The following is a 60948-nucleotide window of genomic DNA, read 5'->3' as shown; positions in this document are numbered from 1 at the left end:
ATTAGTCTTTATCCTGTGCCTTCTGCAGAAACTTCTTTTTTCCTCCCACATGGGCTGCCAGGCTCTCACTCTCCAAGGGGTCACAGGTTGAAGGTGAATCCACAGAAACAGGAAACCAGGCTTCCTCAGTCAGTTTTGAAACACCAAAACCTGTTTCCTTTCTATGAAAATAAAGCCTGTCAGGCCATCCTCTGGGTAGGCTCACTGTATGAGTAGCAGCTCAGGAGAAGGGAGAAGCTTCAGGATTTCTTGTTTGGGAAATAAATGTGAGACAACTTGTAGCATTTACAAACCATCAGAATGAAGGAGATCATCTTCTTGCTGCTCCTATTGCACTTACAGAGTGGCAGCATTGGATTTAACACTCCAGGAAAGCTCTGGACCACAGGACAGGATGGTGAAACCCAGACAAGTCACTCAGACTTGACTCCATCTTCGACCACAATCACAGGGTCCCGCCATTCGGAAATCCAAGCTGACAAAGTGAGTGCCTTACAGGGGCCTCCTTTTGCATCTTCAGGCAAGACTCTGAGAATGAAAGCAGTGAAGAAAATTTCAAGTCTGACAACACCTACCCCTGCAATGCAGTCAAGTGATGGAGACTCTGACAGAGACAAGATGGGAAGCTCATCCAGCAGCAAAGGGACAACTCTACAAAGCAACGCTAGAGAAGTCCCTCTCCAGCAAGGGGTCACTACAAGCCAGGCTACAGCTCCAGGGAACAGATCTACCAAGCAGTCTTCCCACAGCACTGGCATCACCAGCACCCAGCAGGATGCCAACTCCAAAGCATCCAGCTTTGAAACTACCAGGGGAAGGTAACTTCTGCGGTTTTTCTTGTCTCCTGTGTGCTGCTTAGGAATGCCTATTTTTCTGTTCCCAGTGAAATAATTGGCAAAAGTTCTAGCAATTTCAGCAAAATTATTTTCTGAGCTTAAAAAAGATCAGATAAAACAAGCAAGGGATCAAACCTGCAGCACCTACTCAGGTAAAACCATACATTTGTAACAGCGTAAATGCTGCAATGTTTCATTCCTCAGGGTAGTTATCTCAAAATCAACAGGAAAGTCATTATCATATATGGGTAGGAAAGAACTACAATAGATGCCCCCCAGTTTTATGCACAATAAACTTTTGTTGGTGTTTTTTTCCCCTTTTTTTTCCTTGTGAGTAAAAGAAATTGCATATACACTATTTCATTTGGAATCTATTGAAAATATTGTGTTTGTAAACTTCTCCACTAAATTGAAAATACAAGCAATTAAGTGTACAAAATGCATCAATGTGTGACAATTTGAAACACATAAAAACTTATGAAAAGTGGTGTTGCAGGTGACTGTGCATTCAGAACTGTATAACTTACATAATAGCTATGCATAGCAGAATATATCAAACTGTACTGTCTAGTTTTATAGCTCTGGAACACTCAATTATTTTCTTTGTTCCCCAGTGTCTTCAGTTCTCAATGGGGTTATTAATACTGTCTTTGCAGATGTTGCAAGTTTCCCTTAATTGTTGATATATAATCAGATACTGCTAGAAAATGAAAGACACGAAGGACTGGTTGTTTTCCATAGTAGTTATTGAGAGTGGGCTTTCAGAATATAGATTTCTTCTTTTGATAGTACTTTCCTAAATGTTAGCATTCAAATTCATGAGAAAGAGAATAAATCATCCCTTAGAAATACTCCTACAATTATCTTGCTACGTACTACTGGGAGCTAATGTTCCTTCAACTCAAAGGTAAGATTGCCATTGATCTGAGCATGTTTAGGATCATGCATAATGGAAATAATGCATAAAGACCCAAAGGAAAGGAGTCCTTTACCTCTGCTTGAAAGAGATACCACAGTAAGGAGCTGTGTTTTCCGGATAGCTTTCCTAGTATACTCCTATGTCATCTGCGAATGTCATCTATTACAACACCTTACAGTGTGGGGCAGAATGTTTGAGTTAACTTCAGTTAAATGGGTTCTCTTTTTACATGAGAGCTGATAACTACATCTCCATTAAAATAGCTAGTAATACTCACTAACCTTGGTTTTCATCTTTCCCAGCTTTCTTCAAGAACAGTATTTCAGTGAAATTAATCTTTAGAGAAACTCTGTGAATCAGCAGATATTTATTCTACCTCTTCCTGAAGATAAAAATATAGATAGAAAAAATCAGTCTCTAGTGAAGATGGTCTCATATTTAATTTTCATAATGACATGTTGTTGCAACTGCAGAGAGGTAAAACAAGTAAATCATGCATTTTCTAGCACCTGATTTCATGAATGGTCAAGGAGCAACCTGCTGTGCAACATACATACTTGATTCCATTGAGCAAGTTAACGATAAAGCCAGGGTTGCATATCAAAGTTACAGGAATGTGTAGCATCATGAAACCCCAGTATAAAACAGAGTGCTGAATCCCCTCTCTCTTTCTTAAACTGCTGAGCTACAATAGCCTCTCTCTCTCTAGCAAATGTCTACAGTTCTAGGTGTGGTTCAATCCTTTTCACAGTAAGATTCTCGTGCTAAAAGGCTTGTCTTCCTACTGCATGTGGGTGTTTTTACAATCAGCTAGGGTGTTTTGAGCTTTTGTTCCAGTTTTGCCACTGACTTGGACTGTGACTTAAGTAAATCACTTCACTATTCTATCTTCCTTTCCCTATGAATTAGACCCAGAGGAATAATAAAGTTGCTTGTGACTCATTTTCTTTAGTAAAGGCATGAGAAAATGCCAAGTCTAGTGTGCTCACTGTTACCAATCACTGCTGTGAAACACCTGAAAAGCTACTGCTGAGAAACTATGCATAAGAACACAAGTATTTTGATTTATTATGTGCAGATGTCATTGACTACACCCTAAATTTGTTTCCAGCTTATATTTTCTTTTAAATCTTTTTAATCTTTATTGCTAATAAAGTGCAAGAGATGCTGTGAGACTTCCAATAAAGACATGCAGCTTTCTTCAAAGCTTACTCATTTCAAGTCTGAGCACAGCATGAATGACTTGATAGCAGAGTCCACAGTTGTAGAGTATACTACCTCTGAGGAAATTTGGAAGCACAATTTGCTTTTGAATTTACTTTGAATTAAAGCATCTCTCTTGTTATAGCCTGTATTCTAACCTAAATTTGTGAGTGACCTTGCAGGAACTGCATGACTCTGTAATCTTTTATGGCAACCCGTTGTGCTAACAGATGCTGATGTTGAGAGGTTCCATATAAAAGGAACAATAAGGAGAGATCAGTGAGAGACAGGAGGAAGGAAAACAAACAAGAATGAGCATTTGTTTTAAAACACATTTATAATTTTGAATACCAATGCATATATTTTGTTAGAGAGTCTCCAGTCAGATTACCTACAAGGTACAATAGGTGCTCATTGTACAAGTGTAATTACCCAAATACTCCTTTCTGTAGGAGGTTATGTGCCTTAATGGCTTAATTACAAAGATAATTCCCTTGTTATCTCTATCCTAGATTATCTGGAAACAGTGTTATAGACACATATTTTATCACATGCATACAAGAACTATGTCAGAAAAAAGTTCTGATTAATTCTATTTTTGAAAAATTCACATTAAAATGTCAGAAAAGCATGAATTAGAAATATTTAATGGATTTTCCAAGTTTGTCCCTGAAGAATATTTCTGACAGCCACCAAGCAGGGCAGGCAGGACACATCCAGATGTGGCAGCTAGCACCCCCCCCCCAGTGCCCAAATCACCAGGCACATCCGTGTTGATGCTGAAGTGCCAACATGAAGCTGGGAAGGCAAATCAGCAAGTCAGGATCAGGCCTGGTGATGGTGACTAGGGCAAGTGATCACTGGGCAAGTCCGTAATGATGGGGCAGGGTCAAAGTTAGGCCAGGATGTCAGCTTGCAGGTAAGGGTTGCCACAGACACAATGTAGCCTTGGGAAGAACTTCAGTGGGGCCCTGAGCCCACAAGTAGGATGTATAGATGGAGATCCTGGATCAGGCTGGTCCAGGTGAATAAGAAGCACAGGTGCCCTCAGGGTTCTGACAAGTTTCTGTTTTATTTTATTGAGAGAAATGCACTCAGAACTGCCAGAATACTTTTTTTCCCTACTGAAACAGAACCATATTTGCCAAAGACCATGACTTTATTTTAAAAACTCATCTCAGTTTAGCTTTTCGGATTCCAGCAGAACTCCTGGGGTCAGAGACATACTACAATAGGCAGTCACCCAATGAGAAGTACAATACAGGTCTAAATTCTCCAGATCCAAGATTCTACTGTTAATAAGGCAAAGCTTTGCTTTGGGCCTCTCTACATCACTTCTTAGTGTGGTATTATAAGGGCTAAATGTTGGGCATATCCTTGTCTCTAAAAACCCTAAACTCTTCCTTATTCTTCACTGACATGAAGATACAATTAAATCCTGTTCTTTCACAGTGGAACAATTTTATAGTTAACCATAGAATAGGTACAGGAGGACATAATTTATAGCTACCTGCTCTCAGAGTATTTCAGAAGAGTGTTTTCTCTGGTGAGGTATCCCCCCTCATGGTGAGGTCTGCACCTAAGCTTTCAGAAGGATAAGAAAACTTCATAGGAAGTATATCTGGAATGGCCTGAGCTGAAGGGAAACTCCTTTCTTCACTCCTAGTAATGAATTTGACTTAAGCCCTGAAATGTAAGACTTAATGTCTCTACAAATATGGTTTGTTTTCTTTTTTTTTTTTTTATTTCTACCTATCTTGAAAGTTTCATGCAATCCATACCAATGAATAAAGAAATGCTGGGAAACCAGAGAGTTTTTCCAAAGTTCGGTGACATTAAATCTGAGCAGCAATTTGATGTCAAAGAAGAAAATTTATTATACATTCTTTTCAATGGAGTTCATTTGAGATACATATTTTTCATATTCATATCTCTCAGGAGAGAGACAATTGCAGTATTTCACTGTATAAAGCAGTTTAAATAACAGTGGTGCCATGGAGTAAGTCTGAGGTGGAGTCCTGAGACTAGCTCACTCATCTTTCCATTCTGAACCCTACTTTATTAATTACTGTTCAAGGCAGCTCCTGAATACATGAGACATTGATTCAGGCTGTAAATTACCCACAGTGTCTCCACATTGTTGAATGGCTCTACATAACTCTTTTCTCTTAGTATGTGTATATTACACCTTTTCCAGTTATCGGGAATCCACTGAGGGTCTTTATAGACTTCCCCTGCCATTACCTTGGGTACTGGTGAGGTGACAGTATTTTATTAGTAAGCACAGGAGGCTTTAATAAAGTCAGCACCAGGGACAGATTTGCTTAGCTGTCACATGTGATAGGAGTGCTGAAATATTTCATTCTCATGGCCAGACGTCTGCATTTATCCATAGGAATTGCTTTTGCCTGTATCAGCTTGGTAGAATTCTAGTGTACTGACAAATTAAAATGAATGGTTAAGATCAGCAGATGGTTCAGATACACAAGACACATAGAAACCTGATTTAACTGCCCAGTTAATGCAAGGTTCACAGTCTCTTTTCATCATGTCACTTTTTAATGGAGCAGAGAGAATAATTCTTGAATTGATTTCTTAAGATTTTGCATCACTGTGCATTTACGAAAAATACAGTCATGCATGGCTTAGGTTTCTGCCTCACTAGGTATATTCACTGTGAGCTGGAAGGAGGAAACTCTTATACTGTCCTTAGGTTACCTTGGTGGCTAAGTGTCAGGAGGTGTCTGACAGGCTTTGCCCCCAGAATGTTGTATTTCAGCCATGCAGAAGATCTTTGCAATAAGCCCCTCTTGTCCAGCAGCATCTTGAAGATATTTCTGTTGTTTGGCTGTAAGCCTACAATACAATTTTCCTACACATTCTGAGCTCAGTGTTAGTCCCATTGCAGTCCTAAAGACCATTGCAAATGGCAATAATGGCTAGGTAGAATCATGACAGACTCTTTTCAGTGGCACAGAAAACACAGCACTGGAAAAAAAATCCCTTCTCCACCAAGGTTGCTTTTGAGACTCTCACAAAGTATTTAAGTTCCTCAGAGTCTTGTTATTTAGTTTTTCGGTGATCAGATTCAGATAAGGCACCACAATACAGATGATTTCTGAATTTTTTCAGGATGGTAAGAAGTGTTTCTGCTCATCTCATTACACTGTTGCATTGATGCTCATGCTTAACTTTGCTCTTGTTCTTTGTTTCATCTGCCGTGGGAACAGCAAGGATTAGGAACAGACTGTTTTCCATCCTTAAAATATCCCTTCACCCCTCTGCATAGATTGGGATTATGGTAACAAACCAGACACCGTGCTAGGATTTACCTCCCAGATACTGCAAATATTCGACTCTTCCTAGCATTTCATTTAAGGTACACCAGAAACATCTGCTCGAGTGTGCACGGAAAACACTCATTCTTACAAATCTGAATATAATTAACATTTTGGGAAACTAACACTAATTCTAGAATAGACTTGGCAAGGAAGAGGACAAGCAGCAAGGTGTCCTCATATGTTTTCCAAAGGCTTATCTGTGTTGCCAGTTAGAGAATGCAAGTGTTTCAAATTATATTTTCTCTGTAAATCTCAAAGCATCTATTCTGTATCACAATCCTGGTAAGCAACACTATCAACCATGAGGAAAAGCCTGTGGAAAAAAATCACCTTGAATTTCATGGACTTTGGTTCAGATCCTTTTTTTTCAAGAGCCCCCTAAAATCAATCAGTGACACCGGTAAAGATATACATCTGCATGATAAAGTGACAAATCAGGTACAAAGAAACTGGCAAGGTATTTACCTTCATTTAGTGAAGGTATATAAGAAAAGAGAAGTTGCCAGAACAACACTATGAACAGACTGAAGAACAGCATTCACCCATGGAACTGCCATGGATCATATTTTTTATATTTTTATTTTCTCACTTATAAAGGCTTTCTTTTTTTGTCACTATTTCTCAAAGTGGAGAAGCCATCACTGACACACTACAATCTCCTTTTCTGTAGATTACAAAATGACTAACAAAGCAATGAAAACCAAACCAGGACCACTGAAGGTCACCTGAAAAGTACTGACAATAAATAGACCAGAACTACCTTAATGAATTTCGTACTCTGGATCAATTAGTCGATGGAAAATAAATTTCTATTTCAGAGGGGAAAATGTAGAATTAAGGTCTTTTTAAAGAACAGTTTTTATGGTTTTTTTTCAAATGTGTTTTACTGGATGATTCTCAAAGGAGATTGATGGATATCTTCTCAAAAGTCTAAATTCTATCGGGAAAAGTTTGATTGTTTAAAAGGGCTCTTAACACAGAGTGGAAGATCAGGTCTAAAAGAGCTAATTGGATTTGCAACAAGAGACCTTTTTAAATGCTAAAACAGATTGGTGAAGTGCTAGATAAGTGGAAATTGTGAATTAATTTTTGAAGCACAAGGTAGGACACAGTAAATAAAAACTTGGATGAAACAAAGAGGCTGTTCGCAGTCCAAGGCTTCAGCACTGCACATACAAAAAAAGGAAATGAATGATGAGAGTAGAATCTGTGTTTTGTAATAGACAGGACAAAATGTCAGGACACTGAGTCCTGAAAAAAAACAAACATTAAACAATTGTTTGACACCTAATACTTCAGTGTCAACAAGTCAGCTGTTTCTCAGGAATAAAACCACATCCTATAACATATTTTACCATCACATACGATATTATATTACATATCAAATGCACTTTTTAGAGTTTTTTCCATTCCAATCAGCCTGTAAAACACATTTCCCAATTTGATTTGTTCATGGTCAGTCCTTAGTGAGTACTGAATTTTTTTTCAGCTCAGATTCATATTTTTCAGAACAAAGGAATCTAGGCACTGAACCTAAAAAATTAACTGATTCTGGTTCAGGTTTTTAATTTTTCTTTGAAATAGAGCTTATATTTTTGAGAGATGACTAATGCTCATTTAAATAGAGAATTTACCACATCACTAGTATCAACAAAGCGAGAAGTCTCTGTAGTCACCTAGTGGAATGCAAAGGAAGTTGCTAAAATCTGATCTCCCATGCAAGAGCTAAAAAACGTCGTGAAGGTGCTTGCTATCCTTATAATCTGAGTGTTTACATTGTGTCAATCAACATTATCTCTCCTCATCCAAACTTGTCAAATTTTTTAAAGCAAATTGAAAATAGATCACAGCAATGTACTTTTACACAACCTAAAGTCAGGGCTTATGATCTGATCTTTATGTAGCAGTCTTTCGGACTGGGAAAGATCCTATCTTAAAAAAAACAAAACAAAACCAAAAAAACCAACCAACCAACCAAACAAAAACCCAAAAAACAAACCAACAAAAAAGAAAGAATGGATTTCTTCCACACCATGTTATTATATGGTTTTATGTGTGGATGCACTTAACCTACCTTCTTTCAGAAGAACAATAATACCACCAAAAGGAGATAGATAGATAGATAGATAGATAGATAAGCAAGATCATAAGTTCACAGACCCATAGGATCACTCAGGTTGGAAGTGACCTCCTGTTCACAGCAGGGTTGGGCATGAGATTAGACCAAGTTGCTCGGTTGGGCACTGAGCTCCACTCTCTGAGCCAGCGATTGTACAACCCCTCTGGGCCCTGCTCCAATGCCTGGGTGCCCTTATAGGGAAAAAGTTTCTCATAGTCAGTCTGAACCTCTCTTTTTTCAATACGCACCTGTTGTTTCTTGTCCTCCTGCCCTGTACTGCTGGGAATAGCTGTGTTCCAATTACACAATATCCTCCCTGCAGGTCCAGGGAGGCTGCTGCGAGGTGCCCTCCAAGTTCTCCATTTCCCAGCCTGAACAAGTCCTGGTCCCTCAGTCTCTCCTCATAAGGCATCCTCTGGCTCTAAATACTTGTAGCATCTTTCTACATCCCCTTTGCTCAGGTGTAAAGGACAATAAAAATGAAAACAGGTGTAGAATCAAGATAAGTATTTCATAAACTATTCTGTGAAATACAAATATGCTGTATATAACATGAATGAGACACAAACACCAAGCTGGGCATGGACTTTGACAGCAGCTCCATCCCTGAGTCCTTTTGTATTCTTTCAGCAACACAGTAATCTCATTTTCATGATTCAGTGATGTTCAGCTGGGCTGATTCAATAGCATTTCTATTAAAAGCCACGCAATCTAATTTACTTACAGACAAAAATAAGTAATTTTCAGATATAATACGAAGGGGGCAGAACAAATTCTATACCTTTTGTGACTGACTGCCTCTGGTGTTCCCGTGGGCTGACTTTAGGACCACTTACAAGGACCCGTGCTTACAAGCAAGTGGAAGCAATCACGTACAGGTGTTGCTGGAAGCTTTTGTGAGGCTTGGGATTTTTTGTCTCAGCAATGTACCCAACGAACAGTTTACAGTGGAAATGTGCTGTGGAAGGGGTCCTTGCGGTCTCATATACTTCCTCTCACCATAAAGAAATCATGATTTTTTGGTATTAGTGTAAATTGCACTTTGCTTTCCAGCAACATTTGGTAACACAGCGCCAAGAGGGTGGGTTCAGAGCCGGCTGGAGTTAAAACACACGCATTTCCATTGACTTGTGAACGTATTCAGAACAATCCTGTCACAGACCAGACCAACAGCAGCAGCAGCAGCCACAGTGCTCCTTTTTGGAGCTAGGCACGTTTATTCCCTATTGTTTCTCCCTCTTTTCCGCGGGCCCATTACCCTTCCCAGCGCTCCCCTCCGCGGGCCGCGGCCGCCACCTGCCGGCCTTGCTCGCCAGCGCATCCCGCCGCCACCAGCGAGGCGGAGCCTCGAATTAGGCGAGGGATTTTAAGAGTGCCAGCAAAGCGCCAGGGAAGCAGCGGCGGGTCTAAGGGCTCTCGAGTGTCCCCTGAAGCAGAAGGCAGCGACCGCAAAAGCTAAAGGCAAGACCTCAAGGCATCGTCTGGGTCCCGCTAATGGATTCCTGCCCGATTGTAGGCACTCTGTTCCAGCCGCCTGGGCAGACTCCAGGATCCGTCGTCTGCTCAGGATTCGGAGCTGGCAGTGGCCGTAAGCCCCAAAGGACTCGAGCTGCCGAAGCTACCGAGCAGACGTGCTCACTGCTTCCAGCAGAAGCAAATGCTGCTCTTAGCACTGTGCCCCGCTGCTCGGTAAAGGTGCTGCCTTCTCCTAAGGGTGGGACGACACTTTTAGGTACGGTCAAATCACACTGGGTGCAGAGTTGGGCTAGCAGCATTTTGATTCAAGCTGGAAATGCTGCTGCAAATACCACATCAAAGAGGCTAGTTCAAAGGCCTGAGGACTCTCCCACACATTGCTGCCAGTGCGTGTCCCAGACCAATACATGGAAGAGGAGGATGAAATCTGCTACTTGGGCTTTATGCCAGTCAGGGACTTGTACCACTCTTTCCAGGCTGGATTTCTGTTGTTATGTTGCAAGGATTTTGTTTTGTTTTCAAATCCAGCTTTCCTGATTGAAATCAGGCTCAATGCAAAAGAGATGCTGGGCTCCTGCAGCTCTCAACAAAATCTGCATGTTAGAAGCCTGTGTTGATGATCTGGAATAAATTATTCCAGGGAGGGTAAAGAGGATTTTCAGGTTTAAAGTCCTGTTATGCAAATCAGTTGTCTTCTGTTCTGCCTTTGCATTAACACAGCCTGTCATAGTTCTTCCGCCACGCTTCATCTTCTATTTCCAAATCTACATTTTTTCAGACAATTTGATTTCAAAATTATATTTACATTCTTAACGTCTCTTAATGAGCTTATTTCATTGGTAGCATAAACCTAATTATGAATCACACCAGGGGCTCTTTTGCTGTGAATATTTCCTCCAATTTAGCCTGATCAAAGATTTCTGGTCCGTGTGAGAACCACAGTTTCAGATATTGCACTCACATATCTTAAGAATGAGTTTAATATTTAAATAGAAACAATGAGTTAAATTTTTTAAATGGAAACAATCTACTCAAGTTAGTTAAAAGCTAGTTAGCAAAAGGCTGAGTTCAGACTGTCTTTAAAAAACATGAATAGCCCTTAACTGATACACTTGGGGTGTATTGTAGCATTTTTCTCTTTGGAGGGCATCTCCAAATAGGCAAGTGCCAGTAGCTGTTACCTCAAAGCTAGCCACCCTCAGTAATAATAATAATAATAATAATAATAATAATAATTAGGGGATTTACAGTATACACTTTAAAAAGGGGTTTTCTTGGGGGGGCAGTGTTTGTTTATTTCTATTTTTAAGTGGACTGTGTATTCTGGGGCTTTCGTGTCTTTTACCATTTTTTTTTAATGCCTGTTTTCATTGACTACATTTGCTTAAGGTGTAAAATGGCTTTCCATTATTAAAACCATACCCCAACCATGTGCATTGCAGAAAAGGTTGTCGCTGACAACAGTGTTATATATCTTCTACTTAATCCCTTTCTCTGGTGAGCTGTAGAATCTGCATGCAAAGGTAAAGTGCAGACTAGGAAACCACAAGCTCAAGTCCTAACCTCACCCCTTGCTCATTGTAGCCCAGATTTTAAAATCTGACTCCTATATTTGGGTTCCTAATTTGCAGAGGTGGGAAGCTTAGCACCCAGCTGCCCAAGGCATTAGCTCCTTGGTTCCCAGACAGAAAACGTGCTACAGTAAAGGAGATCATAGAATCAGCCGGGTTGGAAAGGACCTCTGAGATCAGCAAGTCCAACCCTTGATCCACTACCACCGTGGTTACTAGACCATGGCACTAAGTGCCACATCCAGTCTCATCTTAAAAACCTCCAGGGATGGAGAATCCACCACTTCCCTGGGCAGCCCATTCCAATGTCTGATTACCCTCTCTGTAAAGAATTTCTTCCTAATATCTAACCTAAACCTTCCCTGGCAGAGCTTAAGACCCTGCCCTCTTGTCCTACTGCTGATTGCCTGGGAGAAAAGACCAACCCCCACCTGCCTACAACCTCCTTTCAGGGAGTTGCAGAAAGTGATGAGGTCTCCCCTGAGCCTCCTCTTCTCCAGGCTGAACAACCCCAGCTCCCTCAGCCTCTCCTCATAGGACTTGTGTTTGAGTGCCTTTACCAGCCTTGTTGCTCTTCTCTGGACCTGCTCCAGCACCTCAATATCCTTCCTGAACTGAGGGGCCCAGAACTGGACACAGTATTCCAGATGTTAAGGCATAACTGCTTGAGGTGGTATTATTGCTTCAGATGTCTTCTGATCGGACTTCATATACCATCAGTTAATTGCTGAGAATTATTTGGAAGTTAGATATTTGCATTCTCTATATCGAGTTTAAATCATAAGCAAATCCCCATTCTTAGTCAGAGCTCCTCCTGAATAGATCGCTGTCAGTCTAGCCCGGAATCACTTTCTGCATCTGTTAAGAAATATTTACTATCCCATTCATATGCTTAGAGATTTTTTTTTAATCTCTCTGCTACACTTCAGAGAAAGAAACTACAGTTTTTAATCTTGAATATGAATATGCAGAACCCTCACAACAGCATGAAAGGTAAGAGATTTCATGCCTGTACTGAGAAAGGAGCTCAGTGGTAGTGCCCTGGGCAAGACAAACGAGCCTTGATGATCCTAAGCAACTTCACCTGTAGCCTCCACACTCATGGGCCAGGGCTCCACTTCAGCTCAGGCTTGAGCATATTCTCCTTATTAAGGTGCTTGTCCTCTTGGACCTGACTTGTTACCTGATCTCTGCCTGGTGGGCTGCTACTTGACCTGTTCTTGATACCCCACTGCTGCCTGCTGGTCTCTGGTGCTGTGGTGAGGTCAGTGCCTGAATTGTGGGGTCGCCCCTTCCCCTTCTGTTAGGGAAACTCCCCTTTCTTGCTCCTCCCTTATGCTCGGTGAGGAAGCCCCCTGGAAGAGATGTCTTCCTGGCAGAGGAAGATTAGGCGAGAGGGGGTACCTGTCTTCCTGTCCAGAGGTGTTCCGGGAGGGATGCAGCTACAGCTACAACGCTTCTCTTTGGCTTACTGTTGGCGATGTTTACTACAAATATCATTATAATTTAGTTACTACTGCTAGTCTCTATGTGATACAGGAGACTGTAAAGGACCCACATGCCCCATCCAGAGGGGTGGGATGGGTAACTTCATTATTCCTCTGCAAAACTCAGAAGACTTACATCTCCTTTTGATCCTGACAATTTTATGTGTCTGAAACTTGCATACAGTTACTCCTGGCTTCTGCAGAGGAAGTGAGGAGAGTATCTAATCTTTATGATTATGCTTGATAGCTGCGTTTACCTTTTAGCAAATATTTCTTCGTGGAGTCTCTAATTAATACACGCAGACAAAAGGCTATAACTAGAGGAGACAGAACAAAAAAAAGCACAGCCTTTTTATACCCAATTAAAAAGAAATATTATCTTAATGAAAACTCTCAAGGAAGTAGAGAGTGAGTGACCAAAATCAGATCAAAGGCACTTAATAAAAGCCTGTTTTATATGAAACATATTATTCATCAATTAAACAATATGTGTTGTGGAAGAGAGTGCTGCAATGCTGGCAACAGAGATATTGTGAGGTTCAGCCTGTTGGCCTTACTTAGCATCCTGCTTTCTAGCTTATCCTGTTGTTTTCTCAGGAACCATTTTCCAAATATAGGACTACTGAGCTTAACGTGCCTTCACTGGTAAGATCTCGGTAGACAAAAGCAACCACTTAAGGATAGATACAGATACTATTTTGTGGTTTGTACTGTTGTTCATGTTTGAGGCAGTCTAAATCTGTAGTAATGCGACTTAAGTAAATGGAACTAATCTGGTCTTAATTGTATTTTAATTTTTGCTGCAAGGAGCCCATAACAAGAGAGTGATTTCAAGGGTAAATATATATGTTCTTACTGAATTATGATACACTAACAAAACTACTACAACTGGAAGCAAATGTTAGCAGCAAAACATGACCCAGGAAGATGAACTCTAAGTTCTTGTATGTAAATATTATGTATTAAGTATTTACAGCTCCACCAGCCCTAAAACTGAAACAATGTCCTGTCACTAACTTGCCAAATCAAAAATCAAATATGATATTAAGGGAATAATGCATGATCCTGAGAAAGGCTGTACTAAGTTAGAGATGAAATTAAAAATCTGTACTAGGCCAAATAGACATTTGTTCCAACAGCAGAAATGCAATAATGCTTTCTTCAGGATCATAGAACCATGGAATGGTTTTGTTCGGAAGAACCATCTAGTTCCAACTCCCCTGCCATAGGCAGGGACACCTTCCGCTAGTCAAGGTTACTCAGAGCTCCATCCAGCCTGGCTTTGAACACATAAATTGACCTATTCAAAGAGCTAATCACAATGACTCTAAGATTATTTTTTTATTCTGATGAGAGCTAAATTAGGTAGTAGTATGTCTGTATAAGGCTGTCTCTATTTGTGACTGACTCTGCACTACAAGGCCCTTTTCTGACACCTACTTAGCTGGAAATTCAGTAACATGAGAATTCTGCAATTCTTCAACTCAGCTTTATGTTTACTACACAAAATTAATTTGTATAGTTCTGCATAACTCTATCATCACCCTATTAACTTACTTAACCCCTAGTTAATGACTATACTGCCTATTACAGGTTCATGTGGGATTCTGCTGATAACCTGTTTCTTGAGAAAGCTAGCTAGTCATTAATCTCTCTGATTTAATGCTTTATTTATCTATAGTAGGATTTATCTTCATACTGTGTTACCGATTGCTTCCCTCACTGCCCTCTAATACATTTGGTGAGCGACCTTGCCAAAAGCCTCTAACAGTCACACCTTTATCTCCCTGCTTCTGAGTCAAAGAATGACAATAGATTTCTTTGACATAATTTCCCTGTTAAAATCTATCCCAAACCATTATTCAATTTATAATTTCTACTTAATTCTGTTCTATACTGTAGCTTCTACCAAGAGCCTACTTTCCAAATAGGATTTAACAGTTTGCATTTTCTTGCAACATCCTTAGAAACCTTTTTAAAGAAAGTGACAATCCTGTGGACTCACCAGCTCCAGCCTCTGCTGCAGTGATCTAGAGCTTGATCATTTTTTATGTGACTTCCTTCTCTGGATGGGTACCCAGTGGCACAGGCAAGTGTGGAGCTATGACGTGTTTTTGCTTTGTGTGGCTTTGACCCCACAGTGCACTGTAAAACACAGCCTACATGTATTCAGAGTACTGCTGGGGAAAGGAAGAAACAATAGAAACGTCTGTCCATAAAGTGAAAGCTATGTGTGACTAAAAACCTTACCAAACAATCCTTTGAATTCTGGATAAAGTTTCTCTAGTCTGAAATGTAGGTGTATTTTAAGACCTGACATTACTGCTGTCTAGAAGAGCTTCTTTGTACTTGAAGCTCCACAAACATTTACAAAGAAAAAATTAGATTTGCAATATAAATGTATGTAGAGATGGAGAAATTATTATCTGTTTTCTTTGCTGAAGCACAAAGACTAAGTAATTGTCAAGACAACATTGGCAGTCTGAGAGAAACAAACTTTTTTCATAACTTACTCCTCTTTCTAAATTACAGGTTTAGCTTTCTCATTTAAATATAATATATCATCATATTGTAGAAAATATTATTTGTACTTTTAATCATATTTACCTTCTGTATCTTACAGAAATTGGTGTGCTTATGTCCATACCAGACTCCTACCTACGGTGGTAGTGGACAACCTGGAAACCTTCTCATCAGGCAGAGCAAAGCCTTGCACTTGGCATATTGGATCATGTGCTCAGAGGTATGTAGAGCTAGGAAGAAAGAGTACTTGCAAGTTCTGTAATTATCATGCTTAATTAATACAATTATGACTTTAGAAATTAAATTAAAAACAAGAGGGAGTAGATTAGCATGTTTCCAGGTCTTATCTTCACACAACTCTATAGCAAGTCTAAGCGGTCATGACTGTGCATGCCTTCATTCTGGCCCTCTGATCAGTTCAAAGTCTTCAAGTAAAAGAAAGGTGCAAAAGTACAAAATCCTTTTTGTACAGTTTTCCAAGTTTGTGCTCTGTTAGAGCAAAAGGCTTCCCCTGAGAGGCACAAGTATTTTTCTTATTATCTCTCTGCTGAGTGCTTATTTCTGGCACTTTATTGCTTCATTCGCTGGTCAGGCAGTGAACCTAGACAAGTAATTGGCCTGGATGCAACTTGTAAATAATGACTCTGTTAAACATATTCATATTTGTGGACTAGGTGCCTCCTTATATTCTCCAAATGTTACATTTCATTCATAAATGAAGTGGGATTTTAATACATGAATCTGGAAAACAGCAAACTGAAACAGCACCAACAAAACAGAGATTGCAATGTCTTTTCCCCTTGAAAAATTTCAAAAATCTCTTACAAGTCGGTTGAACTGTTATGGGAATATTTCTGTAACTGGTATGGCAAAGCATGCTTAAAGGTTTGAGGTGAAAAAAGGAATAGAGGTTCCTTAGGATTTGTGACTTGGAAATATGGTTGATCATATTGCAAAACTCTGGAGTGGACCCTGTGATCGAAATGTTGCCAGTTTAATGTTTTGTTTTGGTTTGTATTTTCCCCTAATTAAATCTAGATGATTCACATCAGTTTCTTGTGCTGCTCCAGTAAATAAATCTCTACTGTATATATTTTTGAGATTTGTGTACGTGGAGAGTTATTTTTGAAATAGCTATTCCTGATTAACTCCTTTCATGGACACTTCATTTTTATGAGTGGTTTTAGGAATGGATTATGCTAATGCAGAATAGGGTGGTTTTATCATAAAATAAGACCATCCATAAAGCAAAACAACTGAGAACTGTCTTGATTTCTGATCACCTTAATCTTTATTGAGTTCTTGCTGCTGAAAAAGCCATTTCTTAGAGGCAAAGCTGGTTGGGAACACATGCAAAGCTCCTGACAGCTGCTATGAGAATTTTAATATATATAACATTACATCCCTTATGAAGGAGTGATAAGATTAGCTGGAGTGTAAAACAAGGTGGCATTTTTATAATTCATTGGGAGGGTATTTTTGGTCTAACACCCTTCAAATTTGTCTCTTCCTGTGGAACAGTTTAGACAGGGAATTTGTGTCCAAAACAATTCAGTAACCATTTCATCATTGTATTTTCTGAAATTTTAGGTGTTCTTTATGTTAGCATTGGGCAACTAGTAGTACTGTATGATATTATTTTTATTCAGCCTTTGGATTTAGCATATTAAAAGGGCAAGGAGACTTGCTGTAGTTTATTCTGTATGCCCTACTGAAGCATACTAATTCTAAACTGATTTCTCTGTGAAGTAAAGAAAGCTGGAAGTGATGGGGTAGCCAGGACACGAAGAATGTGTTGAAATACAGAAACAAAATTGCTGCTGCCTTTGCAGTCGCACACTGTAACAGGAATAATTGAGGCATCACAATTACATATCCATGCCCTCCTTTCCTTGACATCCAGAGTGGAAATTTTCACACTTTATTGGATTAATGTTTGTATAATCCTGTTTAAAATAATCAGAATGGAAGGCTTCCAGTGTACACTAAATGTGAGCTGGTGTGGTATAAGTTTATTATGAATGCATTTTTTCACCAATTTCAAAGCAAGTGGTATATGACAATGGTATTTTTTTGCTCACTTTGTTCAGTTTAGTAGAAATTAATTGTAATATCTTCCATGACAGTTTGCAGTATTTGACTTCTGAATAGGATATTCTGAGTAAAAAAATCTGACAGCACTAAATAGACGTCAGGTTCCTTTAAAATTCATGCAGATGAACAGAAGGCTGCAATATTAAAGCTGTGCTATTGAAACAAAACCCTAGTTAGCTTCCAAGCAGGTAATGAAAGGATAGATTTCACAAGTGAGATAATGTCGTGTAGTTATACAGGTATCCTACAACTCCTGTTTGGTCACCTAAAACAGGTTTAAATTTTTCTTGTTTTTCAGGTCCCAGACAACAACACACCAAGCCTACAGGATCAAACATAAAATAGTAACATCGCTGGAGTGGAAGTGCTGTCCTGGGTACAGTGGGCAAAACTGCCAACCCAAAGGTAAGTTGTCAGGGTTTGAGATTATTCACTGCAGCAAAAGAAAACAATGCAGTTTGGTTTATGAGCAAATGGCTGTGCTGAAAACCAATACAGTCCTTCCCATTAATTTAAAACCAGAAAAAAATGCCCAGTAAACTAAAATACTTTGGGATATTGACTCTTCCCTGCACATGAATTTCCAGAGCAGCTAAACAGAATGTCCTTTCCTCTCTTCTACTCTAAGTAAAGCTCATAAAATCTTCAGCCTTATTTCATTTCACTAAAATATGGAGTTCATATTCAGTGTGCCTCTTTTTTTGACCTTTTAGTTATTGAGCATTGCAGTGCTGGGGATATTAAATTCAGGTCATCTATTGAATGCTTGCTGTAAAATTCATCTACAGCACCGTTACTCTTTTGGCTTTCAGTTTCAGGCTCTATGAACATATTTTATATGCAATAAAATAACATATTGATTTTTCCCCCTCTGAATTGCATAGGACTTTCGTTGTTCATTTCAACAGTGACTGAATTTTACTAGGTATTACACATGGTCCCTGTGTAATTGTGCCCTTTTAGACAGAACAGTCTTTTACCTCTGCCCTCGTGATCAAACATGTGGCATCATACTGCAGTTTTACATCTGCATAATAGCTATTTCTGTGGTGCTGGCCTTAAGCAAGCAGCCCTTGAAAAATTAAATATGGCATCAGCATACATGTTTTAAATGAATGAATATTACAAGAAAGGCCATTAGATGTGATAGGGAATTCAATCAGCAGTGGTAAAGTAGAGGCTATGATTAAAAATTAATGTAGGGGAATGAAGAAAAATCACTGTTATTCACATCCAGGAGGGAAATTTCAATACTGAAGAGCCAGGACCTCAGCAGGCACAGAATTCTCCTCTGTGCAGCAGAGTGTGGAGTCAGATATTAACAGAGGACACGCTCAGTCATCAAGGCTGTCCAGTGAGCATGGATCAGAGGTTTTAAAGGTTTCTTTTCAGAAAAATGCAAACAAGCAAAAATAGATTAAAAAAATGTAAAGCGTAACACTGAGGGGGGAGGTTAGAGTTGATAAAATTGAAATGGCATCAAAACAACAGGGAAACATTGACCAGGAAGAAAAGATGTATAACTCAATTTGTAGTCACCTGTGTAAAAATAAGAATAAAGGAAAATTCTGTGAAGTGTTACAGGAGCAGGTTTGAAATTACATCTCTTGGGTTCTATTTTCAAACCTCTTTTGACTTGCTGAATAACTTGGAGAAGCCACTTATAATCTGCATAACCAAGTTTACCCATCTAGAAAATTGAGATGACACTTATCTCACAGGGGCACTGGGATATTTAATTAATTAATGCTTGTAGAAGTGCTTAAAGAGATTGGGATGAAAGGTGTTATGTCAGAAAAGCTTTTCTTCCCTGCTTCTGGAATCCTGCCTCCCATGAGGAGCAGACCACCAGCACAAGCCCTGCCTGTATTATTCAATTCCCATGAAGGGATGTCAGCTAATGAACTTGAACAGTTGGGAGCCCAATAGCCTTGTCTTCAGGCACTCCAGTGGGGGAGAGACACTGTAAGCTCTGAGTGGGGCTCTCCAGCGTCACTGAGCCTTCCACTTGGCCTCTCTGTTGTTCAACAACAGAAATGACACTGAAGGATTTCTGTGCCAGGGGAACTGAGGTATTCTGACTATATGTTTTAGATCCTGGGAAGGCACTGTTAATGTGATGTTGGTTGCTTGCAGCAAATGCTAATTTAAAATGCCTTCTGGTTTAGCTTCTATCTCAGACAGAGTGAAATCATATGTAACTATTTCAGTCTGATAGTTTAGGCAGGAGGAAACACTTGTCACCATGTGATAGTTGTTATTAGACATCTGAAAAAGTTATTTGGTAACCCCGTTGTAACTGCTTGGTTACAGATGCTTCTCAAGGTAATGCAGCAGTGAGTGAAATGGAAGAGATGTATTCAAATCACTGTTTGTAACCTTACCTCCCCTGTGGCAACACATGGCCAAATTGGACAAGACATGGATTCTAGTCCAGCATGGACAATGCAATTTTATAAGAAACTTTTTAAGAATGGAAAAATGTAGACATGATTTCTTATAAGTCTCATGAAACATCACAATATGGACAATTCAACAACTAAAGCATCATTATTTTGATTTGGGAATATCAAATGCTTAACTGGGAACAAAACTGCTAAAACAAATGAACATGTAAGTTCTGTGTTGCAAAGTTCACGACCTGTCACTTTTACTAAAAGAAAGCTTTATTTTAACAACTTTTTGCGTGTAGTAAAGTCTGAGGGGAAGAAATCTCAGTTCCCTCATGCACATATGGCCTCTAAACACTATGTTATGTGTCACAAAAGATTTTAAGAACTGGAAGATGCATCTTCAAATGCAGATCATTCTGTGTTTGAATTCGGCTCTGCTGTGGAGTGAGGCTGAAGTGACCGAATGCGGATGAATCTCCTTCCATTTGCCCCGGCCGAGGTTTAGAGCAGCGGCCGGCTCTGCCAAAGCCTTTGTCAGCACCGAATTCCCTGGCGTGGCAGTGATGTCCTTTCTCCAGCAGATGGCTGTGCAATGTTCCGCACAGGAGTGAGAGCCGTCCTCTGCTTAGGTTGAGCTGCACACACAAAAGGTAGCAATTCATCTTGAAACACAGAGAATGGGAGGAAACTACCGAACCCCCGTAAGGGATTCCCCTTCAGCCACTCCTGCTTCATCAAAAATATGTTGCAAGAAAAAGGTTCAATTTCCATATTTTTAATATTCCCTGAAATGGTTTTGCACACTGTGTTTAAAAATACATGGGACAATAAATTATACATCTAGGCCAATATATTGAATGACAGGCCCCTAATGTTGCATTTCGATATGCATCACCCAATATTTCTGATATAACTGGAAGAATTCATTGCTCAGGGTTTTATATTGCTGCTTTTTTTGGTTTGTTTGGGTTGCTTTGTTATTGTAAATGGCACCTATAAGGTGGGTCTAGCAGTCTAATTTGCATTTTATATTCTATTTTTTTAGCCTAAACTGAGCATAGCATAGCTAATTCTTAAAAGATTTCAAATGTGAGTCATTTGATGCCTATTTTTACCCTAAAGAGTATGCATATTAGATTTTCGGTCTGGTGCTCCCATCGTATCTTCCATTATCTAACATCTAAGATGGGAAATCTGAGCTGTGGGACCAAGAAACATGTAGATGTAATCACCATATGATGTCTTGGAGTCGTTCTGTTGGAAAAGGCCTGAGCCATGCTGGAAGAATGATGTAGGAGAAGCTATATTGCCAGTGACTCTTCTGAATTGGTTTCACAAATGAAAAGCCTGAATTTCTAATGGTGCCTGAGGAGTACCTTTCCTATACAGTGATGAAATTTAAAAGGTGTACAATGTGTGATACTGTCTCTGGGTGAGGCTCATGTGTGTGTGCGTCTCTGGCTGTAGTCCTTGCTGCTGTCAGGGGCAGTGTAGTGCACTATTGGCTCGCTCCATTACTGGTTTGCTCCAACAGAAATACAGTGTCCTGGGTCTTGCGGCAATTAAGTTACCTGAACAGTTCAAAGCATTAGTAAAACAAGCACAGAGGGATAAATATATATCCTTGGAACTCTAAAACCAAACAAAACTGTAACGGTTTGAGTATTCTAGAATGTGGAGCTGTGACTGGGTAGTTGATTTATTAGGGAGAATGAAAGGTAAGATGGATAGTATAAAAAAATGTGGTGTCTGTAGCACTAACAGTGTCAGTGAATGCATTTAAAGCAACAGAAAGGCTGGTAAATGAAAGAATAAAAGGACATCAATCAGCTGGTCTTTATCACAGGCAAGTAACTGACTCCCTTGTCATAGATTATATCATCATATCACCACCTGATAAATCCTGTGTAATGAGTTGGGCTGAATGCAAGTATTTAGCAGTCAATAACCATGCCACAGGAAGATAATAGAAGTTGTTTTAAATTATAACTATATGAGGATTTTGTATTTCTTATCAGCCAATCTCAATAGATTCTATGAAACTCCCAGTCCATATGATAATTTCCTCTGAGTTCCTATCTTAATTTTTACAACCCTCTTAATGTACAATATAAAACATCTTATATCACCCTTAAATCTTTTTATCTTTAAATATACTATTTATAGATGGATGAAACATGGAATTTCTCAATTCAGCATTTTATTCTGTTTCCCTGGAAACTCACATTATGGTTGAACTAGATTTTAATATTTGAACTGTAAAATAATGTCACCATGCCCAAGTTATTCTGCTTGTACTGTACTAAAGACTGGAAATCACATTAGTGCCACATGAGGGGCATTCCTTAGATATGCTTCTCCTGGAACAACATCCACTTCAAAATGTTTCATGAACTGAGCAAGCATAAAAAATCGGTATGAATTTACACTAGCAAATTTATGACCTACTTTGTACCTATTTCTTTTTTTAAAAAAAATAATGAGATGAAGACACCACCACCAAGCCTGATGGCTAGAGCAGTACGTCAGGAAGGTGGAAACCTCAGTTTGGTTCCCAGTTATCCTGTCAGCTATCATTTGTGAATGAAGGCACTTCACTTTTCTGGACCTTAGTTTCCCCAACTGTGATACTGAAATAATAATAACGTCAGTACAGCTTTTTACAAATTGTTTTGGGATCTTTCAGGCTGAAATGTAAAATAAACACAGATAGTCCCATTTGCCATCACCAAAGAAAATATTTATAAAATTATCACCTTTGTGAAGATTTTTTATGTGTGTACCAGTCACAAATCTCAGATGATATTTGTTGGAACTTGGAATTTGATTATGTTTTGAAATGGTTTGTATTTTTTAGGGTCTGTAACAATGTAATATCAGCATTACCTTAAGTGGTAACGTTTCCATAGTTGAAGATCTGTGTAATCTGTTAAAAAAAAAAAAAAAAAAAAAAAAGGCCCAAAATTAGTTTCAGCAAACCTGATTAATTTTGTAGCTATAAGAAACCCTAATTAATTTTACAGCTGACAATCTCTATATTGTCTTTGTATTGTTGTTTTATATTGTTCTAATATATTCCTCTAGAATTTTTAGCCCTGAGCATTTAAAAATTCTGTTCATTATAAAGCAAGTTTTGGTATTTTAATGTTAACACCACCCCCTACCAATCTTGACAAGCCATTTATAAAGCCAGTCAATGTCTTCATCAACAGTGTCCCACACTATATTACAGATGCACTAAGCAGGTAAAGAGTCACTGTAGATGAAGTAGGCTTTGGTAAAGTTGGTATAGAAGAGAGAGAGAAAAAATTGTTGTGGATTCATCCAAATTGTCATGTTCTGTGGTTCACTCACCTCCTTTCCTCTTTCTACCTCTTTTAGCTCAAGAACAACAATCAGTTATACATAGCAACCAGGCTGAAAGCAGCAGAACTGTCATTGAGAGGACACCAGGAGCTCCTCAGGACCCCAGTGGGCCAGGTCAGTTGTTACCATTACTATTGCCTCTAGCCCAGTCACTGACCATGTAACTCGCTAAGATCACTGCAAAAACAATTTGAGGAAAATCCCTGTCTGCTGAAGGGACTGGAATGAACCTTCAGAATTTCTAGCCATGATTCAGTGGTATGCTCATCTGATACAGATGGGCAGAAGAAACTGAATTTAAAGATACCAGCAGCTTAGCATTTATAGAGTGTCTTGTGACTAAATTAAAACCAGGAAAGTATGCTCCATAGAAATGTTTAAACTATTGTGTTACTGAGTAAAATAGATTAATTAACAGCTGGAGGTGGGGGGGGGGATTTAAAAAATGAACAGAAAACAGCAAAGCAAAGAAACCCCAAAACTAAATCTAGGGGTAGTATAGACCAGCACTGGTCATAAAAGAAAGTGTAATGGTGTTAATTGATTTTCTGAATGTGTGATTATTGTTATGTATTTTCTCACAAAAGTTGATGCTTTATTCAAAATGAGTACAATGACACTTCAAGCTTTAACAAGGGCAGCTTAGGCACATTTTAAGCTACTCTGTCTAGGATTATCAAATAGCTAAGGAACACAGGGACAATTTTATACCACAGATGCTTGAGACTATTTCTGATTGCACTATTCATTTGCTCATTTTTGCATTTACTTTAACCTATCTAGACCGTAAGTTTTTGGAACATAATGTCAGTGTTGTCTTGCAGGGGTACGTACAGACCATCTAGCATTGTAAGAGCTGGTTAATAACAATAATGCTTTTATTCAGATAGTGATGTACATTGAGAAGTTATGTTAGATGACTGTGGTGTGAAAAGCTTCTCCACCTCTTGGTCTCTAGGAATGCTGGGTGTTCTCACTTCCTGTTGTATTTATTTTTCACTACCATCTGTATGATTTAAAGTTTACCAGCACAAATATTCCAGAAAATTAATTTCATAGTTGTCTGCATAAGTATTCATGGGAACAGAAATTTATTCATGCCAGGTGTGTTTGTGCACTCGCTAGACTGGGAGCAGAAACAATCATAGTTTATCAGATCATTCCAATTAACCATTATTTCAAATATTAATTGTTCACTATAAAGAAACATGAAAAGGTATCCATGATTTAGAGGTGTTGAAGTAGTTGGCACACTGTACTATACTCCAGGCTATACCATCTGAAGTTGTATATGCCTTTGAGGGTATAGATACGTTGGTAGGGCAGAATTATTTAGAAAGTCTGTGTACTCAGAACTGCCAACAATCAGCATATCTTGTTTAATTAACAACTAAGAAAATATTTGAATAAGGAAGTCATTTGAAAAAAATCATCCTCTGCTTGTGATATACTCCCCAACAGTGAGTGAAACTGCATTTGTCAGGTAAATTTTGTGTGGCAAATTATATGCAAGTTATTTGGCAGCATTCTCCACTTACTGTCAAATAAGCTAGTAGTTTACATGGTAAGGAGCCAAAAGAGGGACAACATGTGAAATACGGTGTAAAGGATGCACATTCCTTGAACTTTCTTCCTACCTCCCTTTCTTTTGGATCTGTTGATGCTTTGGTTATGGATGTCTACACTGGCTTTCTGCATAATCATCAGCTGTTACACACTCTAGTGTTATTGTCAGTCACACAGTTGACCTATATCCAAAAACATTTTAAAGAATCAAATAAATAAGGCAACTTACGTTCTCAGATCTGTGTTTTGCAGTTGTCAATATACTGTTCTGGGCTGGGATATTCATGCATGCTGGGAGAACAGGATGTCAGAATTGAGATCGCCACAGGATTTTATGGAGACAATACACATGTATGTGCTTATGTCCATATATGTTTTTACTTTAAATCATGATGGAGAGATAAAAAAGAGAGGGAAAGAGTGAATCTGGCATGAAAATATAGAAAAGTATTTCAAATGGGAGTTAGGAGTCTGTTGCCCATTGATGATATTTTGTGAGCAACCAAGTTTCTCAATGGTGGAGGGAGGAGGATGTTGTTTAGTAAAGCAGACAGGACACATATGAAAAAGTGAGCACTGGAACATGTCACTTCTTTTAGTAGGAATTATGCTCTGAAAAATAAATCAGAAATTGGAATCTGAGCTCCACATTAATTACATTTTAGCTATTTTTTTAAATCAAAGTGGGTAAGTTTAGAAAGAGAGAGATACCTCTTCTGGGTGCCAACACTGCAAACACGATGTGGGGTCAGGACTGACTGCCCTGATCTGTCATTCCATCAGCAGCTGCCATGAATCTACAAGCCAGATTCTGTTTCCAGCTCCCACTATGCAGCCATGCCACTTTCCAGCATAAACCCTCACTTTCAGCTTCATCTGTGTAGCTTCTCTTCTTCCTTCAGTCAGAACTGATAGAAACCAAACTGAATAAAGCATTACACCCTGCAGGTTAGGTATCAGTTTGGGTGGCTATGCATGAGCCAGTAATGAATTCAAATCCCTTTTTGATAGCAACAATTCAACCAGGAGAAGAAGTATCCAAATCTATTTGTCTGTCATGAAACAGTATGACCATAAAGAATATTCACACAAAGATCTATCAATGGACTGTCTCCGCAGGGCTATTGGAGAGAATTGCCAGAGTCTAAACTAGGTGTTTGAGTTATAAACACACTTTAGTATCTGTGTAAGTAGCACCTTGGGCAGAGAAGACAGCTGGAGATGCTAACATCGTAACCTAAAAAAGCTAGCCTTATTCACCAGGCTTTACCAATTACAATTTTTACTACCAATATACCTCCGCAGGAGAGCATTCTTAAGGGTATTGGCATGCTTCATCTGTGCTGACTGGGTGCATTTAGTGAATTTTCTGGATTTTCCCAAATGCTATCAAGTTAGATAAGCCACATTTATTTTTTACATACTAGAATTTTGAAGAGTAAGAGTCATCAGAAAAAGATGCCCTTTTACATATGACTTGCTTGGGGTTTTTTGGAGTCTTTAGACCCCTGTGCTTAGACAGGATTTCTGATTATAACTGTTTAGTGCCATGGGAATAGACACTGGCGCCATAATGAAAAGTGACAAAGGATCAATAGCAGTACTGTAAATTTACACTAACAAATATTAGTATGTACTGCTAAAGAATCTCTTGCATAGCAGTTTACTAAGTCATAGCATGGCCGGAATCATGTGTCTAACATCACGTGTCTAATGCAGCCTGTTTAGGCTGAATTGTTTAAGGAGCTGACGAGATTTTCTAGCTTTGCTTACAGGGATTAGAGAATTTAATTTTATCAGCATCTTCTGAAAATCCCAGACTAAGTTTGATTACTGTCATCTGTGAAACTCAGGTGGCTAGCTGAAGTCATGTGGAATCCTTATTTCAAGATCAAGGTTTTCTTCACTGCCTTAAAAGCATCCATCTAGGCCTTTTTTTTCCTGAATAGTCTAAGAGTGTCAGGAACAATTTGAGCAGATTTTAAAATAAACTTGGCTTCAGAGGTTGAGCATCTATTCTTAATGACAGACTAATGATTATTCCAAAGTCCTTTATCTATTAGCTGTTTTTCTGCCTTGCTGCTGTGTTAAACAAGTCTTTATTTTGACCTGAACAATGAAAAGATGATGTATTCCTTCAGACACAAGCCTTGCAAATTCATGAAGTTATGTTATAAATAGTAAGTAAAAATGAATGCTTCTGTGATTGTGTTAAAGGAGATAGACTAAATGAGGGATAACTGAATACCCTGTAGGGTGCTAGGGGGAGAAAGAACGGCATTATGTTGATTAAAATATGCTAACCATTCAAAATACTCTTGTAGAATTATAAATACTTTATAATGGATACGGATGCTTCAGCAATTAGTTACTGCTGTGCTGCTGAAACTCACTAATACGTGATACATGACAAAAATCAAGAAGATTCACTGAAGACTAAAAATTCAGAAACTTTTCATCCCACTTTCAACTAATGTCTTTTAAGTCAATTACACTTCCTTTTTTTTTCACCCCACAGTGGTTTAACACTATTTTTTTTCTTCTAATTTTGTTCTCTGACCAAGCACTTACACAAAAAATGAACGAGAAGATTAGCAGTCAAGAGATGAAACTGACTTTTCTACAGAAGAAGGTTGACAGCATTGCGGCTGCAATGAATGATGTGAGCAAGATGCTTTCTTCTCTGGAAGGCAAAATCAATGAAGATAAGGGCAGAGACTTCCAGTCTTTTCTAAAAGGTAAGAAAAACAAATTAATGTAATCACTCACCCTGTAAGGTACCAAAAAACCCAAACAACAACAACAACAAACAAACCCAAACTCTAAAAGCCTTCATGGATTGTCCTGTTCTATTGCTCAACATTTATGGGGAGAACTCATTTTTAATTTCATTTCATAACAGAGGGATTTGTTTATTTCACCATTTTTTATGGTGTCTTTGATAGTGACAAAAAATTTGTATTCTTGGGTACTACATCCTCTACATGTTAACTTAAGCCATTATCAAGGCATTTTCAGTTACATAGAACTTCTGCAAATATTCTTATCTCTGTTTTTGTTTATCTGACAGCAGATAAAGGTTGTAGTATTTACCTTGCTACCAAGTCTAACTAATATGCCTTAATACATAATTCACATGTGCAGGGGAAATGTATAAGGAATTCTGTGGTGGTTGTATTAATAACATGGCAAACATCATGCTGAATAATTCACTGACCATATTAGGCTACCTTTGATAAACATCTGTACTTGTGTTCCGTATATGAGAAACACACAGTTAGAGATCAGGAGCTTGGACAGATCCTCACCCGCAGAATTATACATCCATTTTTTTGTGAATCCTGCAGCAAGACCTGTTTGTTACCCAACTACAAATGGTGCTTAACAAGCAGATTCAAACTGAAACTTTCATTTCCTTGATGTGCAATATTTTTCTCATTTTTCAGGAATTTTCCCTAAACTATATTTTACACTTTAGAATCCAGAGGATTTTTCTACTGATCAAAAATAGAACAAAGGATCTGGAACTCCTTACATTGAGATAAAACTTCATGAAACAATAAGTGCTTCTGTATACCCCTCAGATTTACCAAGTTGGACCCTATTTCTTGTGTTTTCAGTCCTCTGTCTCCTGAGTTGCTCCTGCCACATGCTAGATGGCTCCCTTGTATGCAAGTTTATTCCATCTCTTGATCAATGACCTGCTTTCACCTTTCCACATATTGCTAGATGGCATTCTTGACCTTTGGGTATACATTTAATTTGTCTTTGAATATTTTCCATTTCCCTTCTGCTTTCTCCTCATTCTTTTTCATATTCCACTCATTCTGTCTTTTTCATGCTAGTCTAACAGGTGATTTGCTGCAACCTGCGCTCCTGCTTCTCCATTCTCTGTCTATATTTTAGGGTCTAAGTCTTAATTAAAATGTGCTGTCCAAAAAAACCTCATTATTTCACACTTCTCTTTAAATGTGTTTCAAACCTTTATTATTTTTATGTGCAATGCTTTATATTACACCTGTTTAGACAAAATCTCCAGTTGATGGCCCTTTTTTGATTTATCTTCTCAATCTATCTCCTAATCAAGTAGCTCTAATGAAAATGATGCTATCAGCTACATTTCTTGACTCTAATAATGGACATTCTAATACAGGTTATACTTGGCTTGTACATAAGTAAACAGCAGGAATGAGGGAAGGAGGGGAGAAAGAACAAGGTTAATGTTTTTGTTGGCTTTTATATGTAGTGACAAAGGGCAACTGTGGTTTCTGTCCAGAAAACATCAGTCAGTTGTACTCCAAATGCATAAAGAGCATCCTAAAGTAGCAGGACCTAAAAAGAGTTTCCATGCTGTCCTGTAACTTGGTACAGAGGTGCAGTATGGGCACATCAGACTTGCTAAAAATTACACTTAGAAACTCCACTGAAGAAAACTACAACTTTCTCTACTACCATTGCCATCCTGAAGCAATGCACTTTTCAAAGCACACTTAGGTCTGTAGTTGCTTCATGCCCCTCAGACTTTTTCCTTCTTCATCTACTTTTCTACCTTCTTCCCATGGCGTCCAGGTCCTTTGCTCACAATCCATACATCAGCTTTTTTAATTATCACAGAAATTCCAAGGTCTGCCCAGCTTTTTATAAGGGTTTGTTAGGAGTGAGGTCTGATTCTGTGACCAACCAATTCAGCACAGTTTAAAAAGTCTTTAATTCTTGGTTTCATCTGTAAAGGGACTTTGGGGACACAAACCTGTCATTTGTTAATAGGGGGCAACACTCACTGGAATAACTGATAAGCTTCTCTAATTTGATTTGTTAAACCTGTTGTGCATTTTAAAAATTGCTTTCAGTACTCAGGAGGCTGTTTGCACTTTTTACTTAGGGAAAATAATTTGGTATTCTCCCTTTAATTTAATAAACTCTGCTTACTTCTTGATATTATTTTCTTCCTCCTTCAACTCCATATTTTATAGACACCTTTCCTCTTCATTCTTAAAATGTACATGACTTTAAAAATGAACTCAACAATGGAGTGTTAATCACTTCCAAGTCAGAAATGTCATTTACAGCTGCATATATAACCTTAATTCAGTCTCCTGTGTACATACATTTTGCACATTATTCTTCAAATAATTGAAACCGCAAAGGGAGTATATGTTGACACAAAGTAATTACACCCTTTGGATTTGATCCAGGAAGTTAAAATTGAAATTTATAATCTCATAAGAAGTGCAAAAGGTCTTTAATGTTCATAGGTAGTTTGGACCTTTCTATTTCAAAATGAGCAACAGAGAAATTGAGTTACATCCCTGAGTGCACAGCACGTATTCTCAGCTCAAGCTCAAGAATATACTCAATTGTCACCTACAACACAAGTTTGGGTCAGGTCTTTCTGTGAAGTGTGCTCCCACAGCCCCTGGTGGGCTTTGGAGTAGCACTTATTTACTTGCTACCTAGTTGTCCTGGCCAGCAAGCAGTGGAGAGAGAAACCCAAAGCTGTCTGTTTTATCAGGCTCTGCACCCCCTTGGAAATGGGAACACCTGAAAACCAGAGCTGAGCTCCATAATGCACTTGCAATCCAGCTAAACAGAGTAGGAATAGGAGAGAGGGTGGCTAGCACCTTCTTGGCTGTCACAGAAAGAAAAGGTATAGATCCTGTGGAACACCTGTCTCAGCAGAATGGTCTGTTATCAAGATTTGTTGCTGAGACAAAGGAATTTAATTGATTCCTCACAGAAGGTTTAATCTTGATTCTTTCCACAGCCATTAAACTTTTCTTCACAACCCGTTGTGTCTCAGAGCACAGAACATTTTTCAGCATCATAAAGTAACCTGACCAAATCATCACTTAGAATGGCTTCACTACATGACAGTTATTTGACTGTGTGTTCACATCTTGGTTCTTCCTCTCAGCTGCCAGGACATCTTTATTCTCAGATATCTCAGTGTGTAAGTGTGCACATACATGTGCGTATTCATGTACATACATCTGTCTAGTCATTCACTTGCTCTTCAGGTAGTAAAGAGAAAAGTAATAAAGGTAATCTCAGTATTATCACTGTTGTATATTATGCTTTGTGTAAAATTAGTGTGACATTTGGGACCTCCACTGATGGTAGCTGAGTTTATTGCTTATGAAACTTCATGTTGTATTTCCGAAGTGGCTCTTTCCTAGGCTAGCCAACTTAGTGCACCTGCATACCATATCCTGTCTGGAAAAAAGCCACCACCTGAACATGTGAAAAACTACTGTGCTTCTCTCTAGCTTGCTGAACAAAATAGTTTTCATTTAGAATCATTTTGCACCCTTGGAGCCCAAAATTGCATTGCTTTTCATGGGTTTGATTTCCTGACCTTTTACTGCCGTTGATGAGAATGCACCTTCAAATAAGATTTTAGCACGTGTTTTGGTGTTCTACAGACAAATCAATAAAATCCAGGCTATAGAACTAATTGAGAGGAATATAGGGGAAGGCAACAGAGAGTTTCTGCCTTTATCAATACAGTTTTAATCAGAGAACCTATGGTCATCGAGGCATTGTCAATGTTGAAGGGTTGAACCATTATATCACAAGCTGGCTACAAGTGTTCATTGGGTTTAGGAAAAACATGTAAAAAATGCTTCAGTGTTTTCCTTTGGAGAAAAAATTAATAAAAATCCTCCTAATCTCGCACCAGAGCAGAACTACTGCTCTAATTAATTACAATATATTATGCAGCATTCTTTTTTTTATGACTGTCTTGACCCATCTGAGGCTATATGGGAAACATATTTTCATGTTATTCACAGGAGTAGAATTCCCAAACATTCACCTCTGCCTAGTACTTTTCAAAATCAGCACTCCTAGGAGCTATTTAAGGAGTTGTAGTCTGCAAGACTAAAAGTTTCTACCTTTAAAATGTCTGCGTTTTGCAGCAGTTGTCATGTTACTAACTTAAGCTATTCAATAAGGTTACTCTTTGTATTTTTGTTCTTTCTCACTACAGTGTTTCATATGATCACTTAGCACATACAATAGGCAGGTCATAGTCTCTGCTTTCACTTCTTGATCATAATGGTGATAAAGTAGTTGGTTTTTCCTTTTTTCCAGTGGAGAAAAGACACATCATTTTATAAGAGAGCCACAAAAGCACACAGATCTCTTTTCAGTGCTCAGAAACCACTTAAGTAGGAGATCAAAGTTGAAACCACATGCAGACTCTGAGTTTGCCTTTTCAAAATAACAGCAAAACTCCCCCTGATTTCAGTAGAAACAGGGATGAATCCTCAAACACTATTAGACATCCTCTGCATTTCTCAGCTTTAAATTTTGCTCTGTGGGGCAGGGATGTGTGTGTTTTACTTCTGTACAACACTGTGTTTTCTCATGTTGGGGGAAAAACTTAGATGTGGCTAATACAATTGGTTTGATTGTTTCCATATTTCTCCTTTTCCCCAAAGGTCTCAAATCCAGAAGTATCGATGAATTAGTCAAAGACATAGTCAGAGAACACTTTAAAGTATTTCAAGGTGAAATGCAAGAGAACATGGCTCAAATTTTCAAGACTGTGTCTAGTTTATCAGGTGAGCTCGAAAATACAAAGGAATTAGTCAAGCACCTGAATGAAACCCAACAAAAATTTGCTCAGGAGAATGACAGTGGGTCAACAAGACTTGACATTCTGGAGCTAAAGAGTCACATGGTGCAGATGAAAGAAGAAATGGCCCTCGCTTGTGACAAGCCTATGAAAGCTTTACAAGAAAAGCAGAAGTCATTGGAAATTAACTTGGAGCACCAACAGTCAAGAAGTACCATTTATTATGAATCTTTAAATAGGACTCTTACTGAAATAAGAGGTGCTCATGAACAACTGTTATCAGCTGAACAGTCTTCAAAACAAAGCATCCCTTCAGCAGATAAAGTCATGGAGTACAATCTTACAGAGTACATGTTCACACTGCATGAGAAAGTAAAGAAACAAGGCATGATGATGCTGGAGATCTATGATGATTTAAGAGTCCAAGACAGCAAGATCAGCAACCTCAGTCTTGCACTGGAAATTCAGAGAGACTCTGTTCTGGGGGTCTGTGATGACATGTTGTCAGAGAGCAGAACAAATTTCCAAACACAGCTGGCAGCAACCCAAGAGAACGTGCTTGTGCTAAACAAGAGTCTCTCTGACCTGTTCCTACCACTGGACAATAAGATGGACAAAATGAATGAGCAAATTAATGATTTGTGCTATGATATGGAGATCTTACAACCCTTGATTGAACAAGGGGTACCTTTTAGTCTAACTGCAGAGTATGAACAACAAATTCAAGTTAAAGATATCAATGAGAAACTTGGAAACCTTACTACTGTCATTGACATAATGAGTTCTGCAATGAAGGAGCTTTCCAAAACTCAGGAAGGACTTAAAAATGAGTCTCAGGCTTATCAGGAACTGTTTGAGAGTCGTGTTAATGAATGCTCCATGGAAATAGAGGATGGCTTAAACAAGACCATGATAGTAATAAACACTGCTGTTGATTCTATTCAAGACAACTATGTGCTAAAAGATACGCTACATGCTCTAAGGAATGAGACTGAAATCTGCTGTGGCAGAGCTGAGAAACTGGACAGCATCCTGGCTTTCATTCCCCAGTTCCAACAATTGAATGAATCCCTCCAGACACTGCTCAATAACAAGAAGTATGAATTCACTTCGCAAGTAGTGCCATCTCTTTCTGATCTTCCACATAAGGAGTCTGACAAAAGTATCCTCCACAATTTCAGTAGACTTTTCTACATCTTAAATGATACAGCATCAAAAGTGGAAAATCAGAAACAGGATATCAGCCGCCTGGAAGAAAAACTACTTGACTCCGTGGAGGAATCAAAGGACCATGAGGTCCGCCTTCTGAACGTAGAGTCGAAAATTTCAAAGTTTTTGGCAAACAACTGTGTCTCGCTGAAAAGAACCAATGCTGCCTCAACAGAGAAAGAACAGGTGGTCTCACTTCAGCTCCAGACACTGAGTTCCAGGATCAAGGCCCTGGAAGCCAAGTCGATCCGCTTCTCAAACGTCATCCCACTTGTGAACAAGACGGCTCATGAGGCCTGGGGGTTGTGTCAGGTTACCAACAACAGCATCCAGAGAGTGAACGCGAGTATCCCTGTGCTAATTAAATCTGCTCAGCCAGATATACCCCTGCTGCAGAGAGGCCTCAAAGAGCTCATTGAATCTGTCCTTGAAGTAAAAGCAGGAACTATTTTGACAAATTTAACCCAGCATGTTGACATATCAGTGGCAAATGCAGTGAACAACATCACCAAATTCCAGAAGCAGATGAAGCCAGTTATGAAGAAACCAGCCCCAGCAAAAAAAATAGCAGCAAACATCACCACGAGCCTGGCAAGCCGAAGTCAAAGAAACACGGATAATACTATAGATCCAGGTAAAGCATTTTGCTCTACTAAAAATCAGGGTGTTTTAATAAAGGCTTATGTAACCATTGTGATGAACTGAGTGGCAGAACTCGACTGAGGGTGAGAAAAAGTCTAAAGACTGCCAGAAAGAGTGTTCCAGAGGAACTTGAGATTACTCTAGTCTCTTGCTTACAAGAGAATTTGTTTTTCTTATGAGGAGATGCACTAAGGCATCTAGAAGCTCCATTTTAATATTCCTAAATTCACATCTGATCATTTTAAGATACATGTCCATGCACACACCCTCAGCTGAGAACCTGACCTTTGAAATGTAACTGACAGTTTAGACAAAATCTAAAGATAAAGATGTTGTGTCTGCATCTCAATTAGTAATTTCAGTTAAAAAAAAGTGTATACAAGCTGGGAGAGAAATATGGAGTTGCATCAGTACTTTGCAATGTCAGCAGGGATGAAAAGTATCACAAATCTGAAGCAAGTGAATACACCAAATGACTGTAATGAGGCTTTTGCCGACTCCTTCAGTAATTCATTGAAATTACAGTTACAGTTATACAGTGTGTTCTTGCAAAAGAAGGAGTGCAACCAATAAAGCATGTTTGGCTCAAATCCGCCTGGAGAACAGCTCAGTTGAGTAGGAGCTTCCATTCTTAAAATGGAAACTTTGAGTGTGGTTTGCTTCTGAGCTTAAATTCAAATGTCATCATGTGAAATTAATTCATATGAATGAATTCACAGAAGTACAAACTCTGAATTATGACTTTTGGAATCATACTTGAGTGAAAATCAATAGCCCAAGATAATGCTTCATGGAAATATAATTTCTTGCACAATACAGAAAATGAAGAGTGACTAAGTGACTAGAAATCCTGAGATGATTCTAATTCATTTTAAGATGATACAGATTCCTTAATGGCAGAGACATGCCCAGGTAGTTTTGAAGATTCAGACCTAAACTTTTTCTGTAAAGCACTCTTAAACTTATGAATATTTCTAAAACAGTATTTGGTTCCTATTGTATGCAGATGTGGAAATAGTAGGAGCTACTACTTTTGTTCATGTGCTAAGGCCATGGACAATCTTCTTTGTCCTCCCTCTTCCTTCCTTTCCCCGCCTTGATCCTTTGTCTCCTCCTGTCCTAGGTACAGTGTTTCTCAATAATCAATGGAAAGGATCATTTTTAAAACCCCAGTCCCACGAGTAGCTTGGCTTCTGCTGAAAGCAATCCCCACCAAAGGATTTCAGTCCTTGATTACCTTCTCAGTTAGAGAGGGGGCACAGCTATTCCAGCAGGCAGTCACGCTTAAAAATGCACCAAGATTTGCCATGGTCTTACTACAAATTAATTTGAATATTTTGCTACTAAAAATGGCAGTTCTTCCTCAGTCATTTCTGTGTTTTGTCTGTTCCTGGCACTGCATAGGATGGAAATTCAAAACCTTTGTTAAAATTAAGAGCAAACGAGATATGATCTCTTTGATCTTTCCCACATCATCTACTTTGTTGGAAAATATCACCAGTGCTAGCTGCCTGGAGCACAGAAAGGTGCCACCTGCTCTGTCTTTCACTCCACATTAATGAATTAATGTCTTTCCTATTTATTATTTATCTCATATTGAATTTTAACAAATAACTTCCTTGATAACATTGTATGTATTCTCACTCTTACAGAAAATGCAGATCTTGCGGATGTTAAGAAGCCTTATTTCTACGCAAGGTTTCTACGTAGCAATGTTTATTCAGACTTTTCCATCTATAATGAGTTTTTGTACTCAATAATATTGAATGCCTAGCAAAGTCATATGCTACATTTCTGTAAGTTGAAGAAGTAAGGCCATTATCCTAATTAATGAGTATCCATCTTCTGGCTGGGTAGATTTTGCTTCTCCAGGAAAGCTTTTTCTCTCAAGTTCCAGAACACCACCCAGAGATTTGTGCCATCTCTACTAAAATTTGTCAAAGAAACCCTGAGGCATAATTGGCTAATTATAAAAAGTATTTAATCTTAGACTGTCTTTTTCAATTAAGAAAAAAAATGCTAGAAAGATGCGAATGACAATTCCCATTGATTCCAATATGATCAATATTTGATCCTACTCTAACAGATTTGGGTTCTCATTGGCTTTAATGTGTTCAGGATTTGACCCTGGGGTAACACTTTCCTAAGCAGTTAGTTGAAATCAAGACAAAACAATGTGAGTTTGCATTGCATATCCAAGGACATATACCTTTGCAGACTTCCTATATTGTGGAATGAACTAAAGAAAAGGTTTATGTCAGCTAGAGGCTGCACTACATGTGTTAGGGGTGAAAACACTAACACTTTACCTGATACTTACTGTAATGGCAGGGTGGATAAAAAGTAGTGGTCTTAAGACAGCTTCAACATCTAACATAGTGGATATGACAGCCCTTATAAAATATATATATTCAGTGACTCTTCATTAGTCTTGCATATGGGTTATGGTTGTTCTTACCTTCCAATGCAAATACTGTTTTACTGCAAAAAAGTATGATGCAGTGTAAGGGGAACTTAGCTCTGTTCCCATTTGCCTGTTGCTATTTAGTGCTGTGTCTGTTTTCTAAGTAGTCTAGAGGCTGCAGTGCTTTCCAAAGGTCCATGTGCTCTCTTGCTTTATTCAGATTATGCCACCCTCCCACCAACATGAATAACTGAGTGAAGCTGTGCTTCACATATTTATGTATTTAAAACAGTGCATCTCCGTGAGAGGTAATTTCTTTCATTTCTACATTTCCTTTGTATTTATTTCTGATTTTATTTTCACAAGATTTCTGACTCTTAACAGAAATGCAAGCTTCCATTGTTGCTTTATCATCCAAGCCTGTAGTGAAATTAACCTACTTAAATGTTTTCCATATTAATTTAATTGCACAAGTGTAATGCTTATTCCATTTCAGTTTGATGACCTACACCTCAATTTTGCATATTTAGGCTTTAGACTAACGGATTGATGAAACTGGTTCTTTGTTTTTAAATTGATGATCCTAAAATCATCACACTGGAAGTATTAAACACCTTTGCTTAACAGAGAAACAGACTTGCCAGAGTCTAAGTAGCTCAGATGGGTCTTGACAACCTGCCCCCATCCAAAACCAGAGGGCACAGCTGAGGCACCTCTCCTCCTTGCTTTTTGCGCAAGAGTACTGCGGGTGAACCTTTGTGCTTCTTTGCAGCACAAACACCCTAAACAGCTTATACCTGAATTTCCTGACAGGGCCCAGAGCACCTAAACTGCCCTGAGCATCCTGACCTAGCCCCTAGACTGCACACTCTGCCCGTGGTCCCTCTTTCAGCTCAAGCCAAAATCCAGTTCTGCTAGACTGTGACTAACCCTGGTTACCATGATCAACCTGCTGTCACAGGTGGTAGTGGAAGGCTTAGACAAGTTTGTTAAAAAGCAAAGCCTTGCCAGTGAGTCTCAAGGTACAGAAAGGACTCCCTTGCTTTCTAAACCCCTTTCTCAGAGAGGAGTCTAGGTGCAGCTAAACCTTATCTTAGCCTCAGGTTATGTTAATGGTTTAAATTTAAGGAATTACAGAGGTGTGATTGAACAACTTTTGTCCCGCAGGTTTTGATGATTGGTAAAATGAGAACATTTATATAAAATGAATAATTTATTTCATAGAAATGATCAGACAAAAGATGTTAATCAGAACTATTAGTACACAATATAAACACTAAATTTCTACTGGTAGAGTATAATATAGCATAATGTAGTATAGCACACTGTAACAAAGCAATTATTGAAGCAGTTCTATTAAAGCTAGCAAAAAGGAATAATTATAAAGTAGAGATCTGATGAAACTCACCCATACCAATGCTCGTGGGGAGACCTCTTTCTCTCAGCCTCGAGGAGTAACCTTGGAGGGCATCCCCAGCCAAGGGAGGAATCTCCACACATATACCCCAAGAAGGGTTATGTCAGAAGAACCTGACTATATGCAAGGAGACTGGACTTTTATAGTATAAAGTGATTGACTGCTGGTTACAGATCTACTAGCCAGCAGACTAGCTATCAAATCCTATTTCAATAGCAGGATGCATAAGTGAAGTCTGGTGAACCAGGATGGTCTTAGCATCCTGGCACCCCAGGCGCCTGTGGTTGATAACTTGCATTGGTTGGATTATAGGTCTTATCAGGGGTAGGCTCTCCTGCCACACCTGCCATGCTGTGCTTGTCACCTGTCCTGGTGAGGCACCAGCCCTGCTGTCACCCCCAGTTCCTGGGTGCTGGCCCAGGAGAAGCTGTCTTTTTCCTATTCCCTGACACTCCTTGCATCTAGAATTCTGGGAATAGCCATTGCCTTTATCACTGTCAGACTGAGAGTGCTGAACCAGAGGTGATTAATAACTGTAGGCTGACAACCAGTTTGACCCTGTGCAAGCAGGGTGGTTTAGTAGATTCTCAGGCACTTCCAATCTCCTAGGACTTCCTGAGAAACAGTTACTGATAACTAAATATTTAAAAAATGTTGGCCAGTTACTTCCTGTTCAGAAGAATTTCCAAACTTAACCACTGGAGTTACTTCCTTCCATAAGGAGACCATTAAATTGCTAAGTATTCGATTTGCTTCTAAATAACACTCTAGTAGGTACTGACAAAGCATCATTGTTTGTTTGAAGATTCGTTTGCACAGCATTGGCAGTCTATTTCCCAAAAGAGCTTCTGGATGTTTGCCCTCCAAAAGAGTAGGAAAACTGAGCATTAACTCGCTATCCTCACTCCTACCATACCAAGTGTAATAAGCAACTGCATTCAGTTTATTCTCTGCTATTAATAGCTACAATTTAAGCCTCTAAGTTACAATCTCCATCTTTTACTGATCTACACTATTAAGTTGTGAAAGATTAATTAACAATAAAATATGTACTATAGTAGGAAATCTTTTCCTAGCCTGAACCTCTTGGCATCTTACTCCAAGGAGGGAATACTCTGTCTCAGAACACCCTTCAGTAAGGAAAAAAGAAAAAGAAAATACTGGACAGAGGAGTAGCTTCAGCCAGAAATGACAGCAGAAACATGCTATTGTAGCATAGTTACATAGAGATTACCTTCACAGTGGAGATCTATGGTATTTGCCTCTTTGAAAATCCTAACTTGACTCAACTCCCTTCACAGCTTCTCCTACTTCTATCAAATGGAAAAGCTTCCATTGCTATTAAGCAATGCTGCACCTGGAGGGTTAATATAATGTAGACAAAGATATGCCTGAATTTGAATTAACTCCAAGGTTAAGTTCAGGCAAAATCACCCCACAGAAGACTTTTAAAACAGTAGTCTCAACATCATTGTCATTTCCTTTTTGTAATTGTTTTCCTGTTTCTTGGATTTACTTCTTGTTTATGATAAGCAGAGGCCAATTAACAGAGAGACTACCGTGTTCTTACACAAAGCTTTTGTACTTTGGGAATATGATATGGTCAGCAAAATCAGCTGTTTTCCTTCCTTTTCTGCTTTCCTTTCACGCTTGGTAAATATGTGGATGCTTAGTAAATGTAAGTGAAAAATAACTTCAATTAAGTGTGCAGCAAAACTATTATCTGAGAAGAAAACCATTATTTCCTCATGTCCAGTTGCCTGTGCTGTGACCCCAGTCATGACAGTCTTAAATTACTTTATTTCAGGCATTAAGGGATGGACATTATTTTCTATGGAAGGAATTACTGTTGTGTTTTTAAATCATATGCTATATCAGAGTAAATTCAAGTGTCACTGTAGCATGTGCCTTAGCATTCTGCTCACTGAACTAAAATATCACACAGAAATAGTTTGCCTTAATGCATCAGTCTGTGAAATGGCTGGTTGTGAATCTGAAGATAACATGAGCATTACCGAAATATCTGTGTGAAGCTACAGTTCAACATTTCCCTGCCGATAAGTAGATCATTTTACACAAGACTTTTCCAGTTCTGACCTACCAATGTAGATTTACCATCACAGGACTGTGTGGAGTTCTCTTTCCAGATGTCTACTGGCAGTTCCTGGCAAAAAAAATTTGCTAAAACATATGACTTTTATTTAACCAAAACAAGAGAAAAGAAAAATGTATGGTTTGGGAACGCCTTGTATTCAGAATTTTTCATAGCATTATTTAATTTTTAATGTGACCTGAATTTTCTTCCCCCTAAAACTATTATGACAGCACATTATACAATTACACTTAGTAGTTGCTGTCTCAGAGCTCAGCAGCACTGGCCTGACAGATTTTTCCTTATTGGCTGAGTGTGATTTGGTCAGCTCATACATAGTCGGGAACAGAGGCAAGGACATCCTCAGCAAGGGTGCTCTGCTCTGCTCTGCTCTGTTTGGTGTAATTTTCATTGCCTGCAACAGAAAACTTCTACAACAATCTTTGCAGACATACTGGACTTGAGTTATTCAGGGATAAGTACTGGAAGTGGTTTTAGTAGTATTAAAGATCTTTCATCACCAGGAGCCAGACTCTCCTGCAATGGTCACTACATGTCTGGGTGGGTCATCTCACAGACAAGACAGTCCAATCTGTACACCAGCAGTACAAAATCTGTATTTTGGTACACCCAAGGATTAGCTGGCTCTGTCCAGAAAAAGCAGCATGATCTAACTTCTTGGAAGCATCTTTTACCTTATTGTGTGTACTTGACCCTCTGAGACAAGCAGAACTTGGCACTTAGAGGGAACTTTGAATATCTTGGGGGCTTGCTGAGTTCAAGAAAGACCAGACCAGCAAAGGGTCTGAACAGCCTGAAAAGGATCTGAAGTTGTCCTTCACAAAGAATTTCAGCAGAAATTATGTATTGACAAAGAGGCTTTACAAAATACTGTAAACTTGGCAAGTGTCACAGTAATGACATTGCAACTGAGGTTGTTGGTTTTCCTCTCTCTCTTTCACAGGCCAGTATTCAGCTTGTGTCAGTTCTCCGTGCCAGAATGGAGGAACCTGTATCAATGACAGACAGAGTTTTGTTTGCGCTTGTCGCCACCCCTTTGGAGGAGTCAACTGCAGTGTGAAGCTGGGGAATGACAATTCCCTGAGTGTCGGCAAGTACAGAATTTAGTAGAGCAATATACTGGCAGTATGGGCCTCTGCCCCAGGGCCTAATTAGAGAGCGTTTGCTGGTCAGAGGTCTCACATTTCACTTTAATGAGTACCACCTCTAGTAGTAGTCTCCCCTGTTTTGGTGCCGAAGACATCAATCCCAGTGGGTGACTCATGATCTCTTTCTTTAATATGACCAGATGATGGGAATAAATTGGTTTGGGACCTGCCTTAATAGCTGGAAAGCTCCCTGATGAAATGTGCCAAGTGGAGGGTGTGCAGTAGATGTGTTTGAACATGATGTCATGGAGTTTGTACGGGGAGGTAAAATCAAATCTCTGGGGAATACTAGTTTTACAGGGCCATAAATGCTCTATAAATACTAGTAGTTACCAAGATGTGTGGGACTATGAGCTCAAGGAGTCATGTTAGGCATGCCTCTGACTTTCATCAACAAAGGATGTAGCCCTTGAAAGGTAATTTCAATTAAAAAAAAAAGAAAGAAAGAAAGAAAGAAAAGTGGAAATTATGCTTATTCAGTCCAAAAAACAAGTAAATAATTTACATCCAGGCCACATGGAATGTGAATTATATGCTCCTTTCAGCACTTATTTGGCTGATTTTCACTCATGACAGCATATGAACAGTGAATGAAATCATTTGTACAAAAGCAGGTAATGATACTGTGCAGGCTCAGCTTGAACAGAAACACATATACTTTTATTCCTTCATTTAACATCAGGAGTGCTAAACCTCTTCAGTATTCGTCTAAGACTTCTGGAGAAATTCTTGGCTTCAGCTCACTCACATGAACAATGAGAGAGATCCTGGGGTGGGAAAAAATAGGAGGGGGTGGGGGGTGGAAAGAAAGCCCCCTAATTATAGCTTAGTATAGGCAACATAAAGTTCCCTTGCTGTTTCTAAAATTTTTCTTTGGTATATACACCTAGCACTAATTGTGAAGAAAATTATGTTTTATACAATATAGAAAAATGCAGTTTTGCAGAAATACTATATTTCATTTGCTCAAGCTACATGATGATGTGATTTCAGAAAAGCTGCTTTTGATCTTTTGGCTGGTCTGAATTGCTTTTCTACAATGTAACACCACTTGAAATTGTTCTTTATTCCATTCCAGATTTTTCAAAAGGATCATACAGATATGCACCTATGGTGGCGTTTTTTGCATCTCATACATATGGAATGACAACTCCAGGACCCATCAGATTTAACAATCTGGATGTCAACTATGGCGCTTCATTTGCTCCAGCAACTGGAAAGTTCCATGTTCCATATCTGGGGGTCTATGTTTTTGAATATACCATTGAATCATTTAGTCCACGTGCCTCCGGCTATCTGGTCATTGATGGAATAGACAAACTCACTTTTCAGGCTGAAAATATTAATAGTAACAAGTACACTGACAGAGTAATTACTGGAAACGCTTTATTAGAGTTAAATTATGGTCAAGAAGTCTGGCTCAGATTGGCAACTGGCTCTATACCAGCCAAGTATCCACCAGTAACCACATTTAGTGGTTACTTGTTGTATCGTACCTAACTCAGTCATAAATGTAAGCAGTTAGTCAAATGAAGCAACCTGCATGGGAATTTAGCTTTACCTTTAAATACTTTGTTTCTTTAACTACAGTAAGTTTCTGAAAGTAATCAATGTAATGGCATTTGTAGTGCTGATTCTCCAAGATGTTGTTTGGTTGTAGCCATGTGCACAACCACCAAGAGTCAACAGGTTGGAGATGAAGGAAAAATAAGCATCTTCCCTATTTAGACATGACTGGGAAGCATAAATCTAATTATGATCTACAGTTACATTGCATAGACATACTTACTTACAGAAGGTTGCTGAGAATCAGTTCTCAATACAGAGCTGGTTTTGATTATTCCTTTACACCCTGATTGCATACCAAAAGTGATGGATAGATTTTGATGACTTAGATGCTGGGTTACTACTTAGCTCATTGTATCAATAAATAATCATGGGTATATAATCTGTTTGGAAAAAAAATATGTTTCTTTTTCATTTTGTCTAACATTATTCACCACATACTTTGATATGGCAGCATTTAATCAATTCATGGTTTTTTATGTAACCAGTATAATAACAAACTGAGGGGTTTTTTTATCTGGCAGCAATAACAGAGAGAGATACCTTCAGATTAGAAATAAGGTACTCATTTTTAGCACTGAATATAAGTAGTCATAGGAAAAAACACCAAAATGGATCTGGTGGATTCTCTTTGTTGCTGAAATATTTAAACCACAGCTGGATTTGCCTTAGGTGATAAGTTTTGGCTTCACACACATTTTAGCATTTGACATATAATGTACACAAGGTTAAATGATATAACCAAAGTGTTTTCTAAGTTTGACCTCTATAAGTCTATGATTTTTTTGTTTCTGCATTATATTCACTAACTATTGAGGCAAGATGAAATGAACTTCAGTCTTCATGTGATTCTTCAAGCATCAGTCCAATAAAAAATTATTTTTAGTTCATGCTATGACTACGTGAAAAAATAAACCCTCAGGTTTGCACCATTATCCTTTGCAAAGTCCCAGGTTGCTGCAGTTTCTTGATATCCTATTGTCTGGTGTGACTGGCTAGGTTTGTTTCTGATTGCTGCCTTTGTTAATGCTAATTGATCAGCTTTTATATGTCTCTGTGTTTGTCTCCCTCCATTTTCTTAAAAGCTGAAAAAAACTAACTATGATTTATGCCAATTCATTGAAGCCCAGTATGGTTTGAAGCTTTCTGAATTACTTTGTTCTCCACTGTCAGAAACCTTTCTTGAAAACATATAAGAATCTTCAGCTCTCTTCTTAGTATTACTTAATATACCTTGCCAGATCCTAAGACGGGTGCCCATGAAATGACTGAATTCCTCTTATGCTGTCTGTTGATAAGAGAATCTCTTTCCTCAGATACATAAATCTACATTTTATTGTTCCAAACTTATATGCACATTCTCCACCAGAAACACTGCTACTGAAGTGTGACCATGGGCATGTGCCCGTGGCTTTTGGCTACCTGAACTACAAAAGTGTGCAGCACTGAACAGCATCCACTCAGCTTCAGGGGGTCATCCTACCGTGGCTTGTGTTTAAGGACAATAGTTGAGAACTGATGAAAGCTTTCAGTATAAGCCCATTTTCTGAGGCTCTAAATCCACTAATTAATTGTTAAGAGATCTTGCAGCACAAAAATAGTTATTAAAATATCCTATGTTTCCTTGAAGGATCTGAAAATACCCAAAACCAAGTCCTTAGTCTAAGGGTCAACTGCAAATCTTGTTAACAGGTTGGAATGTTTTGCTGTTGTTTGTATTTTTGCTTTGTTTTTTTTCAGGCCAGAAATCCTTTCTAGTCTGTAATTGATGGATTCTTAAAGTACCATGAACCCTGAATGAATGTGCTACAGACCTTTCTCCTGTTGTATACCATATTTTTCTGTAAACACTCAAAATCTTTGATACGGCATTAACTCAGCCTACCGTGTCATTGAATTTTATCAAATATAATGACCACAAGCCCCAATCCCTCCTTGTATGACTTTGTCATTTTAATGTGTTTAGTCCTCTTCATTCCTGCTGTGGTTATGGCTAAATGGCATGAAAATTACTCTGCAGATGAAATTCAAATGACCCACCAGAGACTGCATCTCTGTTTTAATGTGACTTTCTTCGCCCTTGCTGCCCTTCCCTCTAAATTCTTCAAGCTGGCTCCTCATCTTCACAGACATTATTTTCCCCCAGCAACCAGATAATTTCTATATCACTGTAGTGGTTTTCTTTCCTCTTTTCACCTTTTTTTTTCATCATAAAACTAAAAATTTACTGGGCTAAAGTAAGAATTCTGATTAATACCACATTTGTAGGAGTAACAGTTATAAAGCTAATTTCCCTAATATAGATAGTACTGAAGCTAATTCTTATTGTACTATTCAAAAGACAATAAAATATAGTATTTTAAAAATATAATAAATGTACACTCCCCTTTTTGCACCATGTAACAATCCATTCAAATCTTTCCTCAGATGAATTAAAACTATGTGTAGTTGTCTTTGTCTATTGTTAAAAACTAAAATGCAGATTCCTCACTGTAAAGATTGGTTTGCATCAGCCACTGAAGCTTATTTATGGGCCCGTGACTATGTACCTGAGCTGCCTGAGCTAATGAAGGAAACAATATTGAAAAATAACTGAGGATCAATAAAATCAGTCAGCCTACCCATTATGCAGAAAAGACAGCAATCAGTCTGAACTCCCAGGAGAACTTTTTAGGCATTAACCAGGAAAGGTAGTTCCTGAGGCACTTTGTCACCCCTCCGCTTCCATTTTCATGCTCTGATTTGCATTCCCTAATGATAGCAGGCAGCACATCTGAACGCTCATCTCTGCCCACAGCCCTTGTGAGGGACCACAAAGCCATCCTGAACCTTTGTACTTCAGAGTGAGCAGTGTTCTCTTTATTTGGGGGACTCAATAACCATGGCAACGTTTTGTCTGATCCGGTGTTGACAAGCCCATCCAATTTACTCCAGAGTTTGCATTATCATTTTCTCACCTATACCAACCAAGTTATCGCAGAGCACATTCTCCAGCCCCTCATACACTCAGCATTCACACTGAGAACAGCGGTTCGTTTTCCTCACATGCCATTTCTAGCCAGCACAACCCTGCCTCACTACAGCTCATGCCAAGCTTCCCTGCTAATACAGGCCTGCCTGATGCTGACTCGTGGGTATTGCCGTCTGTCCCTACATCTGGGATATTTTTGTTCAATTATTTTTTTCTCTGCGATAATAACATCTACATTGGCAGCAAGCAGGAAGAAAGCCATTATTTCTGAACTCAGGCAGTGACTGAGTGCATCTATTAGGAGCAACTCTGCAGCTAAACCCCACCAAAATCAGTGGATATCCAATGATTAAGCACCTTCGACAGTGGGATAATTAGTGCATCGAGGCAGTTGCAAAACTCAGTCTCCCTAGCTCAACTTGGGCAGGTGAGCAGGAGAGTGCAAAACAGTGCAAAACAAAATAAGAAAACACACAAACAATTTTAACATCTCCAAAGAATTAAAGTGTATACCATGGCTTTGCACATCTGTCACTGGTGGCTGCTACTTGAGTGCAGAAACTATTGCCTAGCAGCTCCATTGATTTCATTAACCCCTTCAGGCCATCAATGTACCACAGTTAGCAAGGTCCACATTTTTTTTTCAGTTTAGATTTGATGAATCCATACTTCTTTCTATGCTTAGCTGACTGTTAGAAAGCCTGATCTCAATACTCCTGTCCCCATGATAGAGTTATCAACAACAAAGGATAGAAACCTTCTTTAGTTATTGTGGAAGAAAGCTTTGTACTTACTAAATCTTCCTGGTGTAATCGCATTTTCAGCAGTTTTATAAGAAGTACAAGTATTTATCACCACTTTGTGTTTAAAATATACAGCAGAATTTCCACTGGAGTAATTTTCTCTTTGCAAAGCTGCCACTCTTCCTTTTTGTATGATACAAGTGATGGCAGGAGAGATCTCAAGAGTGAGATATAACAAAACACTGTCTTCAGATGGGACTCCAGTCAAGAGTGCTTGGTAAGAAAGCTTTGTAAGCAAGCTGCTTCCAAGCTGAAGTTGCTATAGATATGTTAAAACCAACACACTGGCTGGTAATGAACTTCCTTGCCCTGCTTCCCCACCCTCAGAAATCTGTGGTGGTTGCTAGCTGAAAATAGTCTTCTGCATTCACATGTTACATGTAAACAAACTGAAGTGTTTCTGAAAATATTTATTGTGGTGGTTGCTGTTCAAGATTCTCCTCTTAGAAAAAGCAACTTGCAAACAAAACAGACCACGGCTGTTTACAAACACTGTACAAGTACTTCCAGAAAGCTTGCTATTCGGATTTGCGGGAGTTGGGAGATACCATACAAATGATCTGAAGGGCCCAGAAGTTCTTTATAAATACCAAAAGCTTTCTGAATGCTCTTTAAGACCTCTATTGGAAAACAGTATATCTCGCATCCACATGGATTTAGCGGGATAAATGGCAAACTCAAGAAAGCTGTCAATTAAAACAAAAATCGTAAAATTATAGACATGTTTAGACAAAGAATTATCCTCAGCTCTATCTGATGACTGACTCCTCTGCAAATTGCATTGGAAGAGGAAAAAAAGGTTCAGCCATCCATTGCTAGGCTACTTATTGCTACTTACTGAAGTGAAAATACACACTTGAGAAAATTGTTTACTATTATTACCTGTCAAACAAAGGGCCATTACCAGCTTATACAAGCAAGAGACAATTTTCAGGCTCAGTGTTTAGACACATTCCAGAAGAACATAGTAAACCTCAAGTATGGTTTTCATCAATAATTTCTAGGGTCTAAGTAGATCACTCTGTTACCTTGGCCCCAAGACTTGGGGATTTTTACAGCTTGTTAATAGGTACACATTATCATAATACATTTAATCCTGGAAAACAGTAGAAGGAGAAAGACCTCACAAAAAGTTAAAAGGCAGCAAAGTAAACTGGAATGCCACCAGCAAAGTATCACAGAATTGCTTAGGTTGGAAAAGACCTCTGGGATTATTGCATCCAACCTTTGACTGATGACCACCTTGTCAACTAAACCGTATCACTGACTGCCATGTCCAGTCATTGCTTGAACACCTCCGGGGATGGTGACTCCACCACCACACTGGACAGTCCATTGCAACTCTTAACAACCCTTTCCATGAAGAAATTCCTCTTGATGTCCAACCTGAACCTCCTCTGGCATAGCTTGAGGCTATATCCTCTCGTCCTGTCACTAGTTGCCTGGGAAAGGAGGATGAATATGTATTAAATACAGCCTATATTGGCCAAAAAGTGCTAAAGGTCATTCCTTTACATGTGGAATCATCTGTGAGGAACTCCTAGCTTCCAGAGCAGTAGATACAGATCTAGGCCCACCCTTCAATTTGTCTATGGACTTGTCTTGTTTGTATAGGGTAGGTTTGGACTTTGATTTAACTGGTCTATATGGCCATTTTCCCCAAAGGAAGATCAGATGTTTAAATAATTGTGCAGCAAAGGCATAAGTCAGGAAAATTACACAGGCCATGTTTGTAAGCTTTAAAGAAAATTAATAAATAATGATACATTTGCCTTCCTAAATAAGGATGAAGAGAAAAATTAATTAAAACTAAGATGTGGGATAGTGTTCATCAAAAGTTAGGATGCCCAGGTGTATGAAAAGTGAGCTTTTACAGTGATTCTTTTCTACAGTTAGAAAGGCTTAATTTTGAATTATTGCAGAATAGATACTAACTTTCCTCATGGAGTTGTTGTCTAGGAAACCAATTTCTGTGTTTCACTGTGTGAAGTAGATTTTCTTGTGGGACTTCACCTCTGTGGCGTGATATGAAGCTTATTTGGTGGGTGTGTGAAGTTACCACACAAATACAAAGCCTCCCTATAAATTTCAGAGGAGGCTGAAAGCTTGAACCACTGCTCCTGAAAAACCCTGCATCAGGTGTGCTCTGTACCTGTTCTCCTGGCTCTCGCAGTGCCCTTGTGACTTGGAGCTGAACCACAGCCCTGACTTTTCTCAGCCTTTCATGTTTCCTCCCTTGTATTTCTTTCTACTTCTGTGATGGTTTTGAGAATGTCAGACGGCAGTGACTTTGGAAATTGTTTGTGATGTAATATCCATGCACCACACTTTTTCAGAGCTGTAAAATAAATCCAGATTTTTTTCCCCGTATTTTCAGTTTACTAAGTCCTATGAGCACCCTAATTACTGTCATTTGAGTTCTGTTATATTACAGTACAAAGCTCCAGAAAGCTTGTGCGGAAGACAGGATAGAGTATTCTCTCAATCTGTTTCTACACAAACACAGTATTTCTTTATTTCATTGTTGTTGGTTTTGTGTGTATCCTTTGTTTTTTCCCAGGCAATAACAGGAAAAGCTGATGGGGAGAAATTACTTTTCAACCAGGTGAAATACACTTTGGAAGAGAAGAAAGTGCACATGGGTGAGAAGCTGTTTAGTGTCCCCTAACATACAATCTCTCCACTCATTTGGTAGCTTGTTTCATACCTCTCTCTGCAGGTTGTACTCTCTCAGGTAATTTTTCTGGTGACTGTGAAAATATGTATACATCAAAGGCTCCGTAACAGTACCGAAAAACAATACATCTGTTTTAAAAATCCTTGGAAATCCTTCCAGGTTAAGGTATACTGCTGGTCACCCAGCAATGCTGCCCAGCAGAAGACTGTAGCTAGCAGGTAGACCTTGATCTATTTTTTGAGACAGGATTAGAAGCATGTTCAAAGATACAAAGATAGAAAAGGACTGTTAAAACCGGAAAATAGTTAAAACCATTGCAGAAAAAGTTAATCAAGAGATGATATGTGAATTTGTTGCTCAGTGTATAGGATAGACTTGTAGAGTTTTTTAAGATTGGAGAGAGTCTGATGAAAAATTATCTTCTCTGCTGATCAGGAAAACTTCCTGTTTACTGGAGATGGAGAATGCATGGCAAGACATATGGATCTGTAAAATGAGATTTCATTAAAGCACTTAAACACAAGTCTTGATGTCCATCTGAAAGCAGAAGGAAGATACAGAATAAAGAATCATATGACTTCCTAAACTTGTCAGGAAAGCTATCAACAGGAGCAGCAAAACTGAACCTGAGTAGGTCTGAAGAGTGTGTTCACTTTGCTACTGGGAAGAACATGATTAAGATGGGGGCATCTGGGCCACCCTGGGCAATCACAGCTCTTATTGTGCCCTCTCCAAGTATTAGATCAAAACTGGGATATAAGTTAGACATGGATATGTAACAAGCCTAACTCCAGGTTGTGCATTGATGGGTATGTACAGAGCTTCCCCTGGCTTATGAGAACTGATAATAATAAACTCATTGAGTGATGTCTTTCTCATGTCAAATTACCTGATGTCAGCTGCCTGTGATTGTGAATACTCTTTTGCAATAACTTACTGTGGAAAAAAATGGAATCCTTGTCTAAGTGAGAACCACTCAGTCAAATTTAGGCCAAGTAATTACAAAATATTTGTTTAAGAAAATAATGAGATTACATTTTGCATTTAAAAATCCCAAGGTAGATTTAAATACTGTAGAAAAAATGTCCAAAAGTTTTTCAGTATAAATTGAGGGAAGCTAAAAATGAGGAGTTGGTTTTGTAACCCTTTAGTGCTGCTAACTGTATTGAACACAAAGAGGGCAGTGCTAGTGGCAGTATTAGCATGCCAAATTTTTTGAATCTCAGGTTTAAGTGGTTATAGCAATGAATAAATACCAAATTGTATGTGTCACTCCTATCCGACAGAATAGAGCTACATGGGGAAACACGTGCATAGCAGGCAGTGCAATGATGTTGAAAAGAGCGATATGTTTGACAAAAGTAAATCAGCGTTTGCAACAGGCATATAAAAAGTTGAAGTAACAGAGAACTAGAAGTGCCTGACAGCACTGACAGGTTAAGAGCCAGGCTCCTGTTCAAGTCTTCTTGCCTTGAAACAACATCCTCTTGTGTCTGTACGTTTGACTTTCAGGCCACTCTAAGGTGTGCTTGTGAGCCTCACAGCCTGCAACCAGTGCAATTATTAAGAGCAGCAATGTCTGTTTGCCATCTATGGAGAGTGTCACCAAACTAGTGAATGCTGGTACCTTGTCAAAGCCACTGTGAGTGTTAGGGTGGGTTGCTGATCTCAGGATGAATTGAAGCCTATAACCAGTTATGATGCTGTCTCTGTAAACTGAATAGATCTTGCTTTTTAACTACTGACTTAAGTCCTCATAATGATGTCTGGTGAGAAAAAGACTGTCTTGGAGCACTCTTTTATCACCATATAGTTTACTATTTTTCTTTCCACAATTATTTTCAAAAGTGCTGGCAATGACAACCCCTTCCCAGCTAACATCTTTAATGAGAAATTTTTGTTTAACTTTTGATCATTTCCCAGCATGATGGCTATCCTTTGCAGAGTTACAGCAGCAGCCATGTGCTCATGTGTGCTGAGAACAGCATGCTGCAAGTGCTGATGTTGTTGGACCTGTCTCTCCAACTTGACAGGATTGACCACAGCAGTTTACCTCTCAAGTGGTCAATACTTCTGCAGTATTGCAACCTTTCTGTACTAAATCACATACAGTTTCATGCTTTTAACTTGCTTTTCACTCCAAACACACTGTGAGATCTCACAAGGGCTCAATTCTTACATCCATGCTGCTCTGAGCTTCTACATTTCTTTGGTGAAGGCAGCATGCATCATAATTTCCACCATCATTGTTATGCTGATGATTCACTGGTTCATTTATCAAATATTTGTTTTGGTAATTTGCTTTCAAATCCTATTCCTTCCATAATCCAGGAGTGTTAAAAGAATTGCCTTGGGAACAGCACCTTTCTCTATCACCTCAGTACACTTCTGTGTTTGTTTTTAAGGTCTGTTGTGTGATCTCTGATCTGCTTTGTCTTACGAACTTCACAAGCGTGGTTGAATTCCCATACACCAATTTAGGGTCTGATCTGTGAACATATCATTTCAGTTGCTCCCAGAAAGCTGATTCACGTAGGCCTTAAAAAATTTAACTCTCCTTTTGGGGTAGCTTCCCTTCAAGGGTGCACCTGAATAGCTTCCCTTTCCCATTTCTCAGACAATTGTGTCTCTTTCTGTGTCACAGAGGTTGCAAATGAAAATTCCAGGCCTTCCTGCCTGGTCTGGGGACAGTTGGCTTGAGTGCAGTGTGAACAGGAACAATTTTTAGATGCTGGGTTTCACATGAAACCAAAAAGTACCACAAACACTTAGTGCTGAGAATAAATGAGAGACTGCTGTGTGTCTCAGCATAAAAACTAACTTCAGTAAAACTACACTTTCTGGTAACTACAGAGATCTTCATTCCTAATTTGGCATCATATATTACTTTATATATTTTGATTATGAAAAGTAATGTAAAATATAATAAATGATTCTGTTTTCCCCTCCTCCTGGGATTGCTTTGATGTCCAATATTTTCTTTTTGGAGAGTGACTAATTGGCACAGCATTTCAAACAGTTAGCTTGAAACTATGTGTTCCTCTGGAGCCCCAAAAACTCTTGAAGCTAAACACTTTAAAATTCAAAGAGACTTTGCTCAAGTACATGGATACAAAAGTGCTTTTACAGAAAGAGTTGCAACCCTTTTTAAAAATCACCTCAGTGTCACCTGTTGCATTACAATACTAACTCTCCTTTCAGCTAGCAGATTGAAATTGCACATTTTGAAGTCACAAAACTTCCCTTTATTCTCTTAGGAGTTGAGAGCCCAATTTCTCCAAAAAACTATCCAGACTGTTGAACTGCTATAACACTTCAGAAAATAGTCACATTTTGCTTTGGAAACTCTCTCTGATTTACTTGTATGGTACCAGTATTACGGGAATTACCAGATATTCCTCTAAATCTAAAATCCTCCAAATTAAATGTCTTTATTGCACATGTGTCCTCACAATCCTTTCATCCTACTATATGGAATGAGCTCAGGATTTACAGCAACTAATTTGATAATTATCATATTGTGTAGATGTACAGAAGGATAACAATTCAAGTCTTAAAGACAAACCCAATGAAAATAAAAGGAAAGCATCTTTCTTTGTCTGGCTTCTCCTACCTTTGTGCCAAGACCATCTAAAACAGTTTTCCCCATTAAGATTAAAACAAGCAGCTTGATTCTTAAGGATAGCAATTATTTTTGAGTGCTCTGGTGAGTATAATTACACTGTCAAGAGTTCACTTATGTTCCACTGGTAGCCATGTGGCTCTGCTTCAGACTTCCAATTTCTCTCTCCTACAGTATCTACGCCCTCTAAATGGTTTTAGCATTGCTACTAGCCTAATACATTTGTGCCCGTGCAGTAATGAGCCATACGTCACCTGCCTGCAACTGTAACTTAGCACTGAGCAGATAAATATGACAGGGTCCCCAGGGGCTCCTGCTCTCTGCTTCCTAACAGGTGGCCGCACGACAGGATCCAATCCTGGGAATGTCACCAGAAAATGAAAGTGGGAGTGTGAGAAAAAGGATGAACTATGTTGAGGATGTACAACTAAAAAGCCCACCCTTATAAGCCAAGGTGTGAGATGCATCCCGGTAATGATACAAGGAAGGATGGTACTGAAGTGAGAGAAGTCAGCATTAGGGGAGGTGCCTCACAGAGAAAGGGGACATGTACTGTCATGTCAAGAGATACAGAAGCAGAGGAGAAACATGTAGAAAAAAGCAGGATTAAGAGCAAAAGAAAATACAAGGATAAAATTATTGTGGACCATGATTCATTAATTAGCTTTCATGGGATCTGTGTGATTTCCAGAATGCTAAAGCTCAGCTCAAGGTGTGCTTCAAAATAGACTCAGGTCTTCTCAAGGAAGGAGGAATGAGCCCATCTGGTGAGCAAGATAAAACAAAGAGCAGGAGAGACACTGATAAAGTATTTTTGTCCTACCACTGACTTTCTTTCTGTGTGACTCCAGCTTTACATTAGCTAGACAGCACTATTGTACCCAGTCAATACACCCCCTTGACCAAAATTAATCACTGATATAAGATTTGATCGTTTAATGCCATACGGGGAAGAATAGAAAGATTTTTATGATGAGCAGAGCATGTTTGCATATGCTACTGCTTCTTTTAACTTGTATCAATTTGTCTCTCTGCTTTTCTGTAGAAACCTATTACAATTGCTACTGCCTGGTTTCTTCCCCACCAACGTATGTTATTATAGCTCGTGTTACATGAAACAGGAGTGAGAGAGACAAAGTAAGTCTTGGGGGAGGCAGAGTGGAAAAAGATGATGTTCCTTTAGAGGTAGAGCCTGAAAAGAGATGAAACACCTTGGGGCCCATGAAGGTTGTTCTGAAAAAGCGTCTTGATTCAAATGTGAAAAACTTAGTCAGAGGATCAGCCCATCTGCTCTGCTTGGTCCCCTTCAATTTGCCACTTCCCAGGACAGAACATCCCTCTGCTTGGGAGATGCGGGGGAGACCTATTCTTCATCAGGAAGCAAGAGTACATTTTCGTAGTGGTTTGAAGGGGAGAGATGACATCCCTTTGGGAGCTCAGTTTGACCTTCTCTCCCCACCTGTGCTGTAAAATGGACATCTGTCTGAGAAACCCTGAAACCAGCAAAGGTAACATGAAGACCTAGTGAGAGCATGTCCTACTCCCTGATCCAAAGGGGTAGGAAAGTCCCTGCACAGTAATTTTAAGAGTGTACGACCTGGGAAAGAACTGGCGACTGACATTCCCTGGGAAAGCTTGCATGCAGATGCTGTTTGTGTGGTTTGAGAGACCCCTGGAGCTGCAATTACTTGGCTATAGGTGTGTTGACTTAATTGTTAAAGTTACAGAAGGAATAGACAGGGCACAGAGATAAACAGAAAATGTGTTTTGGACCACTTGTTTCATTTGGTTTTTATCCCTTTTATTGGTTGTCACTGTTGTTGCAATTTGTGACCTAATTTTTCCCTTTGTGCCATTCTCTCTCTGTACTCTGATTTTGTTTTGTAACTAGTATTCTTGGCAATGCTATGATTGTCAAGCATGCAATGAATCTTTTTCTGCTGTTCTTTCCAAAAGCTCAAGAAAGCATCAGATGGTCTGAGTCAGCACTGTTCCACTGATTTCTAAACAGGTGAAACAAAGCTGGTTTGAGGGGTTGGTATGGCAGGGTGGTGAAGGGAAGAGGAACTTTCCCATATCATTACAACACAAAATTAATAGTGATAGATATGATTCTGTTTCTCATTTTTTTTGACCAATACTGTTGAATCAAAATAGATATTAGAAAAGCTTTCCAATTTGCAGTCTCCTGTGATATGACACTTTGCTGACAGAAAGATAATTTATTTGCTTTTCCAGTATTTCTGCACAGCTTATGCTTGTCACATGGTGACAAGTCTTCATTCGGTCTCTGTAGAAAAATGCATCTCCTTTTCTTGGTTTTTTGTAAGATCAATACATGGGTGCCTTCCAACTCAAGATATTCTATGAATCTATGATTCTATTCCTTCCCCCCACTCCACTGCAAGTGATACAGGATAAGCATGGGATTAAAGATTAAAACAAACAAGAGAAAAACCATGTTTATTGATTGCCTGGCTGTGTTGACAAAAGTCTACTCAGATTCACTGTAAAATGCAGAAGTTGCAGCAAGGTGCATCAAGTGTGGATTTTGCTTGTCACAGGCAGCACAAGAGTGGAGTGAGTATTGACTGATTTTATCAGATTAAGCAAGAGACAGAGGAAGATGCAAAAGTCAGCGTGAAATTAAGGTGAACATATGAACGCTTTTCCTTATAAACAGTCTACTTAAAGCTGACAATCCAGCCTCTCCCTGTGATTTGACCTGTTTCAGGAAATTGCTTTCACATTCAGGGTGAGAATTCTCAGGGCTCAAAAAATGCACTACGATTGCATAAAATAAGTAACTTGAGTTTTCTTGATTCTGATTTTATTTGCCTGATTTTCTAACTCTCAGATCTTTTGCCTGAAAAATCAGGGGTAGTGGAATGGATTGGTGGGAAACATAAGTTTTGTGTAAATGTTAAGGTTATCATGTAAATGCTGGCTTTATGATCTAGACCTTCAAGAAAGAGTACTGTGAGATTCTCAGCTTAACGAGATGTCAGGCTTCTGTACCACAGCTGGTAAGTTGTGATCTACATTAACCACACCTTGAATAGGCTTGCCCATCCTTCTTTTCTTCTGACACAGCATTTACGACTGTCTTGTTGCTGTTTAATATGAGTGCAACAATTATCTATTATGAAATTCAGGGATACAGCAACAATAAACCATCAGAAGAATCAGTAAGTCTACATGTGAAAATAACGATATGATGTTTTTGTTACCAGATCGTAAGTATGCAAAGCTCAGTTCTGTATCCTGCCCAGTTAACACTTTGCATTTAAATGTAACTCACAGTTAGTGACAGATGCTGAAATAAATATACAAGTAGGGAGGTGAAGGTATTAGTTTATATACAGTCATTTATCTTCTGATAGCACGAGCAAAGCTAAAGTCAGATACAGTTAAATGAACTGAAGCTTTAACAGCGCCTTTTGAACTGCTTGAATTAACAAAATCAATCCTCATAAATTAAACTATCATTGATCTATGATACAATTAAGTTCTATAATCAAAATACACTACTGGTGCACACAGCATAACTGTGCTTGTTCCAACGCTGAATTTTAACCACTGCTGGCTAACTGCTCCTGCCATATTCTGTAAGGCTCCCATCTGGCATGGGAGATGCTAACATTATGATACAGTATTTCTTTTCCATTTTTCAATTTAGGCTGACATCTGCTGGTCTCCACAAATGGCAGGCAACCCTGCTGAATGCAAACCAATTTGAGGCTGCAGCTCTTCATGTTTTCCCTTTGTCATTTTCCAGAGCTGGGAATGGTAACCAAGCCACTTAATTACAAAGGAAATTCATGCAGAATAATAAGCCTGTGGAAGAAGAAAGGCAGGAACAATACTGTGTAAAAGAAAATGAGTTTGACATGATAAATTACATGCATGCCCGCCCAATGCACTGTGCAAGCACTTAAAGGAGCCAATAGCAGCTACTATATATTGGCCAATTAGACCTACACAAGAAAGGTGTTATTTAAGGGCACCACACTGTGGGTTGTAATGAGGAGGCTGCAGATGGGAGTTCTCTCTTTTACACTCTCAATAAGGTTAAAGAGAAGGGGAGTGGCAGGACATTGGGCAATCAGCACCTCATGTTTGACCAGTCACATGGCAGTGGTCAAAAAGTGCCTGGCGTTGGAGGTGAGGAATTCCTTCAGGAGCTACCAGTACTCCAAGTGAAGAAGTGCTAGGCACATCTGGTCAGAAGCAGCAACAGAAATGAGAGGCTGCTCTCCACCACTATGATTAAACGAAACAAGAGGCATCTCCGTATTCCCTGCTTCTTGTAGGTTTCTTACCTCGGGTTTTTAGAAAAATGAGCCTTTTGGTACCTCACGTTGACTGCAGCACTCCTTGCCCAGGCAATTCAAGGGTATCTCCAGTGGTCCAGCTTCTAGCTGCGTGAACTATGAGTTGAATTGTTTCCCAGTTGTTATTTTGGACAGGAATTCACAAACACCTACTTTCCAACTGAGATTTTGAAATCCTGAATAAAAGCAGTCATCTCTGAATGAGCTGTGGATCTATGGAGGTACTGATGCTTGAGTTGCAATGCAGATTTGGATAGGCAGTGTTTCCTGATCCCCCTACGGTAGTTTGTTGTGCACTTTGAAATCCAAACAGTTTGCAAAATTTTTGCTCATCACCTTTGATATCAATTTGTTCCAGCTCTTTGTTTGAAACAGCTGGTGTCCCTGCTTACCTCAGCAGCTTTATTTCCCATTCAAGTTGCATCCCTTTGCATCCCCAAAGATATTTTGTAAGCAAACTGAAGAGAAAAGGGAAGCATTAATAAGCAGGTATTCCTCTAACATCAGGGTGTTTCAAGTGTAGGCTACTGACAATAAGCATTGTCCATGCCACCTACAGGCTGCCTGGCCTTCACTAGTAGATGCATGAGGGTCAGAGTATCTCCCTGTTCTTCCTATGGTGACTAGCCCTGCTTTCAGCAGGGTAATTACACTCTGTTGATCATCCCAGCTAATGCCCTGACACATTTCAACACCTAAGTCATTGCACAGGGCAGATGCACTTTAAATCCTGCACTGGAGATCCCCTGAGCTGATTTTGGTTTTGTAGGGTGTTGAAAATATGCAGTGCTAGTTGTGATAAGTCATGATGATGACATTTATCCTTTGGACACTGGCTTGAAGTTTCTGCTTCCTTACAGTTGTAGCTTGGAGGAGACAAGAAAGTCTGAAACACTGATAAAGGAGAGCCCTTCCAAAGCTGCCACATCAGTGAGCTACCACTGCTGGTGAGGCGCTGAGGTGCAGCCACATAGCACACAAAGAAAGAGAGAAAGGGTGGATAAGATCTAGGTCCTTACATCTCACAAGTGTCAAGGATCCTCCAGCTGATCCTGCCCAGAAAAGGAGAAAGCCTCCCTGCTTTAGGGAGTAAGGATCAGAGAAACACATGCAGTTTATACATGCTGCTAGTATTTCAGCCAGAAATCTGAAGTCAATTTGAGTTTTGGTAAAAGTTTAGTGATGGTTGTTAATTAGAATTAACTGTTATTTTCTGTTAGGTGCTGACAGACTTGAGAGGAGACAGTGCCACTCCCAAGCATGATAACAACCGAATAAATCATCAGTTGTTACCAATAATCCTGATCCCCAGGTGCTAAGGTGCAGCTGAGGTACAGACTTGGGCTTGATGAAGATCCTGCAGATAATGCTTGGTTAGTACTGATGTAATGTGGGAGACAGGAGAGTTCTTCACATTTCTTTTGCTAAGAAAATTCTGCAGCACTTACCAGAACAAAATGCAATTTCAAAGTGTCAGCCTTCTGGATCCTGACTGAAAATGTATTTAGGAAGATAGGCAAGCTACCTAGCAAGGTGAGTTTTTCCTCTTAATGCTTCAAATCGTAGCAGTTACATGCACTAGAAAGCTACAGGACTGAAGCTAGCACAAAAGTTTGTCTTCACTTTTTTAAGATAAATGGGGGGGGGGGGTGTTTGTTTGTTTGGGTTTGTTTTGTGGGGGTTTTTCGTCATTTAGGTTACTATTTTAAAGAGTTTTTAAATATTCTTTATAAAAGTAATATAAAAATATTAGCAAACTTTAAAGCAAGTGCCATGGCAACATCAGTGAAGCCATAAAGAAAATCCTTAAACTACCTTAAGCCTTTAAATGAATTGTTATAAAGCAGTTTGGACTGTTATGTAACTAACCGCAGTGACATTAGGTGCTTCTTCAGGTTAAAGCCCTTTGAATGCTCCCAACAGCTCTGAATTGCAGTTCAGATTGCTCTCTGTAGTTGCTTCCAGGCAAAAACGCACGCATTTACCACTGAATTGCTTTTAGACTGCTTGTGTGTTTCTTTCCCTCTCAGATTCTGCAGCTGCACTGTTTCTATCAGGTGTTTAATAGTGACATTAATATACTGGCAGATACACCCAGCCATGTTGCAATTTACTAGAGCTGATGGGGAAATGTTCTCAGAGCTACGCTTGCAAAATGTAGCTGTTTTATAACTTTCATGATTGAAAGCTATTCTTGAAAACTTCACCTCTCTGAGAGTGCTGATAGACAATTTTCCCTTCCGTTCATTCCTCTGCTTATCGTAATAGATACTTTCAGCACAGATCAGGGAACTGTAAATCTGAACAGACTCCTCAGCATTTCATACAGTAGAAGAGAAGCACCAGAGAATTCAAATTTGTTACAAAGCTTAAATAAATTATACCACAGGTATCTTGCTAAGATGGATTTTAAGCTCCAAAACTTCAATATCAGAGCCAAAAAACTCCTCAGGCCAAGTTTTATATCTGCCCGATGCTATGCTTTGTGAAGTAGACTTTAAATGGAGCGACACGCTGAATGGCTGAATGGACCTCTGAAATTCTCATTTAAATGAAGTCCTGTAAATGCAGGATGATGTTTAGTTGGTTGTGCATCCTGGATTCAGGTAATGGTGGGGGCTAAAACCATCATGTGTGTACAAACAGAAATTGTGTTTATGTACAAGGTACATCAGACTAATGGTGTGCCCAAAAATTTGTTAAGAATTTAGCCAAAAGCCAAAACAACTCTTCCCCAGTCATGTTGCCTCTTATCATTAGTGGAAAACATTATTGTGGATTTGACTTTGTTACAGTTTCAAGACACAGAGCAAGATATGCTTAAGATAGGGCTATGGTGTGTGGTCTTTTACTACTAGTTCACTACTTTTTTTGTACAAACCACTTTTGAAATTTAATGATATTGCAGCAATGGCTTTTAATGTGGAAGTTGAAGTAGGTAATTTCATATTTGTGAAAACTGTACAGTACTGCCGAAGGATTTAGGATATGCTGTAATAACATCTAATTTTGTGTCATCTCACACGTTCAGCTTGCGTATGTGCTGGCCCCCTTACACAGTCTCTCTGACAGCAGCATCACTGCTAATGAACAAGGCCCGTAATTGTTAATTTTCATTGACTTTGAGTACAATCAAGTCTAGAGGATTTTAACTGATCAGGGTCTCATTTGAACTGCCATGCAGTTTTATATTCTGGAATCCTACAGAAATGAGCATAGTCAGGATCCAGAACCTCAGCAGTTCAGCTGTGCTAGGCTTTTTTCAGATATTCAACTAACAACAAGAATCATCTTTGTCATTTTAGTATTTCCTTATGAAACAATCAATTTTTTCCCCGTTGGAGCTCATTAGCTAAAAACCCTCACTGATCAGAATTGAAGACAATAATATCTGAGGGCTTTTAAAATCGCTGAGACAAGTATAGAGCTGGTAATCCCTGAACTCCAAAAAAGACAGATGGGAATAGCTGGACTGAATCTTCTAGATGACCTTTCAGTCATGTCAGAGAAAACTCTGAACACTTTGGAAAGAGGAAGGAAAAGTTTGTATTTCACAGCAATGTCATGAA

At 39.0% G+C, this 60948-nt stretch overlaps 1 protein-coding gene across 1 annotated transcript; it reads left to right on the top strand.

The window, feature by feature from the left end:
- Positions 1–218: 218 nt before the first annotated feature.
- MMRN1 (multimerin 1) lies at positions 219–43857 on the top strand. Its single transcript, XM_027636342.1, has 8 exons — positions 219–818; positions 15576–15695; positions 17868–17974; positions 23344–23442; positions 27459–27632; positions 32337–34316; positions 41202–41348; positions 42485–43857. Exons 1-8 carry the CDS (start codon positions 301–303, stop codon positions 42904–42906), a joined length of 3567 nt encoding a protein of 1188 aa, XP_027492143.1. The 5' UTR covers positions 219–300; the 3' UTR covers positions 42907–43857.
- Positions 43858–60948: the final 17091 nt, after the last annotated feature.

This window comes from Corapipo altera, unplaced genomic scaffold (assembly GCF_003945725.1).
Source record: "Corapipo altera isolate COAL_440 unplaced genomic scaffold, ASM394572v1 22b, whole genome shotgun sequence".
NCBI lineage: Eukaryota > Metazoa > Chordata > Aves > Passeriformes > Pipridae > Corapipo > Corapipo altera.
The sequence above is the reverse complement of the archived record's forward strand: the minus strand, read 5'-3'. Positions and strand labels throughout refer to the sequence as shown.

Coding starts and splice junctions, on each gene's coding strand:
- MMRN1 (XM_027636342.1), top strand. CDS start 301: ATGAAGGAGATCATCTTCTTGCTGCTCCTATTGCACTTACAGAGTGGC. Junction 17,975..23,343: donor GCAAAACTGCCAACCCAAAG/GTAAGTTGTCAG, acceptor TACCTCTTTTAG/CTCAAGAACAACAATCAGTT. Junction 34,317..41,201: donor GGATAATACTATAGATCCAG/GTAAAGCATTTT, acceptor TCTCTTTCACAG/GCCAGTATTCAGCTTGTGTC.